Genomic DNA, 65289 nt, shown 5'->3' with positions numbered 1-65289 from the left:
GGGTAGGGTAGAGGTAGGGTGGAGGAAGGTGTAGGGTGGAGGTAGGGGTTAGGGTGGAGGTAGGGTGGACGTAGGGGTAGGGTGGAGGTAGGTGTAGGGTGGTAGTAGGGGTAGGGTGGAGTTAGAGCTAGGGTGGACGTAGGGGTAGGGTGGAGGAAGGGGTAGGATCGAGGAAGGGGTAGGGTGGAGGTAGGCCTAGGGTGGAGGAAGGGGTAGGGAGGACGCAGGGGTAGGGTGGAGGTAGGGGTAGGATGGAGGAAAGGGTAGGGTGGAGGTAGGGGTAGGGTGGAGGAAGGGGTAGGGTGGAGTTAGTGGTAGTGTGGAGTTAGGGGAAGGGTGGACGTAAGGGTAGGGTGCTGGTAGGGGTAGGGTGGAGGTAGGGGTAGGGTGGTGTTAGGGGTAGGGTGGAGGTAGGGGTAGGGTGGAGCTAGGGGTCGAGTGGAGGAAGGGGTAGGGTGGACGTAGGTGTAGGGTGGAGGAACGGGTAGGGTGGAGGTAGGGTGGAGGTGGAGGTAAGGAGGACGTAGGGGTAGGGTGGAGGTAGGTGTAGGTTGGTAGTAGGGGTAGGGTGGAGTTAGAGCTAGGGTGGACGTAGGGGTAGGGTGGAGGAAGGGGTAGGATGGAGGAAGGGGTAGGGTGGAGGTAGAGGTAGGGTGGAGGAAGGGGTAGGGAGGACGCAGGGATGGGGTGGAGGTAGGGGTAGGATGGAGGAAAGGGTAGGGTGGAGGTAGGGGTAGAGTGGAGGAAGGGGTCGGGTGGAGGTAGGGGTAGGGTGGAGTTAGAGGTAGGGTGGACGTAAGGGTAGGGTGGTGGTAGGGGTAGGGTGGAGGTAGAGGTAGGGTGGACGTAGGGGTAGGGTGGAGGAAGGGGTAGGTTGGAGGTAGGGGTAAGGTGGAGGAAGGGGTAGAGTGGAGGTAGGGGTAGGGTGGTGGTAGGGGTAGGGTGGTGGTAGGGGTAGGGTGGAGGTAGGGGTAGGGTGGAGGTAGGGGTAGCGTGCAGGAAGGGGTAAGGTGGAGGTAGGGGTAGGGTGGAGGAAGGGGTAGGGTGGAGCTAGGGGTCGGGTGGAGGAAGGGGTAGGGTGGAGCTAGGGTCGGGTGGAGGAAGGGGTAGGGTGGACGTAGGTGTAGGGTGGAGGAAGGGGTCGTGTGGTGGAAGGGGTAGGGTGGTGATAAGGGTAGGGTGGAGGTATGGGCAGGGTGGTGGTAGGGGTATGGTGGTGGTAGGGATAGGGTTGTGGTAGGTGTAGGGTGGAGGTATTGGTAGGGTGGAGGTATGGGTAGGGTTGTGGTAGGGGTAGTGTGGAGGTAGGCGTAGGGTGGAGGAAGGGGTAGGGTTGAGGAAGGGGTAAGGTGGTGGTAGAGGTAGGGTGGAGGTATGGGTAGGGTGTTGGTAGGGGTAGGGTGTAGGAAGGGGTAGGGTGGTGATAGGGGTAGGGTGGAGGTATGGGTAGGGTGATGGTAGGGGTAGGGTGGAAGTAGGATGGAGGTAGAAGTAAGGTGGAGGTAGGTGTAGGGTGGTGGAAGGGGTAGGGTGGAGGTAGGGTTGGGTGGAGGTATGGGTAGGGTGGAGGAAGGGGTAGAGTGGAGGAAGGGGTAAGGGTGGTGGTAGGAGTAGGGTGGAGGAAGGGGTAGGGTGGAGGACGGGGTAGGGTGGAGGAAGGGGTAGGGTGGCGGAAGGGGTAGGGTGGAGGTAGGGGTAGGGTGGAGGAAGGGGTAGGGTGGAGGTAGGGGTAGGTGGTGGTAAGGTTGGAGGAAGGGGTAGGGTGTTGGTAGGGGTAGAGTGGAGGAAGGGGTAGGGTGGTGATAGGGGTATTGTGGAGGTATGGGTATGGTGGAGGTATGGGTATGGTGGAGGTATGGGTAGGGTGGAGGTAGGGGTAGGATGGAGGAAGTGGTAGGGTGGAGGTAGGGTGGAGGTATGGGTAGGGTGGAGGTAGAGGGGAGGAAGAGGTAGAGTGGAGGAAGGGGTAGGGTGGTGGTAGGGGGAGGGTGGAGGTAGGGGTAGGGTAGTGGTAGGGGTAGGGTGGAGGTAGCGGTAGGGTGGGAAGAAGGGGTAGGGTGGAGGTAGGTGTAGGGTGGATGTAGGGGTAGGGTGGAAAAAGAGGTAGGGGGGTGGTAAGGGTAGGGTGGAGGAACGGGTAGGGTGGAGGTAGGGTGGAGGTAGGGGTAGGGTGGAAAAAGGGGTCGGGTGGTGGTAGGGGTAGGGTGGGAGAAAGGGTAGGGTGGTGATAGGGGTAGGGTGGAGGTAGGGGTAGGGGTGGAGGTAGGGGTAGCGTGCAGGAAGGGGTAGGGTGGAGGTAGGGGTAGGGTGGAGGAAGGGGTAGGGTGGAGCTAGGGGTCGGGTGGAGGAAGGGGTAGGGTGGAGCTAGGGGTCGGGTGGAGGAAGGGGTAGGGTGGACGTAGGTGTAGGGTGGAGGAAGGGGTCGGGTGGTGGAAGGGGTAGGGTGGTGATAAGGGTAGGGTGGAGGTATGGGCAGATTGGTGGTAGGGGTATGGTGGTGGTAGGGATAGGGTTGTGGTAGGTGTATGGTGGAGGTATTGGTAGGGTGGAGGTATGGGTAGGGTTGTGGTAGGGGTAGTGTGGAGGTAGGCGTAGGGTGGAGGAAGGGGTAGGGTGGAGGAAGGGGTAAGGTGGTGGTAGAGGTAGGGTGGAGGTATGGGTAGGGTGTTGGTAGGGGTAGGGTGTAGGAAGGGGTAGGGTGGTGATAGGGATAGGGTGGAGGTATGGGTAGGGTGATGGTAGGGGTAGGGTGGAAGTAGGATGGAGGGAGAAGTAAGGTGGAGGTAGGTGTAGGGTGGTGGTAGGGGTAGGGTGGAGGTAGGGTTGGGTGGAGGTATGGGTAGGGTGGAGGAAGGGGTAGAGTGGAGGAGGGGGTAAGGGTGGTGGTAGGAGTAGGGTGGAGGAAGGGGTAGGGTGGAGGACGGGGTAGGGTGGAGGAAGGGGTAGGGTGGCGGAAGGGGTAGGGTGGAGGTAGGGGTAGGGTGGAGGAAGGGGTAGGGTGGAGGTAGGAGTAGGGTGGTGGTTAGGTAGGAGGAAGGGGTAGGGTGTTGGTAGGGGTAGAGTGGAGGAAGGGGTAGGGTGGTGATAGGCGTATTGTGGAGGTATGGGTATGGTGGAGGTATGGGTATGGTGGAGGTATGGGTAGGGTGGAGGTAGGGGTAGGATGGAGGAAGGGGTAGGGTGGAGGTAGGGGTAGGGTGGGAGGTATGGGTAGGTGGAGGTAGAGGGGAGGAAGAGGTAGAGTGGAGGAAGGGGTAGGGTGGGTGGTAGGGGGAGGGTGGAGGTAGGGGTAGGGTAGTGGTAGGGGTAGGGTGGAGGTAGCGGTAGGGTGGAAGAAGGGGTAGGGTGGAGGTAGGTGTAGGGTGGATGTAGGGGTAGGGTGGAAAAAGAGGTAGGGGGGTGGTAAGGGTAGGGTGGAGGAACGGGTAGGGTGGAGGTAGGGTGGAGGTAGGGGTAGGGTGGAAAAAGGGGTCGGGTGGTGGTAGGGGTAGGGTGGAGGAAAGGGTAGGGTGGTGATAGGGGTAGGGTGGAGGAATAGGTAGGGTGGAGGTATGGGTAGGGTGGAGGTATGGGTAGGGTGGACGTAGGTGTAGGGTGGAGGAAGGGGTAGGGTGGAGGAAGCGGTAGGGTGGTGATAAGGGTAGGTGGAGATATGGCCAGGCTGGTGATAGGGGTATGGTTGTGGTAGGGATAGGGTTGTGGTAGGTGCAGGGTGGAGGTATTGGTAGGGTGGAGGTATGGGTAGGGTGTGGTAGGGGTAGGGTGGAGGTAGGCGTAGGGTGGAGGAAGGTGTAGGGTGGAGGAAGGGGTAGGGTGGACGTAGGGGTAGGGTGGAGGTAGGTGTAGGTTGGTAGTAGGGGTAGGGTGGAGTTAGAGCTAGGGTGGACGTAGGGTAGGGTGGACGAATGGGTAGGATGGAGGAAGGGGTAGGGTGGAGGTAGGGGTAGGGTGGAGGAAGGTGTAGGGAGGACGCAGGGGTAGGGTGGAGGTAGGGGTAGGATGGAGGAAAGGGTAGGGTGGAGGTAGGGGTAGAGTGGATGAAGGGGTAGGGTGGAGGTAGGGGTAGGGTGGAGTTAGAGGTAGGGTGGACGTAAGGGTAGGGTGGTGGTAAAGGTAGGGTGGAGGTAGGGGTAGGGTGGAGGTAGGGGTTGCGTGGAGGAAGGGGTAGGTTGGAGGTAGGGGTAGGGTGGAGGAAGGGGTAGGGTGGAGCTAGGGGTCGGGTGGAGGAAGGGGTAGGGTGGACGTAGGTGTAGGGTGGAGGAAGGGCTAGGGTGGAGGAAGGGGTAGGGTGGTGATGAGGGTAGGGTGGAGGTATGGGCAGGGTTGTGGTAGGGGTAGGGTGGAGGAAGGGGTAGGGTGGTGGTAGGGGTAGAGTGGAGGACGGGGTAGGGTGGTGATAGGGGTATTGTGGAGGTATGGGTATGGTGGAGGTATGGGTATGGTGGAGGTATGGGTAGGGTGGAGGTAGGGGGTAGGGTGGAGGAAGGGGTAGGGTGGAGGTAGGGGTAGGGTGGAGATATGGGTAGGGTGGAGGTAGAGGGGAGGAAGAGGTAGAGTGGAGGAAGGGGTAGGGTGGTGGTAGGGGGAGGGTGGAGGTAGGGGTAGGGTAGTGGTAGGGGTAGGGTGGAGGTAGCGGTAGGGTGGAGGAAGGGGTAGGGTGGAGGTAGGTGTAGGGTGGATGTAGAGGTAGCGTGGAAAAAGAGGTAGGGGGGTGGTAAGGGTAGGGTGGAGGAACGGGGTAGGGTGGAGGTAGGCTGGAGGTAGGGGTAGGGTGGAAAAAGGGGTCGGGTGATGTTAGGGGTAGGGTGGAGGAATAGGTAGGGTGGAGGTATGGGTAGGGTAGAGGTATGGGTAGGGTGGTGATAGGGGTAGGGTGGAGGTATAGGTAGGGTGATGGTAGGGGTAGGGTGGAAGTAGGATGGAGGTAGAAGTAAGGTGGAGGTAGGTGTAGGGTGGTGATAGGAGTAGGGTGGAGGTATGGGTAGGGTGGAGGTAGGGGTAGGGTGGTGGAAGGGGTAGGGTGGAGGTAGGGTAGGGTGGAGTTAGGGGTAGGGTGGAGGAAGGGGTAGAGTGGAGGAAGGGGTTAGGGTGGTGGTAGGGGTAGGGTGGAGGAAGGGGTAGGGTGGAGGATGGGGTAGGGTGTAGGAAGGGGTAGGGTGGAGGAAGGGGTAGGGTGGAGGTAGGGGTAGGGTGGAGGAAGGGGTAGGGTGGAGGTAGGGGTAGGGTGGTGGTAGGGTTGGAGAAGGGTTAGGGTGGTGGTAGGGGTAGGGTGGAGGAAGGGGTAGGGTGGTGGTAGGATAGGGTGGAGGTAGGGGTAGGGTGGAGGAAGGGGTAGAGTGGAGGAAGGGGTTAGGGTGGGTGGAAGGGGTAGGGTGGAAGAAGGGGTAGGGTGGAGGACGGGGTAGGGTGGAGGAAGGGGTAGGGTGGAGGAAGGGGTAGGGTGGAGGTAGGGGTAGGGTGGAGGAATGGGTAGGCAGGACGCAGGGGAGGGTGGAGGTAGGGGTAGGATGGAGGAAAGGGTAGGGTGGAGGTAGGGGTAGAGTGGATGAAGGGGTAGGGTGGAGGTAGGGGTAGGGTGGAGTTAGAGCTAGGGTGGACGTAAGGGTAGGGTGGTGGTAGGGGTAGGGTGGAGGTAGGGGTAGGGTGGAGGTAGGGTTAGCGTGGAGGAAGGGGTAGGTTGGAGGTAGGGGTAGGGTGAAGGAAGGGGTAGGGTGGAGCTAGGGGTCGGGTGGAGGAAGGGGTAGGGTGGACGTAGGTCTAGGGTGGAGGAAGGGGTAGGGTGGAGGAAGGGGTAGGGTGGTGATAAGGGTAGGGTGGAGGTATGGGCAGGGTGGTGGTAGGGGTAGGGTGGAGGAAGGGGTAGGGTGGAGGAACGGATAGGGTGGAGGTAGGCTGGAGGTAGGGGTAGGGTGGAAAAAGGGGTCGGGTGGTGTTAGGGGTAGGGTGGAGGAAAGGGTAGGGTGGTGATAGGGGTAGGGTGGAGGAATAGGTAGGGTGGAGGTATGGGTAGGGTAGAGGTATGGGTAGGGTGGTGATAGGGGTAGGGTGGAGGTATAGGTAGGGTGATGGTAGGGGTATGGTGGAAGTAGGATGGAGGTAGAAGTAAGGTGGAGGTAGGTGTAGGGTGGTGATAGGAGTAGGGTGGAGGTATGGGTAGGGTGGAGGTAGGGTGGTGGAAGGGGTAGGTTGGAGGTAGGGTAGGGTGGAGGTAGGGGTAGGGTGGAGGAAGGGGTAGAGTGGAGGAAGGGGTTAGGGTGGTGTTAGGGGTAGGGTGGAGGAAGGGGTAGGGAGGAGGATGGGGTAGGGTGGAGGAAGGGGTAGGGTGGAGGAAGCGGTAGGGTGGAGGTAGGGGTAGGGTGGAGGAAGGGGTAGGGTGGAGGTAGGGGTAGGGTGGTGGTAGGGTTGGAGGAAGGGTTAGGGTGGTGGTAGGGGTAGGGTGGAGGAAGGGGTAGGGTGGTGGTAGGGTAGGGTGGAGGTAGGGGTATGGTGGAGGAAGGGGTAGAGTGGACGAAGGGGTAAGGGTGGTGGTAGGGGTAGGGTGGAAAAAGGGGTAGGGTGGAGGACGGGGTAGGGTGGAGGAAGGGTGGAGCAAGGGGTAGGGTGAGGTAGGGGTAGGGTGGAGGAAGGGGTAGGGAGGACGCAGGGGTAGGGTGGAGGTAGGGGTAGGATGGAGGAAAGGGTAGGGTGGAGGTAGGGGTAGAGTGGATGAAGGGGTATTTTGGAGGTAGGGTGGAGTTAGAGGTAGGGTGGACGTAAGGGTAGGGTGGTGGTAGGGGTAGGGTGGAGGTAGGGGTAGGGTGGAGGTATGGGTAGGGTGGAGGTATGGGTAGGTTGGAGGTAGAGGGGAGGAAGAGGTAGAGTGGATTAAGGGGTAGGGTGGTGGTAGGGGGAGGGTGGAGGTAGGGGTAGGGTAGTGGTAGGGGTAGGGTGGAGGTAGCGGTAGGGTGGGAGGAAGGGGTAAGGTGGAAAAAGAGGTCGGGTGGTGTTAGGGGTAGGGTGGAGGAAAGGGTAGGGTTGTGATAGGCGTAGGGTGGAGGAATAGGTAGGGTGGAGGTATGGGTAGGGTGGAGGTATGGGTAGGGTGGAGGTAGGGGTAGGGTGGAAAAAGGGATAGGAGGGTGGTAGGGGTAGGGTGGAGGAAGGGGTAGGGTGGTGATAAGGGCAGGGTGGAGGTATGGGTAGGGTAGAGGTATGGGTAGGTCGGAGGTAGGGGTAGGTTGGAGGTATGGGTAGGGTGGAGGTAGAGGTAGGGTAATGGGAGAGGTGGGGTGGAGGTAGGGGTAGGGTGGGGGTATGGGTAGGGTGGTGGTATGGGTAGGGTGGTGGTAGGGGTAGGGTGGTGGTACGCTGGAGGAATAGGTAGGGTGCAGGTATGGGGTCGGGTGGAGGTATGGGTATGGTGGTGATAGGGTAGGGTGGAGGTATGGGTAGGGTGATGGTAGGGGGTAGGGTGGAAGTAGGATGGAGGTAGAAGTAAGGTGGAGGTAGGTGTAGGGTGGTGATAGGAGTAGGGTGGAGGTATGGGTAGGGTGGAGGTAGGGGTAGGGTGCTGGTAGGGGTAGGGTGGAAGTAGGGTAGGGTGGAGGTAGGGGGAGGGTGGAGGAAGGGGTAGAGTGGAGGAAGGGGTTAGGGTGGTGGTAGGGGTAGGGTGGAGGAAGGGGTAGGGTGGAGGACGGGGTAGGGTGGAGGAAGGGGTAGGGTTGTGGTAGGGGTAGAGTGGAGGAAGGGGTAGGGTGGTGATAGGGGTATTGTAGAGGTATGGGTATGGTGGAGGTATGGGTATGGTGGAGGTATGGCTAGGGTGGAGGTAGGGGTAGGGTGGAGGAAGGGGTAGGGTGGAGGTAGGAGTAGGGTGGAGGTATGGGTAGGGTGGAGGTAGAGGGGAGGAAGAGGTAGAGTGGAGGAAGGGGTAGTGTGGTGGTAGGGGGAGGGTGGAGGTAGGGGTAGGGTAGTGGTAGGGGTAGGGTGGAGGTAGCGGTAGGGTGGAGGAAGGGGTAGGGTGGAAATGAGGTAGGGGGGTGGTGAGGGTAGGGTGGAGGAACGGGTAGGGTGGAGGTAGGGTGGAGGTAGGGGTAGGGTGGAAAAAGGGGTCGGGTGGTGGTAGGGGTAGGGTGGAGGAAAGGGTAGGGTGGTGATAGGCGTAGGGTGGAGGAATAGGTAGGGTGGAGGTATGGGTAGGGTGGAGGTATGGGTAGGGTGGAGGTAGGGGTAGGGTGGAGGTATGGGTAGGGTGGAGGTAGGGGTAGGGTGGTTGTAGGGGTAGGGTGGAGGTAGGGGTAGGGTGGAAAAAGGGATAGGGGGGTGGTAGGGGTAGGGTGGAGGAAGGGGTAGGGTGGTGATAAGGGCAGGGTGGAGGTATCGGTATGGTAGAGGTATGGGTAGGTCGGAGGTAGGGGTAGGGTGGAGGTATGGGTAGCGTGGAGGTAGAGGTATGGTAATGGGAGAGGTGGGGTGGGGGTAGGGGTAGGGTGGAGGTATGGGTAGGGTGGTTGTATGGGTAGGGTGGTGGTAGGGGTAGGGTGGTGGTACGCTGGAGGAATAGGTAGGGTGGAGGTATGGGTAGGGTGGAGGTATGGGTAGGGTGGTGATAGGGGTAGGGTGGAGGTATGGTTAGGGTGATGGTAGGGGTAGGGTGGAAGGAGGATGGAGGTAGAAGTAAGGTGGAGGTAGGTGTAGGGTGGTGATAGGAGTAGGGTGGAGGTATGGGTAGGGTGGAGGTAGGGGTAGGGTGGTGGTAGGGGTAAGGTGGAGGTAGGGTAGGGTGGAGGTAGGGGTAGGGTGGAGGAAGGGGTAGAGTGGAGGAAGGAGTTAGGGTGGTGGTAGGGGTAGGGTGGAGGAAGGGGTAGGGTGGAGGACGGGGTAGGGTGGAGGAAGGGGTAGGGTGGAGGAAGGGGTAGGGTGGTGGTAGGGTGGAGGAAGGGGTAGGGTGGTGGTAGGGGTAGAGTGGAGGAAGGGGTAGGCTGGTGATAGGGGTATTGTAGAGGTATGGTGGAGGTATGGGTATGGTGGAGGTATGGCTAGGGTGGAGGTAGGGGTAGGGTGGAGGAAGGGGTAGGGTGGAGGTAGGGGTAAGGTGGAGGTATGGGTAGGGTGGAGGTAGAGGGGAGGAAGAAGTAGAGTGGAGGAAGGGGTAGTGTGGTGGTAGGGGGAGGGTGGAGGTAGGGGTAGAGTAGTGGTAGGGGTAGGGTGGAGGAAAGGGTAGGGTGGTGATAGGGGTAGGGTGGAGGACTAGGTAGGGTGGAGGTATGGGTAGGGTGGAGGTATGGGTAGGGTGGAGGTAGGGGTAGGGTGGAGGTATGGGTAGGTTGGAGGTAGGAGTAGGGTGGTTGTAGGGGTAGGGTGGAGGTAGGAGTAGGGTGGAAAAAGGGATGGGGTTGGTGGTAGGGGTAGCGTGGAGGAAGGGGTAGGGTGGTGATAAGGGCAGGGTGGAGGTATGGGTAGGGTAGAGGTATGGGTAGGTCGGAGGTAGGGGTAGGGTGGAGGTATGGGTAGGGTGGTGTTAGGGGTAGTGTGGAGGTAGGGGTAGGGTGGAGGTAGGGGTAGGGTGGAGGTATGGGTAGCGTGGTGGTAGGGGTAGGGTGGTGCTAGAGTGGAGGAATAGGTAGGGTGGAGGTATGGGTAGGGTGGAGGTATGGGTAGGGTGGTGGTATTGATAGGGTTGTGGTATGGGTAGGGTAGAGGCATGGGTAGGGTGGAGGTAGGGGTAGGGTCGAGGAAGGGGTAGGGTGGAGGTAGGGGTAAGGTGGAGGTAGGGGAAGGTAGGGGAAGGGTGGAGCTATGGGTAGGGTGGAAGTAGGGGTAGGTTGGAGGTAGGGGTAGGGTGGAGGAGGGGAAGGGTGGTGGTAGGTGTAGGGTGGAGGTAGGAGTAGGGTGGAGGTATGGGTAGGGTGGAGGTAAGGGTAGGGTGGTGGTAGGGGTAGGGTGGAGGTAGGGTAGGGTGGAGGTAGGGGTAGGGTGGAGGAAGGGGTAGGTTGGAGATAGGTGTAGGGTGGAGGTAGGGGTAGGGTGGTGGTAGGGTTGGACGAAGGGGTAGGGTGGTGGTAGGGGTAGGGTGGAGGAAGGGGTAGGGTGGAGGAAGGGGTAGGTTGGAGATAGGTGTAGGGTGGAGGTAGGGGTAGGGTGGAAAAAGAGGTAGGCTGGTGGTAAGGGTAGGGTGGAGGAACGGGTAGGGTGGAGGTAGGGTGGAGGTAGGGGTAGGGTGGAAAAAGGGGTCGGGTGGTGGTAGCGGTAGGGTGGAGGAAAAGGTCGGGTGGTGATAGGGGTAGGGTGGAGGAATAGGTAGGGTCGAGGTATGGGTAGGGTGGTGATAAAGGTAGGTTTGAGGTATGGGTAGGGTAGAGGTATGGGTAGGTCGGAGGTAGGGGTAGGGTGGAGGAAGGGGTAGGGTGGTGGTATGGGTAGTGTGGTGGTAGGGGTAGGGTGGAAAAAGAGGTAGGGTGGTGGTAGGGGTAGGGTGGAAGAAGGGGGGAGGATGGAGGTAGGGGTAGGATGGAGGTAGGGGTAGCTTGGAGGTAGGGTGGAGGAAGGGGTATGGTGGAGGAAGGGGTAGGGTGGAGGTAGGGGTAGGGTGGTGGTAGGGGTAGGGTGGAAAAAGAGTTAGGGTGGAAGTAGTGGTAGGGTGGAAAAAGGGGTCGAGTGTTGGTAGGGGAATGGTGGAGGAAAGGGTAGGGTGGTGATAGGGGTAGGGTGGAGGTATGAGTAGGGTGGAGGTATGGGTAGGGTGGAGGTAGGGGTATGGTGTTGGTAGGGATAGGGTTGTGCTTGGGGTAGGGTGGAGGTATGGGTAGGGTGGAGGTATGGGTGGGGTGGTGGTAGGGGTAGGGTGGTGGTAGGGTGGAGGAATAGGTAGGGTTGAGGTATGGGTAGGGTGGAGGTATGGGTAGGGTGGAGGTAGGGGTAGGGTGGAGGTATGGGTAGGGTGGAGATAGGGGTAGGGTGGTTGTCGGGGTAGGGTGGAGGTAGGGGTACGGTGGAAAAAGGGGTAGAGTGGTGGTAGGGGTAGGGTGTTGGAGAGGGTTAGGGTGGTGATAAGGGTAGGGTGGAGGTATGGGTAGGGTGGAGTTATGGGTTGGTCGGAGGTAGGGGTAGGGTGGAGGTTTGCGTATGGTGGAGGTATGGGTAGGTCGGAGGTAGGGGTAGGGTGGAGGTAGGGGTAGCGTGGTGGTAAGGGTAAGGTTGGAGGTAGGGTGGTGGTAGGGGTAGGGTTGAGGAAAGGGTAGGGTGGTGGTAGGGGTAGAGTGGAGGGAGGGGTAGGTCGGAGGTAGGGGTAGGGTAGAGGTAGGGATAGGGTTGTGGTAGGGGTAGGGTGGAGGTATGGGTAGGGTGGAGGTATGGGTAAGTCGGAGGTAGGGGTAGGGTGGAGGTAGGGATAGGGTTGTGGTAGGGGTTGGGTGGAGGTATGGGTAGGTCGGAGGTAGGGGTAGGGTGGAGGTATGTGTAAGGTGGAGGTATGGGTAGGTCGTAGGTAGGGGTAGGGTGGAGGTAGGGATAGGGTTGTGGTATGGGTAGGGTGGAGGTATGGGTAGGGTGTAGGTATGGGTAGGGTGGTGGTAGGGTTGCGGTAGGGTGGAGAAATGGGTAGGGTGGAGGTATGGGTAATGTGGAGGTATGGGTAGGGTGGTGTTAGGGGTAGGGTGGAGGTAGGGTGGAGGTAGGGTGGAGGTAGAAGTAAGGTGGAGGTAGGGGTAGGGTGGTGATAGGAGTAGGGTGGAGGTATGGATAGATTGGAGGTAGGGGTAGGGTGGTGGTAGGGGTAGGGTGGAGGTAGAGTAGGGTTGAGGTAGGGGTAGGGTGGAGGAAGGGGTAGAGTGGAGGAAGGGGTTAGTGTGGTGGTAGGGGTAGGGTGGCGGAAGGGGTAGGGTGGAGGACAGGGTAGGGTGGAGGAAGGTGTAGGGTGGAGGAAGGGGTAGGGTTGTGGTCGGGGTAGAGTGGAGGAAGGGTTAGGGTGGAGGAAGGGGTAGGGTGGATGAAGGGGTAGGGTGGAGGTAGGGGTAGGGTGGTGGTAGGGTTGGAGGAAGTTGTAGGGTGGTTGTAGGGGTAGGGTGGAGGAAGGGGTAGGGTGATGGTAGGGGTAGAGTGGAGGAAGGGGTAGGGTGGTGATAGGGGTATTGTGGAGGTATGGGTAGGGTGGAGGTATGGGTAGGGTGGAGGTAGGGGTAGGGTGGAGGTTGGGGTAAGGTAGAGGTAGGGTTAGGGTTGAGGTATGGGTAGGGTGGAGGTAGAGTGGAGGAAGGGGTAGAGTGGAGGAAGGGGTTAGGGTGGAGGTAGGGGTAGGGTGGAGGTAGGGTGGAGGTAGGGGTATGGTGGAGGAAGGGGTAGGGTGGAGGTAGGGGTAGGGTGGTGGTATGGGTAGGGTGGAAAAATAGGTAGGGTGGTGGTAGGGGTAGGGTGGAGGAAGGGTTAGGATGGAGGTAGTGGTAGGATGGAGGTAGGGGTAGAGTGGAGGTAGGGGTAGGGTTGATAAAGGGGTAGGGTGTTGGTAGGGGTAGGCTGGAGGTATGAGTAGGGTGGTGGTATGGGTAGGGTGGTGGTAGAGGTAGGGTTGTGGTAGGGTGGAGAAATGGGTAGGGTGGAGGTATGGGTAATGTGGAGGTATGGGTAGGGTGGTGTTAGGGGTAGGGTGGAGGTAGGGGTACGGTGGAAAAAGGGGTAGGGTGGTGGTAGGTGTAGGGTGTTGGAGAGGGTAGGGTGGTGATAAGGGTAGGGTGGAGGTATGGGTAGGGTGGAGTTATGGGTTGGTCGGAGGTAGGGGTCGGGTGGAGGTTTGCGTATGGTGGAGGTATGGGTAGGTCGGAGGTAGGGGTAGGGTGGAGGTAGGGGTAGCGTGGTGGTAGGGGTAAGGTTGGAGGTAGGGTGGTGGTAGGGGTAGGGTTGAGGAAAGGGTAGGGTGGTGGTAGGGGTAGAGTGGAGGAAGGGGTAGGTCGGAGGTAGGGGTAGGGTAGAGGTAGGGATAGGGTTGTGGTAGGGGTAGGGTGGAGGTATGGGTAGGGTGGAGGTATGGGTAAGTCGGAGGTAGGGGTGGGGTGGAGGTAGGGATAGGGTTGTGGTAGGGGTAGGGTGGAGGTATGGGTAGGTCGGAGGTAGGGGTAGGGTGGAGGTATGGGTAGGGTGGAGGTATGGGTAGGTCGTAGGTAGGGGTAGGGTGGAGGTAGGGATAGGGTTGTGGTATGGGTAGGGTGGAGGTATGGGTAGGGTGGAGGTATGGGTAGGGTGGTGGTAGGGTTGTGGTAGGGTGGAGAAATGGGTAGGGTGGAGGTATGGGTAATGTGGAGGTATGGGTAGGGTGGTGTTAGGGGTAGGGTGGAGGTAGGGTGGAGGTAGGGTGGAGGTAGAAGTAAGGTGGAGGTAGGGGTAGGGTGGTGATAGGAGTAGGGTGGAGGTATGGATAGATTGGAGGTAGGGGTAGGGTGGTGGTAGGGGTAGGGTGGAGGTAGGGTAGGGTTGAGGTAGGGGTAGGGTGGAGGAAGGGGTAGAGTGGAGGAAGGGGTTAGTGTGGTGGTAGGGGTAGGGTGGCGGAAGGGGTAGGGTGGAGGACAGGGTAGGGTGGAGGAAGGGGTAGGGTGGAGGAAGGGGTAGGGTTGTGGTAGGGGTAGAGTGGAGGAAGGGTTAGGGTGGAGGAAGGGGTAGGGTGGAGGAAGGAGTAGGGTGGAGGTAGGGGTAGGGTGGTGGTAGAGTTGGAGGAAGTTGTAGGGTGGTTGTAGGGGTAGGGTGGAGGAAGGGGTAGGGTGATGGTAGGGGTAGAGTGGAGGAAGGGGTAGGGTGGTGATAGGGGTATTGTGGAGGTATGGGTAGGGTGGAGGTATGCGTAGGGTGGAGGTAGGGGTAGGGTGGAGGTTGGGGTAAGGTGGAGGTAGGGTTAGGGTGGAGGTATGGGTAGGGTGGAGGTAGAGTGGAGGAAGGGGTAGAGTGGAGGAAGGGGTTAGGGTGGAGGTAGGGGTAGGGTGGAGGTAGGGTGGAGGGAGGGGTATGGTGGAGCAAGGGGTAGGGTGGAGGTAGGGGTAGGGTGGTGGTATGGGTAGGGTGGAAAAATAGGTAGGGTGGTGGTAGGGGTAGGGTGGAGGAAGGGTTAGGATGGAGGTAGTGGTAGCATGGAGGTAGGGGTAGAGTGGAGGTAGGGGTAGGGTTGATAAAGGGGTAGGGTGTTGGTAGGGGTAGGCTGGAGGTATGGGTAGGGTGGTGGTATGGGTAGGGTGGTGGTAGAGGTAGGGTTGTGGTAGGGTGGAGAAATGGGTAGGGTGGAGGTATGGGTAATGTGGAGGTATGGGTAGGGTGGTGTTAGGGGTAGGGTGGTGGTAGGGTGGAGGAATAGGTAGGGTAGAGGTATGGGTAGGGTGGAGGTATAGGTAGGCTGGTGGTAGGGATAGGGTTGTGGTATGGGTAGGGTGGAGGTCTTCGTAGGGGGGAGGTATGGGTAGAGTGGAGGAATGGGTAGGGTGGTGGTAGGTGTAGGGTGAAAAAGAGGTAGGGTGTTGGTAGGGGTAGGGTGGAGGAAGGGGTAGGGTGGAGGTAGGGGTAGGGTGGAGGTAGGGGTAGGGTGGAAAAAGTGGTAGGGTGGTGGTAGGGGTAGGGTGGAGGAAAGGCTAGGGTGGTCATAGGGGTTAATGTGGAGGTATGGATAGGATGGAGGTATGGGTAGGGTGGAGGTAGGGGTATGGTGTTGGTAAGGATAGGGTTGTGGTAGTAGTAGGGTGGAGGTCTGGGTAGGGTGGAGGTATGGGTAGGGTGGTGGTAGGGGTAGGGTGGTGGTAAGGTGGAGGAATAGGTAGGGTGGAGGTATGGGTAGGGTGGAAAAAAGGGTAGGGTGGTGGTAGGGGTAGGGTGGAGGAAGGGGTAGGGTGGTGATAAGGGTAGGGTGGAGGTATGGGTAGGGTGGAGGTATGGGAAGGTCCGAGGTAGGGGTAGGGTGGAGGTATGGGTAGGGTCGTGGTATGCTTAGGGTGGTGGTAGGGGTAGGGTGGTGGTACGGTGGAGGAATAGGTAGGGTGCACGTATGGGTAGGGTTGTGGTAGGGATAGGGTTGTGGTATGGGTAGGGTGGAGGTATGCGTAGGGTGGAGGTATGGGTAGAGTGGAGGTATGGGTATGGTGGTGGTAGGGGTAGGGTGGTGGTATGGTGGAGGAATAGGTAGGGCAGAGGTTTGGGAAGGGTGGAGGTATAGGTAGGGTGGTGTTAGGGGTAGGGTGGAGGTAGGGGTAGGGTGGAGGTAGGGGTAGGGTGGTGGAAGAGGTAGGGTGGAGGTAGTGGTAGGGTGGTGATAGGAGTAGGGTGGAGGTATAGGTAGGGTGGAGGTAGGGGTAGGGTTGTGGTAGGGATAGGGTGGTGGTAGGGTGGAGGAATAGGTAGGTCGGAGGTAGAGGTAGGGTGGAGGTATGGGTAGGGTGGAGGTAGGGTAGGGTGGAGGTAGGGGTTGCGTGAAGGAAGGGGTAGGATGGAGGAAGGGGTAGGGTGGAGGTAGGGGTAGGGTGGTGGTAGGGGTAGGGTTGGAGCAAGGGGTATGGTGGAGGAAGGGGTAGGGTTGGAAATACTGTAGGGTGGAGGGAGGGGTAGGGTGGAGGAAGGTGTAGGGTGAATGACGGGGTAGGGTGGAGGAAGGGGTAGGGTGGAGGAAGGGGTAGGGTGGTGGTAGGGGTAGGGTGGAGGAAGGGGTAGAGTGGAGGAAGGGTTGGGGTGGAGGTAGGGGTAGGGTGGTGGTAGGGGTTGGGTTGGAGCAAGGGGTATGGTGGAGGAAGGGGTAGGGTGGAGGTAAGGGTAGGGTGGTGGTAGGGGTAGTGTGGAGGTAGGGGTAGGTTGGAGGTATGGGTAGGGTGGAGGTAGGGGTAGGGTGGAGGTAGGGTAGGGTGGAGGTAGTGGTAGGGTGGAGGTATGGGTAGGGTGGAGGTAGGTGTAGATTGGAAGAAGAGTTAGAGTGGAGGAAGGGATAGGGTGGAGGTAGGGGTAGGGTGGAGGTAGGGTAGTGGTAGGCGTAGTGTAGAGGTAGGGTAGAGGTAGGGTGGAGGAAGGTGTAGGGTGGAGGAAGGTGTAGGGTGGAGGAGGGGTAGAGTGGTGGTAGGGGTAGGGTGGAGGTAGAGGTAGGGTGGAAAAAGTGTTAGGGTGGTGGTAGGGGTTGGGTGGAGGAAGGGGTAGGGTGGTGATATGGGTAGGGTGGAGGTATGGGTAGGTTGGAGGTAGGGGTAGGGTTGAGGTAGGGGTAGGGTGGAAAAAGAGGTAGGGTGTTGGTAGGGGTACGGTGGAGAAAGGAGTAGGGTGGAGGAAAGGGTAGGGTTGAGGTAGGGTTTCGGTGGAGGTAGGGTAGGGTGGAGGTAGTGGTAGGGTGGAGGTAAGGGTAGATTGGAGGAAGAGGTAGAGTGGAGGAAGGGATAGGGTGGAGGTAGGGGTAGGGTAGAGGTAGGGGTAGGGTAGTGGTAGGGTAAAGGTAGGGTGGAGGAAGGTGTAGGGTGGAGGAAGGTGTAGGGTGGAGGAGGGGTAGAGTGGTGGTAGGGGTAGGGTCGAGTTAGAGGTAGGGTGGAGGAAGGGGTAGGGTGGTGATATGGGTAGGGTGGAGGTATGGGTAGGTTGGAGGTAGGGTAGTGGTAGGCGTAGTGTAGAGGTAGGGTAGAGGTAGGGTGGAGGAAGGTGTAGGGTGGAGGAAGGTGTAGGGTGGAGGAGGGGTAGAGTGGTGGTAGGGGTAGGGTGGAGTAAGGGGTAGGGTGGTCATAGGGGTAGAGTGGTGATAGGGGTAGTGTCGAGGTAGGGGTAGGGTGGAGGTAGGGGTAGGGTGGAGGTAGGGGTAAGGTGGAAGAAGGGGTAGGCAATGAGGTATGGTGGAGGTAGGGGTAGGGTGGAGGAAGGGGTAGGGTGAAGGTAGGGGTAGTGTGAAGTTAGGGTTAAGGTGGGGGTATCGGTATTGTGGAGGAAGGGGTAGGGTGGAGGTAAGGGTAGGGTGGGGGTGGAGGTATGTGTAGGGTGGAGGTATGGGTAGGGTGGAGGTAGGGGTAGGGTGGAGGTAGGGGTGGGGTGGAGGTAGGGGTAGGGGATGAGGTAGGGTGGAGGTAGGGATAGGGTGGAGGAAGAGGTAGGGTGAAGGTAGGGGTAGGGTGGAGGAAGGGGTAGGGTGGAGGTATGGGTATTGTGGAGGTCGGGGTAGGGTGGAGGTAGGGGTTGGGTGGAGGAAGGGGTAGGCGATGAGGTAGGGTAGAGGTAGGGGTAGGGTGGAGGAAGGGCTAGGGTGGAGGTAGGGGTGGGTTGGAGGTATGTGTAGGGTTGAGGTATGGGTAGGGTGGAGGTAGGGGTAGGGTGGAGGTAGGGGTGGGGTGGAGGAAGGGGTAGTGGATGAGGTAGGGTGGAGGTAGGGATAGTGGATGAGGTAGGGTGGAGGTAGGGATAGGGTGGAGGAAGAGGTAGGGTGAAGTTAGGGGTAGGGTGGAGGTAGGGTTTAGGTGGAGGTAGCGGTAAGGTGGAGGAAGGGGTAGGGTGGAGGTAAGGGTAGGGTGGAGGTTTGGGTAGGGTGGAGGTATGGGTAGGGTGGAGGAAGGGGTAGGGTGGAGGTATGGGTAAGGTGGAGGTAGGGGTACGGTGGAGGAAGCGGTAGGGTGGAGGTAGGAGTAGGGTGGAGGTAGGGGGGTCGGGTGTATGAAGGGGTAGGGTGGAGGTAGGCGTAGGGTGGATGTAGGAGTAGGGTGGATGTAGGATTGGGATGGAGGTAGGGGTAGGGTGGAGGTAAGGGTAGGTTGGAGGTAGGGTTAGGGTGGTGGAAGGGGTAGGGTGGAGGAAGGGGTAGGCTGGGGTGTTTAGGGTTCCATTGAGAGTTCAGGTGAATTTCGGCGCTCGTGAAAGTTGATATCCTGCTCACTTGATCACTGTTCACAGCCCTACGCCGTTGCAGTAATTCCACATTCATATTGCGGGGGCAAGTCTATCCATTGGACAACCCTTTGTTGACTTACCAACAAAGCAATCCTGACTTTATCGACCTTATCGACCCTGGGTGCGGGGGCCGGAGGATGATGGGCTGAGCCGACTTCCAATCGAGATTTGAACTCGCAACCTTCAATGTCGAGCAGCAGGCAACACTGCTGAGCCTCGCGTAAGGGTTCGAGTCCCTGGACTTAGAGCGGTTCAGATTCGCTATTGGATTAATGTTTGAGTGAGGCTTGGGATTAGAGGTTCGGCTTAAAGTTAAGCTTGGAGTTAGGATGAATATCCGTGTTTGGATTAGCGGATTGAGGTTCGTTTTTGAACTGGGGTTAGTGTTAAACACTGAGAGGTACCCTGACTATGGTCAGTGTTTGTTCGGCGTTAGGGTGTGGGAGTTTGGGTTTCAGTCCCGTGATAGGAGTTATGCTGTCGGTTATAATAAGCGTTACAGTTATGGTTAACGTTATTATTGTGGGTTAGAGTTTTACGTAGCGTTTGGATAGATTTTGCGTTATAGGGTTAGGGTTCTTCTTTGGTTCTTTCGGGAAAGTCACGTAGAATGAGAATAAAATAATAAATAACACAATAAAATTCTCACGGCGTTTCGGCCACAACAACGTCCCGACAGTTCTGCACCTTTCACCTGAAGACGGCCGCTTGCGTTGTGGCCGAAACGTCGTGAGAATTTTATTGTGTTATTTTATTATTTTATTCTCATTCTACGTGACTTTACCAAAAGAACCAAAGAAGATGAATCCTTGCAGTCACGAAAGCTTTAAATTGAAGGGTAAGGGTTCGTTAAGGTGAGATGTTAACTACCTCGCCTGGTATACATGAGGTCGCAGGTTCGACCCCGACCCTAACGCCTGTATATCTGTAGTTTGTGGTGTCTGTTTCCCCGTGGTCGCGTGGATTTTTTTACGGGTCCTCCGGTTTTTCCCTACACATTTAGAATCAACATCACGCATTTACAGTATTTGACTGCTATAAATTTCCATCGTAATAAGCCACTTTATTGAGCTATTATTTGTGGCCAGGTCGCTTCTGGAAAGAGCTACATAGCTCAGTGGGCCTTACTTGGTAAAAAAAAGAGTTTAGTTTCAACTTCTACTTTGAAAACTTAGCAGGACCCGCTTGAAAATTAGCCACGAGACAGACTCAGTGAGGCTTTCCTGGGTATCCACGAGTGATAATAATAAAAGAATACTAGTAAAAAGACTCTTCGCACAGAATGTGAGCATACTGTTGGGGCAAGTGCTGTTAAAGAGCACCTATTAATGCTGGCACTTCACACAAGGGGGGGGGGTGATGTGGCCAAAACCACGCGTTACCACCTTTGTCTCGCCAGTTGCAATTTTACACACCGCACCAGGTACTCATTTGAGGCTAAGTTTACCTAGGGGAGGCTCGAAGCCGGATCAGACAATCGTCATTGGTGTTGGTGGCCGAGAGCCGGGGTTTCGTGGCGCAGCGCGAAAGCCGCAGTCACTGCAACTTTATACGCGCACACGCGCGCACACACGGGAATGTAGCTCGGGTCGCCGGGTTCGAAGCACATCGCGCTCACCGCGACACTACCGCTCCCCACACACCCGCATCACACCCACGTGGGCGTGATGCGGGTGTGCGCGAGACTCGAACGGGGCACGGATGCAGAAGGCGTCGCTCCGGTGTGACCGGCCCCTGTCGCGCCCTGCCCGGGGTCCCCTTCCCGCTGAAGTTCGACCACAGCCCCGGACCCCCCCAGCTTCCCTACCGCCCCAACCCCCTTCTCACTCCGCCCCCCCCCCCCTCGATGCGGCACACCTGGTGGAACACCCTGTTCTCTCGACGCACACCAATCTAATTGACAGAATAAATGATACCCACACTTTATCCCACCGCCGGTGACTCCCATGATATATCCCGATTACAACTACGGTGCGAGCGCTGGCGACTTTAATTTAGTCATTTCCAAAGCGCCGTGACCGGGAATCGAACTGGGACTTTCGAGATTGGAGGGCGCGAGAACTCAACAGCTCAGTGGACTTCCAGCTGAGTTCACGGCCTCTCTAAAGCCACGCGCTCTCCCCTCCCCCTCTTTCCATTATCTCTCCCTTATCTCTCGCGGTCCCCGGCGAGACCCGTGAACGCTGCCCGTGAGGAACCGTTTGCAGGGGCCGGGCGCATCCCAGCCAGGGCTGCGCCCTGCGCCCTGCACAACCACGGCGCCTGCAAGTGTTGGAGAGGAGAGTAAACAAGGCTTCGTAGCCGAGTCGCCCTGTCTCACGAGGAAGGTAGGGGACCCGCGCAGGGGCGCAACCACTGTGGGTGCCGTTGGTGTCCGAACACTCCCAGAAACGTTCAGATACGGCCGAGAGAGACGGAGAGAGCGTTGTGGAGAAAGCGCCGGCATTGCTGAGTCTCCCTGCAATGAGGGGACTCGAATGCCGATTGTGCCGAGGGCGGAATCTGTAACTCCACCGTAGCGCACGAGCAGCCTGCTTGGTAGAGAGTCAGCAGCGTCGCGGTAGTTTACGTCGATGCAATGATAACACCATCGTAGAGCAAAACTCCGCTTATTCATGACGGCGTGGCTGGAGTCGGGGTGGGGAGCGAACTGAATGGACGGTTCCTCTAATCTGACCAACAGGCCGGCGGGAACGACTCGGCTTGGAGGGACACCGCGGCCTGCCGGATCGCTGGGTCGCCCGCGTCACTCGTTCCGTGACCGGGGCCTCGTGCGCCACAACTCTCCCGATGGGAGAGGGAGGGGAAGCGAATCAGGGGTCCTCTGCTCCCCCGTTTCGCTCCACGCTCAATGCGCACGGCCATATGGTAGCATGAGGGGTTCGCTCATTGTGGCCTTGAATTTGAAACGTGTGCGCTCCTCTCTGTGTCTGCTCCTCTCGCCCTCTCTCTCGATTCATTCCCACCCACAACCACCCCCACTCGTACCGCGCTCGCTTCTTTCTCGTTTTCTTTGCCATTCTCTCGTGTTTTTGTTTTATTTTGTTTTATTGTTATTTGTTTTATTTCTTTGTAAAGCGACACAAAATACAAAAAAGGAACGCGTGCGCGCACGGCACGCGGCGCGGGCACAGGGAGGGGGTGGAGTGGCTCCGCCGAGAGGGGCCAAGGCGGAGCCGGGGACGGCCCCGGCTGAAGTCCGCCGAGCGAGTTCCACCCCCCCCCCAGAAAGTCTGCATGGCCACTTCAAATGCCCTTCAAACAAAAGCTGGAGAGGCGAAGAAAAACCCCACCTGGCCCGCGCTGTTTCGCTGAAATAATTATAAAGGCGCTTCCGCGACCGCGCAGCGCGCGATGACTCCGTGCGGCACGAGGCGCGGACAGACCCCCCCCCCCCAACCCAACACCCCCCCCCCTTCCCCCCTCGTCCCTTTACCCCCTTGTCCATACCCCTTTCTCAGGCTGCGAGGGGTCAGGTTCATAGCTACCCCCGGCAGCCGGGCCACCACCACTACCCCCCAGAGCCGTGCGCGCCCCGGGAACAGAATCGGCCCTCGTCGGAGAAGCGCCGCGCCGGGACCCCCGTCGCCCCAGCCCCCCTGCGCATCACCCGAAGGTTGCATTTTCGGGACCGTACGTGGTCAGGGGGTACCCCTTAGACGAAAGAAGATGGTGCAGCCCCGAAGGGGGTCTGCGTGGAGCTCCACCACGCGTAGCCAAACACGGGTCGAGGGGTTTCAGTGGGGGGCTGCGCTTTGCGCGCGGGACACGAGGTCGTGGTGCACGAGGGGGCTTCTGGAGTTCGGGGTTTATCGCCGGACCGGAGGCCCTTCGTGTACGGGTTCCGAAAGGGTCCAGGTGTGGAGGCAGACGTTGTCGCGGCCCTTATCTTCGGGGTGGCGGGAGGAGGGGCGGATACCGAGAAAGCGTGCGTCTCTAGTGCTCGTGCGCGCCCCTGTGTGTGTGTGCCCTCCCGTGTGTTGTACGCGCGCGTGTGTGTGTCTGTGGGTGTCCGTGTGTGTGTACCCAATCGCTTTTTGTTTGTTGCATGTATTTTATTATGAGCGCCGTTTCAGAGAGAGAGCGAGCGAGCGAGCGAGCGGGCGAGCGGGCGAGCGGGCGAGCGGGCGAGCGCCATATGGCCCCACTTCGGAGCGAGTGCGCCTTGTGTTCACACACACACGCACGCACTTCCCATGCGCGCGCGTGGCCATATCAGAGCGAGCGAGCGAGCGCGGCACACACAGGACATACATACACAGGAGACACACGCACGGATACGTGAACGCACATATACCCTGCAGAGACAACTCGAGAGAAAGAGTATCACGCAAGGAGAATGACTCACACGCGCGCGATGCATGCGCACATACACACTCCGTCGAGCGCGCACACGCACACAAACTCACAGACAGGAAAAGGCACGCACATATACACACAGACACGTACAGACACACAGACACGCACGTACACACGCGCTGAAACGAGAATAATGGAGAGGCACGAGGAGGAGGAGGGTGAGGAGCAGCGGAGTCGCGCGCTTGGCATGGTCTTGGCGCGAGGAAAATAATTGGGGGCTCTCTGTTCCATTTCCCACTTTTCTCAGCCCCGTTCCATTGGAACCACCTCCGTTTCGTGAGGTCCCGGGGTAGTTGCATCGCTTGCACACGCGATAGCTACGCCACTAATGCAAGGGGGGCTGATGATGACGATGATGCGCACTGCGGTGCGCATGGAGCACACTGGGTGAAGCCGCGCCGCGACAGCACGCGGCGCCGCTTTTACGCAAAGTTCACTCGCGGACTCGCGCGCGCTCACACGCGAGACAGAGACCCCCTCCCCTCGGCCCTGCTCACCCCACGAACCACACCTCCCGCCTTCCATTGTGTAGTAATACGTTATGATATGTGTACATATATAACGTGTGTAAGCTAAACATAAAATACCAGCATGTACAATGGCTAGCCATCAAACAAAGATGATAACCGCATCGCGCGCTTCCAGATGCGCTTCTGCGGCCGTCTGGAACGCTTATCCTTCCGATATCGGAACTGCTTCTTGTGTTAAGTTTGTTGTCCTTCCCCCGCACCTCCGATTAGCGCGGTTGGCTCCGTATGAAGTTCAACTTACACACAAAACGCGACTTGCCACGCGACCCACAACAAAGACAAAGATCCCCCGTGTAGCCTTGACAGACTGTTGGTGCAAGTGCTGCCACAGAACACGACGAGGTGGGTGGCCAGCACCACGCATAGCCGCATTTGTCTCCATAGTGGTGATTTTTACACATCACGCCAGGTACTCATTTTAGGCTGAGTCGACCTAGGGGAGGCCCATGACCGGTTCAGACGATCATCACTGATGTTGGCCGTGAGCGGGAATCAAACTCGGGTCGCCGGGAACATCGCGCAGCGCTCTCACCGCTACACGACCGCTCTCCCGACTCACGCACACGCGTAAGATACACACAGACGCACTCACCCCAACACAAATACACACACGCGCCTAATAAATAGTTAATTTACAACCTACTTAAACACGCGCATACACGCGCCCAAACACTAAATCACACACAGGCACACGCACGAACACACTGACATACATACGAGTGCGCACTGAATAGTGAATTTACAACCTACGAAAACAAACACTCATATAATCACAGACACACGTAAGAGACAAATACACAGATTCCCCGTATAGCCTTAAACAGACTGCTGGGGCAAGTGCTGTTATCGAGCAGCACCTATGAAGGCCGGCACGGCACACGAGGGGGTGGGTGGCCAGCGCCGCTCCCGGCTGCCTTCGACACCCTGAAGGCGACGTTTTTTACGCATCGCACCAGGAACTCATTTGTGGCTAAGTTCACCAAGGGGAGTCCCGGGACTGGTTCAGATAATCGTCACTGGTGTTGGCTGTGAGCGAGAGTCGAAGTCGGGTCGGTTTTGGAGGGTAGCGTGCGAACCGCTACACTACCGCTCTCCACGCACACACGCACGTACTCAAACACGCACGCACACACGCGCGTACACAAACACACGCACACACGCGCGTACACAAACACACACGCACACACGCGCGTACACAAACACACCCGCGCGTACACAAACACACACGCACACACGCGCGTACACAAACACACCCGCGCGTACACAAACACACACGCACACACGCGCGTACACAAACACACACGCGCGTACACAAACACACACGCACACAGGCGCGTACATAAACATACACGCACACACGCAGGCACGCACACGGGCAAACACGCGCACGTGCCTGGCAGGTGCACCCCGTAACTCGTCCCCCCCGCGAGACTCTACCCGCAGGTGCTGCCCCCGTGTCCCTGTGTCTTCAGTGTTCCTTACAGCCCCGTAGCCCCGTACCACTGCACCTTCTCGTTCCTCGTGTCAACGTAACCCCTTACACACCTTGTGCCACCTGACCAACACACCTGTGTCCCCGTAGCCCTGTGTCCACGTGGCCCGCGATGTTCCTGTGTCATCCTATCAAGGTGTCCCCGTCTTCTTGTGCCCCCTGTGTCTCCGTAGTCCTGTGCCTTGACCCTTGTGGTAGGGCTGTGAACTTGACCTGTACCCTGACCCTTGTGGTAGGGCTGTGAACTTGACTGTGCACTGACACTTGTGGTAGCGCTGTGAACTTGACCTGTACCCTGATCCTTGTGGTAGCGCTGTGAACTTGACCCGTACCCTGACCCTTGTGGTAGGGCTGTGAACTTGACCTGTACCTTGACCCGTGTGGTAGGGCTGTGAACTTGACCTGTACCTTGACCCTTGTGGTAGCGCTATGAACTTGAACTGTGCCTTGACCCTTGTGGTAGCGCTGCGAACTTGACCTGTACCTTGACCCTTGTGGTAGCGCTCTGAACTTGACCTATACCCTGACCCTTGTGGTAGTGGTGTGAATTTTACCTTACCCTGACCCTTGTGGTAGTGCTGTGAACTTGATCTGTACCTTGACCCTTGTGGTAGCGCTCTGAACTTGACCTATGCCCTGACCCTTGTGGTAGTGCTGTGAACTTGACCTGTACCCTGCCCGTTGTGGTAGTACTGTGAACTTGACCTATACCCTCACCCTTGTGGTAGAGCTCTGAACTTGACCTATACTCTGACCCTTGTGGCAGTACTGTGAACTTGACCTATACCCTGACCCTTGTGGTAGCGCTCTGAACTTTACCTATACTCTGACCCTTGTGGTAGTGCTGTGAACTTGACCTATATCCTTACCCTTGTAATAGCGCTCTGAACTTGACCTATACTCTGACCCTTGTGGTAGTGCTGTGAACTTGACCTGTACCCTGACCATTGTGGTAGTGATGTGAACTTGACCCGTACCCTGACCCTTGTGGTAGCGCTGTGAACTTGAACCTGTACCTTGACCCTTGTGGTAGCGCTGTGAACTTGACCTGTACTTTGACTCCTGTGGTAGGGCTGTGAACTTGACCTGTACCCTGACCCTTGTAGTAGTGATGTGAACTTGGCCTGTACCCTGACCCTTGTGGTAGCGCTGTGAACTTGACCTGTACCTTGACCCTTGTGGTAGTGCTGTGAACTTGACCTGTACCCTGACCTTTGTGGTAGTGCTGTGAACTTGACCTGTACCCTGACCCTTGTGGTAGGGCTGTGAACTTGACCTGTACCCTGACCCTTGAGGGTAGAGGTCGTGCCACGCGGATATGAGACCTTACACAGAGACCCGTAGACTCATACATAGACCCGTAAACTCATACATAGACCCGTAGACTAACGGAGAGCCCCATAGACTCATACATAAAGTGAGTTGACGCTAAATCGGGTTCTCAACTGTAGCGAGTTAATACACTCGAAGCATATCACATTAAACGTGATGCGTCATTTCAATACGACGTGTGTTAGCCCTGCGTTGTAAACACGTGTGTATTGGTTGCCACGTGACAGGCATCTCCATCGCAGGGCCCGTGAGTCGCTGTCGCGAGAGCCGTGTTGATAAGGCGACACATTAGCACGCAGTTTATCCGCTTATCATGATTCTACTTACTGAAAGCCAATTCTCACCAACCACTAAATATAGTCACCTTAATTGCACTAATCTAAACTGAAAATCAAAAACAATCAATCAGCAATCAGCTCGAGATATGTAACCGGTTCACCTGCACGCTGGTCCTGATCAGTGAGCTCCGTGACGGGGGAGCTGAGGTTTTTTGTGAGCGCCTGGTGATGCGAGTTGTAGGCTCCAGCGAAACGTCGTACAATAATGTCAAAATCGTGCGTGCTTTTCAACCTTCATCCTCCTCCGGTTTTGCTGAAAACCCAAATCTATTGGTACGTTTGCCGACGTGAAACGTTAATTTAATTGGCTCTGTCGGGTGATGCAAGCAGAACGACGTTCATGATTACTGTGAGTAGTGTGGACCAGAGGCAAATTAAGGGATCTCAAAATAATTTACGTGACATAATCTTCCAGAAGATGTTCCCTTACCCACAAGGTGATGAGCTGCGGTCTGTGAGAGCTCCAATCAGAAATGTCTTCGTCTATTAACGTTACGAAAGTGGCTGCTGCAATTATAGCACTGGCAATGATGTCTCGTAATCCTGCCTCTGATCCATCCCGGGTTTAACCCGGCTGGATTGTGTGAAGAGCTGGAATATTCTAGATAGATATGGGCACAGTTCCATCACCTGTGAGCTCTTCCGGCAGGCGAGGCTGCGTTGGCTAGGCCATTGTAGCCCGCATGCCCAGCGATTGCATGCCCAAACAGTTTCTGCTTGGTCGGATAGAGGGGGCTAAACGGGCGCTGTACGGGCTTGGGAATGGATGTGCTGATGTGGTACAGGAAGATGTGGAGCTGAGTGTACTTGCCGATGACTGATACTAGTGGTGTCAATATCGGCCTCTGTGAGGAGCCTCGTGAAGAACGCTGCTGGGCAGTTGGAGGCAGTCGCCCTCCAGGAATAACGGAGGACAGAGGAGCGATGCTCACAACAACGAGCGGAGCGCCGGGTGGCTGAAACACAGCACGTTGGCATAGTGGGGAGTACAGGTGGTCTATCTGCCAGTCGTATCACTCGGTCAACCCATGGCACCTGGGTCTGTCCCGTCACCTCCTGCCAGAAAGTTTTTTTACACAGTACGTGCCATCAAAGTACACCTAGCCTGGCACAAGCGCTGTGATGACATCACCACGACTTCGTGACGCACGAGTGCTGTTAATAGCGTTGTGTGTGTAAGTCAGGGGGAGTGGTTGCGTTGTGTGTGTAAGTCAGGGGGAGTGGTAGCGTTGCAGTTTGAGCATTGCGCTACGATCCCAGGGTGACTTGAGTTCGGGTCCTGGTCACAAGGAGTATCTCGAACTAACTCTATTAAATGTCGACTCAGCATTAAATTGGTGCGCCGTGCGCAGTATAGACATCACCTCTCGATTAGCGCGGTTGGCTACGTACGGTGCGAAAGAAGTTCAAAATCCATCAGCCCTTCGGAGACAAAGATAATCGGTGGTAGCTCTTGGCCAGAACGGCGGTTCTATGACGTGGTGGGTGTTTTGTCGTCGTTTGAATGCAGATCCGAATAATCGTCGCCATTCGCCACGTGCTGATGGGTTCCCCATAGGACAGAGATAAAATCTTTCTCCCGCCCATACATGAAGCTCCCAGAGGCGGGTGACAGTGGTGAGCGTTCATTATGTAATATAACTGATGAATCCTAAAATAAACGAAACCGGTCTGCAGTCGTGTGTCTGTCTCACTGCTACCTGGTCAAAATAATCACGGTGCAGTTCTGCTGAACTGGTGGTTGTATCGCAGAAATGCTGTGCATGTAATGCACACCGTTGTGTTGTTAAATGGTGTGTGCGTATATATAGTCCGGAGCGGTAGTGCAGCGATCCGAGGTCGATTCCCGCTGACGGTCAATATCAGTGACTATTATCTGAACCAGTGCTGGGTTTTCCTTAAGTCGACTCAGCCTTAAATTATGTGTAAACATCGCCACTCTCGAGACAAAGGCGGTCGTGCATGGCCTGCATAGGTGCTACTACGCTAACAACATTTGCCCCAACAGTCTGTTAAGGCTGAAGCGGGGGATCTTCGTCTTTGTGCGTGGGTGTCACTCACCCTGGCAGCCTAAGGGCTCGCGTGACGACAGGAGGGGATTGGGATCTTTGTCTGTGTACACGAGAGTGTGTACGCGCGTACACGCGTGTGTGTACACGCGTGTGTGCACGCACACGTGTGTGTACACACACGTGTGTGTGTACACACACGTGCGTGTACACACACACGTGTGGAGGAAGGGCGCGCTGGGTCCGTGCGGCATATGTGCCCCCCCTCCCCCTTCCTCCTCCCCAGCCACCCTCACCACGCGGGCAAAAGAATCCGGGAAGTCGGATAATTCGATCAGGATTCAATCACCGAAAGGGGGCTAGATGAAGGCGCATTTTACAGCCATGAATGGGCTCGCGTGGGGGTAGCTGAGGGTCGCTGTGAGGGTGGCTGTGTGTGTGAAAGCTTCCACCGGGGGCTGTGTGGGTGTCGACGAGGAGTGAGTGAGTGAGCGAGCCAGTGAGTGGGGGGCGGATGAGTGAGTGGAGGCACGTCACGTGCTCGCTGTCGGAGGGGGAGAGAAAAAAAGTTTGATGTTTGTTAGGATCCGGCTGAGACCCTCTCTCCTCCTCCTCCTCCTGCTGCTGCCATCCCGAGCCCCCCACCCCCACCGCCCCCCGCGGTTCGGCACGCGTTGGGCGCGCTCCCCCGGGGGTTTAAGGAGAGATCTGAAGACCGTGTTCCCTCCTTCTCTCGCGCTCCCTGCCTCCCCCTCTAACTCGCCCCCCCCTCCTGCCGCCAAACTCCCCCCAGCCACATTCGCTGCGCCGTCGCCACACACGCGTGCGCTGCGGAGATGCACACATCACTAATCCGATTGTGCTGCTGCTGCTGCCCCCACAGCTATAGCTGCGACAAAAGGAGCGGATAAATAAGGGGCTCATCCCGTCCTGCGGCTTCACACACATGCAAAGACGAAGATCCCCCATATAGCCTTCACAGACTGTTGGGGCAAGTGCTGTTAGCGAGAAGCACCTATGAAGGCCGGCACGGCACACGAGGGAGTGGGTGGCCAGAACCACGCCCGGCCGCCTTTGTTTCCCGAGTGGCGATGTTTCCACATTGCACCAGCTATTGATTTGAGGCTGAGTCGATCTCAGGCAGGCCCCGGACCAGTTCAGATAATTTTCACTGGTGCTGGCTGTGAGCGGGAATCTAATTCAGGAGGCTGTGTTTGTCGCGCAGCGCGCTAACCGCAGCGCCACCGCTCCCCGCACACACAAGCAGGTGCATATGCCCGTGTAAATAGCATTGATCGCGAAAGCCTCCGTGTTAAACTAAAAATCATCCTCTCACACATTTACAATATAGGCACACGTAGTCGCGTATAAACTTTTACAGACACATACGGATATATACACACACACATGCAAATATAAATTATCCTTCGTATAGCCTTAACATACTGTTGGGGCAAGTGCTGTTAGCAAGCACCTATTTAGGATGACACGAGGTGGAGGGGGGGGGTCTGTTGCCAGCAACACGCCCGACCGCCTTTGTCTCCATAGTGCCGATGTTTACACACCGCACCAGACACTCTTTTAAGACTGACTCGACATACACACCATTGATCCCTCCCGTCCCGAAATCTGTCCACCAACCCCTCCCCCCACCTTGAATCCCCCAAGACCCCTCCCCTCCTCCCGTCCCCTGCTCAGCCGCCTCTCTGATCTCGCCGAGCTGAGAATGGACACCCAGCTGTGCTCAGCAGCAGCAGCAGCATCAGCAGCAGCATCAGCAGCATCAGCAGCAGCATCAGCAGCAGCATCAGCAGCATCAGCAGCAGCATCAGCAGCAGCATCAGCAGCAGCATCAGCAGCATCAGCAGCAGCATCAGCAAAAGTAGCGTCGTCATCATCATTTGGAACAGAAACAACAGAATCATAACAATTAACATCATCAACCATAGTTAGCAGTAGCATCATCATCATCGGAATCATCATTAGTATCATCATCGGTAGCAGCAACAGAATCATCATCGGTATCATTATTTAGTCTGTGATAAACATTCAGGCATTTAAACAATGAATGTGGTGCCGATGCTACTGCTGCTGCTGCGCCGTGGGCAGTGTTGCACAAGCATGGTTAACAAACACAACTCAATATTCGTCAATATCACTGCGTGGCTTTAAAGAAAATAGATAATAGTCGGCGTTTCGCGAATTTACTGAATGTAATTGACGACTGCGTTGAGTTGATTTTATGTTCGCTGTTAGGCAATACGAGGGATCATCGTGAATATAAGCATGGCCTTCAAGCGCCGCAAACAACAAATCTGAGAAAAGACCAATTAAAAAAAGACTCGTCCTGTTGCAGAAGCGTGCAGGAACGACCCGGGGGCGCCTCCATTGATGTGCTGAGAACTGTCACCCTCTCGCTGATCCACTCAGAGTCACTGAGCTCCAGCCCGGCCCGGGATCTCTACACAACACTGCCAGATGCACAATCAGATAACGCGATGCGCATCACACCCGGAGCACTGAAACGGACACCAATCCCCTGGCCCCCTGTTCCGGCGAACATTCTGCCACCAAATTACCCGAGAGAGACATCGTGCAACCCGCAACAAAGGAGTTCACACGTTCTTGCCAATGACAACCGCCTACAACCATCGTCAACCAAGACCTCAATAATGTCCCTCGCCGCTGACTACTCGAGTCGAGAGTCTGTTCCTTGCGGGTTCGCGCTGCTGCTGCCACCATCCTAGAATCTCACCTTGTGGGTTCGTGCTGCTGCTGTTACCATCCTAGAATCTCACCTTGTGGGTTCGTGCTGCTGTTACCATCCTAGAATCTCACCTTGTGGGTTCGCGCTGCTGCTGCCACCATTCTAGAATCTCACCTTGTGGGTTCGTGCTGCTGCTGTTACCATCCTAGAATCTCACCTTAAGGGTTCGTGCTGCTGCTGCCACCATCCTAGAATCTCACCTTGTGGGTTCGTCCTGCTGTCACCATCCTAGAATCTCACCTTGTGGGTTCGCGCTGCTGCTGTCACCATCCTAGAATCTCACCTTGTGGGTTCGTGCTGCTGCTGTTACCATCCTAGAATCTCACCTTGTGGGTTCGTTCTGCTGCTGCCACCATCCTAGAATCTCACCTTGTGGGTTCGTCCTGCTGTCACCATCCTAGAATCTCACCTTGTGGGTTCGTCCTGCTGTCACCATCCTAGAATCTCACCTTGTAGATTCGTGCTGCTGCCACCATCCTAGAATCTCACCTTGTGGGTTCGTCCTGCTACTGTCACCATCCTAGAATCTCACCTTGTGAGTTCGTGTTGCTGCTGTTACCATCCTAGAATCTCACCTTGTGGGTTCGTGCTGCTGCTGTCACCATCCTAGAATCTCACCTTGTGGGTTCGTCCTGCTGTCACCATCCTAGAATCTCACCTTGTGGGTTCGTCCTGCTGTCACCATCCTAGAATCTCATCTTGTGGGTTCGTGCTGCTGCTGTTACCATTCTAGAATCTCACCTTGTGGGTTCGTGCTGCTGCTGTTACCATCCTAGAATCTCACCTTGTGGGTTCGTGCTGCTGCTGCCATCATCCTAGAATCTCACTTTAAGGGTTCGTGCTGCTGCTGTTACCATCCTAGAATCTCACCTTGTGGGTTCGTGCTGCTGCTGTCACCATCCTAGAATCTCATCTTGTGGGTTCGTGCTGCTGCTGTTACCATTCTAGAATCTCACCTTGTGGGTTCGTGCTGCTGCTGTTACCATCCTAGAATCTCACCTTAAGGGTTCGTGCTGCTGCTGCCACCATCCTAGAATCTCACCTTGTGGGTTCGTGCTGCTGCTGCCACCATCCTAGAATCTCACCTTGTGGGTTCGTGCTGCTGTTACCATCCTAGAATCTCACCTTAAGGGTTCGCGCTGCTGCTGTTACCATCCTAGAATCTCACCTTGTGGGTTCGTGCTGCTGCTGCCACCATCCTAGAATCTCACCTTGTGGGTTCGTGCTGCTGCTACCATCCTAGAATCTCACCTTGTGGGTTCGTGCTGCTGCTACCATCCTAGAATCTCACCTTGTGGGTTCGTGCTGCTGCTGTTACCATCCTAGAATCTCACCTTGTGGGTTCGCGCTGCTGCTGTTACCATCCTAGAATCTCACCTTGTGGGTTTGTGCTGCTGCTGCCATCATCCTAGAATCTCAACTTGTGGGTTCGCGCTGCTGCTGTTACCCTCCTAGAATCTCACCTTAAGGGTTCGTGCTGCTGCTACCATCCTAGAATCTCACCTTGTGGGTTCGTGCTGCTGCTACCATCCTAGAATCTCACCTTGTGGGTTCGCGCTGCTGCTGTTACCATCCTAGAATCTCACCTTGTGGGTTCGTGCTGCTGCTGTTACCATCCTAGAATCTCACCTTGTGGGTTCGCGCTGCTGCTGTTACCATCCTAGAATCTCACCTTGTGGGTTCGTGCTGCTGCTACCATCCTAGAATCTCACCTTAAGGGTTCGTGCTGCTGCTACCATCCTAGAATCTCACCTTGTGGGTTCGTGCTGCTGCTACCATCCTAGAATCTCACCTTGTGGGTTCGTGCTGCTGCTGTTACCATCCTAGAATCTCACCTTAAGGGTTCGTGTTGCTGCTACCATCCTAGAATCTCACCTTGTGGGTTCGTGCTGCTGCTGCTACCATCCTAGAATCTCACCTTGTGGGTTCGTGCTGCTGCTACCATCCTAGAATCTCACCTTGTGGGTTCGTGCTGCTGCTGTTACCATCCTAGAATCTCACCTTGTGGGTTCGTGCTGCTGCTGTTACCATCCTAGAATCTCACCCAGGGTCAGAGGGGCGCTAGCCAACAGAGTGGAACAGCGCGGACTTCCTAATATAAACTCCTCGTTCCAGACGCAAGCATCATCATCATCGCACCTCGTCGCTTTGCCATTCCTCCTGCTACACACTGTTAATGGAACCGTCAGCCGCATCAGAACAACAGCACCTTCTCCTTTATAAATTGAAAATTAAAGGCAGGAGCCACAAAAGTGCGATTGTGGCCATGCAACACAAACGATGGACAATACCGCAACCCATAGATATACATACACATAGACTTATAGTGATACACAGAGACCAGAAGAGACTCAATATATATTGATACCCACAGATATACATTAAAGACGAGCCCACAGCAGTGCGATTGTGGCCATGCAGCACAAACGATGGACAATACAGCAACACGATGTGGCCTAGGGGCTCGATCAACACGGGAACAGCGAAACGCCGACTCGTCGTGGCTGGCAGACCTCGACATTGACATTCAGCTCCTGCACGCGTTGCAATCGCCGCCGTCCTCGTTCGCGAGAACGGAATAGAATAACGCAATGTAATCATTGATAATTGCTCTACAATAGCACGGCCCGGTCGCCAGGGGGCGCTCCGGGTCGAGCTGGCCGGGTTCCCAGCCCCCATCTCCGCGTCACTTCCAGGCGAGGTCGAGGAGGCTCCCGCACGAGGGGAGGAGGAGGCCGCGGTGGGCATGGCGCGCAGCGTGGGGCAGTGCCGGCACTACCAGCGCGGCTGCGAGCTGCAGGTGCGGTCGGGTGGCCTCCCAACCCCCGGCGGGGCCCCGGTACCCCGGGGAGACCACTGGGACCCCCCCGTGTCCTCCTTGCTCCCCCCCCCCCGTTCCCCCAAGGTGTAGCCGCAAATCTCCGACGTCGCCCTGCGTGCGGCCTTCGGACCTCCGTGTTTGGCTTGGAATAATTACAATGAAAGCATTTAGGAATGCTTATTTGGCGAATTCTCGCGGTGTTAAAAAGTCGTACGCGGAATAGATTTCAATGGGACGTGGAAGCGCAGCGGAGTCGCGCCCGCGTGGACTCGGATCTGGGAAGCTCGGCAGCTGTTGAGGCCATTGGCACTCGCACGTGAAGAAGCGTGGTGAAGTATGGTTAACCCTACCCACCTACATAGACCAGCGTGGTGAAGTATGGTTAACCCTACCCACCTACATAGACCAGCGTGGTGAAGTATGGTTAACCCTACCCACCTACATAGACCAGCGTGGTGAAGTATGGTTAACCCTACCCACCTACATAGACCAGCGTGGTGAAGTATGGTTAACCCTACCCACCTACATAGACCAGAGTGGTGAAGTATGGTTAACCCTACCCACCTACATAGACCAGAGTGGTGAAGTATGGTTAACTCTACCCACCTACATAGACCAGCGAGGTGAAGTATGGTTAACCCTACCCACCTACATAGACCAGCGTGGTGAAGTATGGTTAACCCTACCCACCTACATAGACCAGCGTGGTGAAGTATGGTTAACCCTACCCACCTACATAGACCAGAGTGGTGAAGTATGGTTAACCCTACCCACCTACATAGACCAGAGTGGTGAAGTATGGTTAACCCTACCCACCTACATAGACCAGCGTGGTGAAGTATGGTTAACCCTACCCACCTACATAGACCAGCGTGGTGAAGTATGGTTAACCCTACCCACCTCCATAGACCAGCGAGGTGAAGTATGGTTAACCCTACCCACCTACATAGACCAGCGTGGTGAAGTATGGTTAACCCTACCCACCTACATAGACCAGCGTGGTGAAGTATGGTTAACCCTACCCACCTACATAGACCAGAGTGGTGAAATATGGTTAACCCTACCCACCTACATGGACCAGCGAGGTGAAGTATGGTTGACCCTACCCACCTACATGGACCAGCGTGGTGAAGTATGCTTAACCCTACCCACGTACATAGACCAGAGTGGTGAAGTATGGTTAACCCTACCCACCTACATAGACCAGCGTGGTGAAGTATGAATAACCCTACCCACCTACATGGACCAGCGTGGTGAAGTATGGTTTACCCTACCCACCTATATAGACCAGAGTGGTGAAGTATGGTTAACCCTACCCACCTATATAGACCAGAGTGGTGAAGTATGGTTAACTCTACCCACCTACATAGACCAGCGAGGTGAAGTATGGTTAACCCTACCCACCTACATAGACCAGCGTGGTGAAGTATGGTTAACCCTACCCACCTACATAGACCAGCGTGGTGAAGTATGGTTAACCCTACCCACCTACATAGACCAGAGTGGTGAAGTATGGTTAACCCTACCCACCTACATAGACCAGAGTGGTGAAGTATGGTTAACCCTACCCACCTACATAGACCAGCGTGGTGAAGTATGGTTAACCCTACCCACCTACATAGACCAGCGTGGTGAAGTATGGTTAACCCTACCCACCTCCATAGACCAGCGAGGTGAAGTATGGTTAACCCTACCCACCTACATAGACCAGCGTGGTGAAGTATGGTTAACCCTACCCACCTACATAGACCAGCGTGGTGAAGTATGGTTAACCCTACCCACCTACATAGACCAGAGTGGTGAAATATGGTTAACCCTACCCACCTACATGGACCAGCGAGGTGAAGTATGGTTAACCCTACCCACCTACATAGACCAGCGTGGTGAAGTATGGTTAACCCTACCCACCTACATGGACCAGCGTGGTGAAGTATGGTTGACCCTACCCACCTACATAGACCGGAGTGGTGAAGTATGGTTAACCCTACCCACCTACATAGACCAGCGTGGTGAAGTATGGTTAACCCTACCCACCTACATGGACCAGCGTGGTGAAGTATGGTTAACCCTACCCACCTCCATAGACCAGCGTGGTGAAGTATGGTTAACCCTACCCACCTCCATAGACCAGAGTGGTGAAGTATGGTTAACCCTACCCACCTCCATAGACCAGCGTGGTGAAGTATGGTTAACCCTACCCACCTCCATAGACCAGCGTGGTGAAGTATGGTTAACCCTACCCACCTACATGGACCAGCGAGGTGAAGTATGGTTAACCCTACCCACCTACATAGACCAGCGTGGTGAAGTATGGTTAACCCTACCCACCTACATAGACCAGAGTGGTGAAATATGGTTAACCCTACCCACCTACATGGACCAGCGAGGTGAAGTATGGTTAACCCTACCCACCTACATAGACCAGCGTGGTGAAGTATGGTTAACCCTACCCACCTACATGGACCAGCGTGGTGAAGTATGTTTGACCCTACCCACCTACATAGACCAGCGTGGTGAAGTATGGTTAACCCTACCCATCTACATAGACCAGAGTGGTGAAGTATGGTTAACCCTACCCACCTCCATAGACCAGCGTGGTGAAGTATGATTAACCCTACCCACCTACATGGACCAGCGTGGTGAAGTATGGTTAACCCTACCCACCTACATGGACCAGCGTGGTGAAGTATGGTTAACTCTACCCACCTACATAGACCAGCGTGGTGAAGTATGGTGAACCCTACCCACCTCCATAGACCAGCGTGGTGAAGTATGGTTAACCCTACCCACCTACATGGACCAGCGTGGTGAAGTATGCTTAACCCTACCCACGTACATAGACCAGAGTGGTGAAGTATGGTTAACCCTACCCACCTACATAGACCAGCGTGGTGAAGTATGGTTAACCCTACCCACCTCCATAGACTAGAGTGGTGAAGTATGGTTAACCCTACCCACCTATATAGACCAGAGTGGTGAAGTATGGTTAACCCTACCCACCTCCATAGACCAGCGTGGTGAAGTATGGTTAACCCTACCCACCTCCATAGACCAGCATGGTGAAGTATGGTTAACCCTACCCACCTACATGGACCAGCGAGGTGAAGTATGGTTAACCCTATCCACCTACATGGACCAGCGTGGTGAAGTATGGTTAACCCTACCCACCTACATAGACCAGCGTGGTGAAGTATGGTTAACCCTACCCACCTCCATAGACTAGAGTGGTGAAGTATGGTTAACCCTACCCACCTACATAGACCAGAGTGGTGAAGTATGGTTAACCCTACCCACCTACATAGACCAGAGTGGTGAAGTATGGTTAACCCTACCCACCTACATAGACCAGCGTGGTGAAGTATGGTTAACCCTACCCACCTACATAGACCAGAGTGGTGAAGTATGGTTAACCCTACCCACCTACATAGACCAGCGTGGTGAAGTATGGTTAACCCTACCCACCTCCATAGACTAGAGTGGTGAAGTATGGTTAACCCTACTCACCTACATAGACCAGAGTGGTGAAGTATGGTTAACCCTACCCACCTCCATAGACCAGCATGGTGAAGTATGGTTAACCCTACCCACCTACATAGACCAGAGTGGTGAAGTATGGTTAACCCTACCCACCTACATAGACCAGAGTGGTGAAGTATGGTTAACCCTACCCACCTACATAGACTAGAGTGGTGAAGTATGGTTAACCCTACCCACCTACATAGACCAGCGTGGTGAAGTATGGTTAACCCTACCCACCTACATGGACCAGCGTGGTGAAGTATGGTTAACCCTACCCACCTACATAGACCAGAGTGGTGAAGTATGGTTAACCCTACCCACCTACATAGACCAGAGTGGTGAAGTATGGTTAACCCTACCCACCTACATAGACCAGCGTGGTGAAGTATGGTTAACCCTACCCACCTACATGGACCAGCGTGAAGTATGGTTAACCCTACCCACCTACATGGACCAGAGTGGTGAAGTATGGTTAACCCTACCCATCTACATAGACCAGAGTGGTGAAGTATGGTTAACCCTACCCACCTACATAGACCAGAGTGGTGAAGTATGGTTAACCCTACCCACCTACATAGACCAGAGTGGTGAAGTATGGTTAACCCTACCCACCTACATGGACCAGCGTGGTGAAGTATGGTTAACCCTACCCACCTACATAGACCAGAGTGGTGAAGTATGGTTAGCCCTACCCACCTACATGGTACCCCTCACGGTGTGAGGGGGTTGGGAGGCCCTCATTAATCCAGTGCGTGCACGTGTGTCTTGTTCGTGTGAAGAGCACCTAGCCTGGTACAAGTGACTTCACCATCACTTCGTGGCTGTCGTGAGAGCGTCGGTATATTGGTTGAATATTACTCGAAACGTTTTCCTTTAGTTTGTAATTTACTGCATAAGTTGAGGTTAAAATGTTGAACGTGTTTGTTTTTGTATGCTCCCAGTCACTGGTTGTGTAAACAATGTTTTATAGCTTTGATAAGAGGGGCTCGTGGCACACGCTGGGCACGTGGCACACGCTGGGCACGTGGCTTTGTGGTCACAGTGCAGTGGGCAAGTCGTGGGTGCAGTCGGCAGGTGCGAGTGGCGCGATTCGTGTGAGCGGGGTGGATGAGCAGGGCAACTTTAGAGTTCGACGCATGTGTGGTGTGTGTTTAACTTCTTTCGCACCGTACGTAGCCAACCGTGCTAATCGGAGGTGCGGGTGAAGTGTGCATTTCAGTGACACACCGCATGGAGTGTATACACGACTGCAAATGTTTGCGAGCTAAAATGTTAATTTATACGAGAGTAGGAATAATGATACTCTGCGATACTTCTGAAACAGTTTATGAGAAACATGTGTTCGTTGTACATTATCACATTATTACTATGATGCTTGACATGATAAGGAAACGTATCCGCAAACAGTCATCACGTAACCTTCATTGGCACTAATTGTAAAACTGCGGGCTTGTGGGTTTCCAAGCTTTAGGGAATTCGAGGTTTGCAAAACAGTCATCCTTGAACACTAATGGGTTATATCAGGAACAAAATATATCGGCAGATAAAACGCCTGCATCCCGCATCTGTCCCTCCATGTAACAAAAACAATGTTTTTATTTGTACACGTCCCACCAGCCACACGTCCTTCTGGGATGGCATCTTCTCAGCAGCATAGGTTACAGACAAGCACCCTCTGCTGGGCCAGTTTTGACAGCAGTTCGCCTTGTTTTTAAACCCCAATGCTGGTGAACTGTAAGTTATATTCTTGGTTCTTTCGGTAAAGTCACGTAGAAGGGAAACAATAAAATAATAAAAATATAAAACAATAAAATTCTCACGACGTTTCGACTGCAACACAAGCAATCATCATCAGGTGTGAAAACCACAACAAGAAAATTTGAAAAAAGTGGCGGTTATTTTTAACGTTAGCACCACGGAGAGCGATTTGACAGTTTGTTCAGATTTCTTGTTGTGGTTTTCACACCTGATGATGATTGCTTGTGTTGCAGTCGAAACATCGTGAGAATGTTATTGTTTTATATTTTTATTATTTGATTGTTTCCCTTATACGTGACTTTACCGAAAGAACCAAGAATATGAATCCCTGCAGTCACGAAAACTTTAAATTAAAATTGAACTGTAAGTTATTTTGCGTACAGTGCATTTTGTACTAAAACGAAGTATTATTCCTTCTAACAGAGTGCCCTTGTCTTTAAACATCAGGCAGTTCATCTCCTAGGTTGGAGTTGCAGGTTCGAGTCCCTGTTGGTGTGTGTGTATGAGCGGTGGCGCAGTGGTGAGCATGCTGTGCTACAAACCAGGCAACTCAAGTTTGATTCCTGCTCACAGCACACACCAGTGGCACTTATATGAACCAGTGCTGGCCTCCCCTATGTCGACTCGGCCTTAAATGAGTACCTGGTGCAGTGTGTAAATATTGCCACTTGGGAGACAAAGGCGGCCGGGTGTGTTGTTGGCCTACCCCCTCATGTGCCGTGCCGGGCTTGATAGGTGGTTGCCAACAGCACTTGCCCCAAGAGTCAGTTAAGGGGGGATCTTTGTGTTTTTGTATGCAGGCCGCATGCTGCAATGTCTTCTACCCATGCCGTCTGTGTCACGATGACAAGGAGGACCACGCCATGGACCGCTTCCAGGTGACCACTGTGCGCTGCTCGAGCTGCAGCTCCGTCCAGCAGGTGTGTACACACCTTCAGAGCGTGGGGACACACACACACCTGTGCACACACAGGTACTCACCTGGACCATGTTCATGCCGAGGTCTCTATGCTCACTCACACACACACACAGCTGAGCAAATACACACCTGGGTTCCGGCATACTTTGGCCCATGTGTTCACCAAACACAGCCAAAGATGCCCCGTGTAGCCTTTAATGGACTACTCTTGCGGTAAATGCTGTTAGCGAGCACCTATGAAGATTCGAGTAGGTGGCCAAAACCATGCCCGGACACCCTTTGTCTCCCCAAAACCATGGCAGGTTCTCATTTCAGGGTGAGTTGACCTCGGGTAGGCCGAGAACTGCTTGAAATACTCGCCACTGTTATTGGTCATGAGCAGAAATCGAACTCGGGTCGCTGGGTTCGAAAGTGCACTAACCACGCCACAACCACTCCCCGTACCCAAACAACATTTGCCACTAAGTGGTTGTGACAACACCACGGTACTAGTGCCAGGCTAGGTGCACATTGAGGGCACGTGAAATCTCAATGGTTCTCTGGCCGGAGGTAACAGGACAGACCCAGGTGTTTTGGGTTGACCGACTGAGATGACTGACAGTTGCACCACCTGTGCTCCTTACTGCGCAAATGTGCTGTGTTTTAGCATAAAAATACACACACATAACATACAGTCGGGCAGGTGTGCACCTGGCTCTCCTGCGACGTGTGACACATTCCACGGTTGTGGAGGGATGCTGGTAGTTCTAGGTGGGTCCGGGTATACACGTGGTGTGTAGTTCTCGATGAGTCCTGGTGTACACGTGTGTAGTTCTAGGTGGGTCCTGGTGTACACGTGGTGCGTAGTTCTAGGTGGGTCCTGGTGTACACGTGGCGCGTAGTTCTAGGTAGGTGCTAGTGTACACGTGGTGCGTAGTTTTAGATGGGTCCCGGTGTCCACGTGGCGCGTACCTAACGGTGTGCAGGTGGGCAGGACGTGCACGCAGTGCGGCGTCGTGTTTGGCGAGTACTACTGCGACGTCTGCCACCTGTACGACCGCGACAAGCAGCAGTACCACTGCTCCTCTTGCGGAATCTGCAGGTGAGATGCTTGCACCTCCGCCCTTGTCCCCCTGTTTCAAACTTGCCGGACGCCTCCGGTTTCTTCTCGCATTTGCCAAGGTGATTTAAAAGTGCTTGCACCCAAATGATCAAGTTTAAAAACAAAACATCTAACAGATATCTAACAAGTATTGAAATATGTCCGCATATCCAGCATGAATCAAGACTCAGAAATAGCAAGTTTAAAGATGTGGGTCTTGACCACCGGCTTGCAGGCTTATATAATTTCAAAATCGTAACTAAGCAGATCAGGGTCACTGCCAAAAATATTAAACAATGTGAATATACGAGGTTGTCGGCTGGCACAGAAGTCAGAGGGCTGAGCTAGCATCGCTGAGTTCCTGGGTTCAAATGCAGGCAGCCGCTTGTGATTAAACCGGGTCCTCAAACTGGACTCGAATGACTTAGTTGCTTTTTGCATTCAAGTTGACAAAATTCCAGCTCTTACGAATGAGCTGTAGAGGTTAGTCACGTGACGAGCATGAGTCCCAAGTGGCGGCAGCCGTGTGGGCAAGTGCTGCCCCCTACTGTGTGTTCCAGAATTTAACATTGTTTGGTGATTTGGCTGCTGCAATGAGAATGGTGCACAAGCACCGTTCACGTTTCAGGCAATGCATACCAGAGGATACGTGAAGGGACGTCAGAAGTAGCTCTGTGATATCCACTTCACTGTGCCATTCTCTAACACAGAGGGTTGTACTGCTCTGCGAGAGAATCCAAAGGGACGCTTCATCTCATGATGTGACACTGAGAAACCCGTTTTTTTTACTTTGCACATGTCATCGGCAGGGTATGGCCTGTTAAAATAAATCCTGCTGGGTTGGACAATAACGTTGGACGTAGAAACGGAAAATTATCCCACTCATGTCAGACATCCCAGGATACACGTAACCTTGGTGTGTATGCACAGGAGAAAGATATTTGTCCCTTGGGTTGAGGCTTCCTTAAGGCACTGCCAAGTTACACTGGTGTTATCAATTCAGGTTGGTGAAGGTGGGGAGCATAGACGTTGGTGCATAGTACATTACAACAATATGTTCTGCAATGCTCTCTACACGTGTACATTGTACTACTGTGCTCTCATCCGATCTCGGGTTCTGGGAATGTCGCTGCAGTCTCTTGGCTTCCGGCATTGGGTGCTGGAATCCTCTCTGGACGTGCGCCCCTCTCAGCGTTGCCGTGCGTGTCTCTCTTGCAGGATCGGCCCAAGGGAGGGTTTCTTCCACTGCTCTAAATGCAATCTATGTCTGCCCACTTCCCTCCACGACAAGCATAAGGTAGAACCGGGGCTATCCCATCGTTTAATCCACCGACGATTGTGACTGACCACTTTCTCTCGTGGTCCATTACTCGGGCCACGCTAACAATGACTGCCGCCCCCACGTACCGACTCCGGAAAACCCCTCCGAGCGTCGGGCCGGTGTGGGTGGATTATCTGGAGCGCTTCGTGCGCGCGTGTTTTTCGGCGGCGGTATCATTTCGGTCCGCGTGCCAGTAAACTGTTCAGTTCCTGAAGAAGCTGTGAGCACATGGAGCGAAACGTCGGACATGGTGGCGAACGCCGCGGGGTGCAACGTGAAATCGCATTGGAGAACTAGCACGGCACAACCGGGAAAGTCAACGTAGTGATAAATCCAGCGAGTGCCACGTCACAGAATGTTCGCACGCTCGTGTCTGCCCAGTCACTGCTGCGTGTCTGTGTTTTACCTTCCCATCCTTTTTTCTCTCCCCCGTTTCTCCCCAGTGCGTGGAGAACGTATCTCGTCAAAACTGCCCCGTGTGCATGGAGGTGAGAGGTTGGGTGGTGGTGGCTGTAAATTCACACTGTGTGCCTGTGTGCCTGTGTGCATGCGATATGATGCACGCATCACGAGCCTAAGAATACATTTTTTTCCATCAAGCGCCTTCCCTATGCAACTCACAAATGATCAATATTCAACAATTATTATTTAAAGCTTTCATGACTGCAGGGATTCATATTCTTAGTTCTTTTGGTAAAGTCACGCAGATAATTTTATTGTTTTATATTTTTATTATTTTATTGTTTTCCCTTCTATGTGACTTTACCGAAAGAACTAAGAATATTCAACAATTAATTTGGTGATGCTGCTTCTGCTGGGTTGGCAGTGGTGCGCAAGTACAGTTAACAAACGAACTGGGCACATTTGTCAAAAATCCCGTGGCCTTAATGTAAAACAGATATATATAAAAGACGAAAATTTGGGCAACGGCTCTCTTCGCGAGCACTAAGTATCCATGTTTAAGCAACGAGCAATGCAGGGGTGCACACGATGATGGCGATTCGTGTTCATGAAATATAATGTACAGCCCTTCCATCCACTGCTGGATGATGGTCTCGCCATTCGCATGGAGGTTGTTTGACTATACTTCATGCTGGACTGTGCGGGTTGTTAAAGGTTGCTCAGAACTTGGTGCAAATATCACTTCCGGTAGCCGTAGTCGGGAGTTGAACTCGGATCTCCAGTGCTGTGTTTTTGGCCTTGCGTGTTTTGTCGGATTCCAGGATCTGCACACGTCTCGAGACGCTGCCATGCCTCTGCCTTGTGGACATCTCTTGCACAGGCAAGCATTGGTGTCACAGTGACCCACGCAGCACAACCACGCGGCACAATCACAACTACAGCACGACCATACCCGTGGCACAACGACAACCACCGCACAACCACATCATGACTACACCCATGGCACAACCACAACCATGGCACATCTAAATTATACCACAATTCACAGAACTCTCTTCCCCCAGCCATCCGTGCTGTGTAAAATAAATACGCCCACTGTTTATATAAAGCATTCTGGGATGCTGTCGCATTTATTTTATATGCTATGTAAGTCGACTTTGTATCGCCTTCACTCAAACAGAGCCCCGTAAACTATAAAACAAACACACCCAGTTTCCATGCAGCGTCTTGACATGCGGTCACATTTAGACGATACATATAAATCCACGTTGCGTTTGTGTCTATAAAATACACAACACGAATTAATCAGCCCACCACCACGACCACCACCTGCTGCACCACGTGTCCGATACACACCACGTGTCTGATGCACGCCACTCCTCCCTCGGCCGGTTCAGCTTTGCGTGAATCTCACTGGATGACTCTAACCACCTGGCCGCTTTCTGTCTGTCTGTGTTCCAGTGCTTGCTTCAAGCAGACGCTGAGATACAGGTGAGTGCAGGACGGCAACTGCAACCACGCCCGCACCCACGAAGCGGAGTTGGGGGGGGGATTATCACCTCGCCACCCTCCCCCCTCCCCTAGCAAACAACCACAGCCATCACCTGCACGCTGTGTCCACAGCAAGCAGCGATAACTGGGGCTGTAGTTCACACAGTGTGCAGCTGTGAGTGGGCAGAAGCGGGTTGTGCTGCCGCTGCTGCTGTTGTTCGCAGTTGTCTGTCACCAGCGCTCGGTTTTCTTGTGGCTCGTTTGTCAATCGCCCATGGTCACTAGTCTCGTTTAAATGTTGTTTGGTGTGGACGCTGGTGATGGCTCGATTGACGCTTTTTGTCCGACCAGTGGGGAAATCATCGTGCCGGTTGTTCACCAATGTAAAGTCCCAAGACTTGTTTCAAGGAGGGTCATGACACAATGGGATATTTGGCCAATTGCATCAATGGGGGTTTCGCTTCGTGCAGGAGGCAAGCGGAGTGCCGAGGGAAAACTCCACGCAAAAGGGAAGGGAGTGACGGTCGGCAGTGCCATCTCCTTTCCATCTCCTTGCCACATCCTGACAGCCCCATGCCCTGGCGAGCTCTGGATGCCACCCATCTAAGTACACCCACTGTAGATACAACAAATTGATTGCGAATGGTGGTTGGCATAGTGACGCTTCTACTGCTGCTGCGGGTGATGGTGCCGGTGGTAATGGTGCAGTGGTGGGGACTGCGGATGGTGGTCCTGGCGATGACTCCTGGTTGTCGCTATGGTGACTGCTGCTGGTGATCGTGGTGGTGATGCTGCTGACAGTAATGGTGCTGTGCTGTGAGGAGTGGCGATTCAGTGATGAGCATGCTGCTCTACGAACCTGGATACCCGAGTTCAATTCTAGCTCAAAGCCAGCACCAGTGATGATTGTCTGAACTGATACTGGGCCTCTCCTCGGTTGACTGCCTCACATTAGTACCTTGTGCATTGTGTAAATGTCGGCACTAGGGAGACAAAGGTGGCCGGGCGTGATGCTGTCCACCCTCCCCCCCCCGTGTACTGTGCCAGCTTTCATAGGTACTTACTAACAGCACTTGCCCAACAATATGTTAAGGCCATAGGGGGATCTTTGCTTTTGCCTTTACCCGAGCAGTGCGTACCGTTGCCCGCTCTGCGCTCGATCCATGGTGCCCATGAGCTCCGTGTGGAGCAACATGGACGAGGAGGTGGCGCAGATGCCCATGCCGGAGGAATACCAGAATCTCGTCCTGATGGTGAGCCGCTTGGCATTCGCTCACCACCCGCTCGGCACTGTGATCACATGTATCACCGCTCACTGCACACAATCGTCACGTGCATGATGATTGTTCACTGCAGTCACTGGCGACTGTGCGACGACCATCGGCTCACTACACTTGAGTAACCGGTTCAATCACCGAAGGCTGAAACCCAGGTTCCAAGCCAGGATCTTGACAGTGCTGGCCTCATTACTCGTGCATGGCCATCGAGCTGCCCAGCCTGCTCTCGTTGGCAACAATATATCCACTGCTGGATGAAGCCATGCAATCGTTGTCTTATAATACAACTAGAGGCCAACCGAAACTGAATTTCTGGTTTTGGCTGAAACCGAAACCAGACAAAGTTAAAAATTTACTTTCGGCCGAAAGCGAAGCCGAAAGTTTAATTACACTTTCGACCGAGACCGAAACAGAAAGGTATATAACCGAAGTTACCGAACACAAGATTTATGAAATATGTCATGATGCAATGCTACTTTAAGTAAAAAGAAATCTAGAACTAATTCAGAGCCTGCAGTAAGAGTCGCTAAATATCAAATCTTTAGGTGTTACTTAGTAATTATATGCAAACAAACGAATGTTGTAGTGAAGAAACAACAGTTGTTCCATATTCAGCCAGACAGGCTGCTTGCTGTCTGTTGACCGGTCGTATATACATTAGCAGCCTGCATGGTTGCGGCTGTAACCTCGCTCCCAAGCTGCTGCTGCTGACGTGTTTGTGTGTACGTGTGTGTGTATGCAGCCTATTGCATAGGATTGCCTAGCGCCGACTGACCGGCCGATAGGCAGTGATTGACGTAGCACGAGCGTTATATTCTAAAAATAGATCTTCAGTTGACGAATGACGACCGAAAGTCAATATCAGTTTCGGCCGAAACCGAAAGTAAAAATTTCGATTTAAAGCTTTCGTGACTGCAATGATTCATCTTCTTTGGTTCTTTCGGTAAAGTCACGTAGAATGAGAATAAAATAATAAATTGATAAAATAAAATAACACAATAATATTCTCACGACGTTTCGGCCACAATAGCTTGTGACCAGTCACAAGCTAATCATTCAGCCATTTCAATGCTAAATTATATGCCAATTCCTTTGTCAAGGCTCTTTGTTCCTCTCACATAGCTTAAGAGCCGTGATCTGAACGTGGCTCTCTCACTCCAGCGCTGTCCTACCAGACAGTCTCGCCCCTTCACCTGATGAAGGCCGCTTGTGTTGTGGCCGAAACGTCGTGAGAATATTATTGTGTTATTTTATTTTATCAATTTATTATTTTATTCTCATTCTACGTGACTTTACCGAAAGAACCAAAGAAGACGAAAGTAAAAAATTTACCTTCGGCCGAAACCGAAAGTTAAAAAGAGGCCATTTGCCAACTTTCGGCGCTGAAACCGAATTTCGGTCGGCCTCTAGCAACAACCCATTGGACGCCTGTGAGTTGATACGCCCGCTCAGTTTCCATGGCTGATGTCCACTTGCTACCCCCCCCCCCCCCCCGATTGTATCCGTTCCCAGATCCTGTGCAATGACTGCTTGGAGCGCACCCGGGTGCCGTTCCACGTGCTGGGCCTGAAGTGCGATAAGTGCGGCTCCTACAACACCTGCCGCACTGACGAGAAGGCAGTGGAGGCGATGGTGGACAACCAGGAGTCTGCCTCCTGACACATCCAACCTCCGTCTGGAGATCAGGACCTCCTGACCTTCGACCTTCAAATGGATGCCTACCACCACTTAGACGAGTGGGGCCTCATATTTTTTTTACATTTAAGATTCAAATAACTTGTTGTAGCTTACTCTTTGGTTCTTTCGGTAAAGTCACGTAGTTAAAAATAAAATAAATCACGACGTTTCACTCGCAACACAAGTGGTCGTCATCAGGCAAATGAGTCAGCCTCTGCCGTCTTTCAGATCTGCCTTGTGTTCGCGAACACGGTCCGATACATGTCGAATCCCCAGCGTTTGGCATTGTTGCTGCATTGGCACTCATGCACCGCACGTGCTTCTGGTGTTGATACACTTGGGCTACGCCCATCCCCAAACCTTTATAAACAGTTTGCCTTTATAGGCTGACTCGTTTGCCTGATGACGACCGCTTGTGTTGCGTTTGAAACGTCGTGATTTGTTTTATTTTATTTCTACCTACGTGACTTTACCGAAAGAACCTAAGAGTATGGATCCCTGCAGTCATGAAAGCTTCAAATAAAGATTGTTGTAGCCTTGTGGTTTTTTATTTGCGGTAACACAAAAATAAAACATTTCAAGAAATGTTTTCTAAACTCTGCTCTGTGAAGTTTGAGTCCAGTGCCCTCCTTCACGTACCACCTCAATCCACCCTCCATCTCCCCCACCCCCTGCCAGCAGGGCCGTGAGAGGCCCCCACCCCCAACACACCTTCAAACTTAACCAGCAGCACTGCATCTGACAGCGTGACGTCAAGCGCAGGGCCCGGGGTGGTCGCCCCAATTCGCCTCGGCCGCCGCTCTGCAGCCTCACGCAGTCGCAGCGTCAGAGCCGTGGCAGAGAACGCCGTGGCAGAGAACGCCGTGGCAGAGAACGCCATGGCCGGGCGGCATTGCTACGCCTCTCGCTGGAGGTGTGGTGACTGGGCAACGATAGGTGGATGGGTTGGTGCTGTGTCTATCAGCAGAGGTCACTGCAGGAAAAATCCATTCGTGGATTGCCCTATGCTCCGTCGCCAACAACCCACATTGGGTTGGTGGCTAAAGTGATGGACTTTCTCCAGAAACTCCAGTTTCCTCCCACACAAATCAAATGGGCAGGGAATCGACCAAACGTTCTAATGGCAGGATCCTGAACGGTGAGGCTTTGCTGCATAAATAAATAACAGTATTTCTATTCCCAACGTCCTTTATCTGTAAACTCTCTCAGCAGTCACCCCTCCAACTTCGACTGTTGACGCGACAGTGGTTCCACGCTTGCTGTACATTCACATCGGGTTTCCACGAGTCCAGTCTACCTCGTTGCAGTCTTCTCGGTTCAAATAGTAATTCGTGTCACAGGCTGCACGCGCCTGATCTTTGTTGACAGTGTCCAGCGCAACCCAGAGAATGTGCGTTCAGCGGGAGCGGTGGTGCAGTGGTTAGCACGCTGTGTTACGAAACCCAGCGACCTTGGTTTGATTCCTGGCCACGGATAGCATCAGTGGCTAGTGACATAAGTTGACTCGGCTCGACTTTAATACCGGTTACAGTAGGTGGGGGGGGGGGAAGACAGGCAGCCAGTCATGGTGGCATCCCCCTTGCACACCGTGCTGACATTATCATCTGTTCACTAACAGCACTTGCCTTAACTGGTTCCTTGTACCATCTGCTTTTGTACAAACACGCGCACACACACATGGGTCCTCGTCATGGGGAGTGCCCAGCGTAGTCGAAAGGAGCAGATTGGTGGAACTGTGGACAATGGTGAGAAACCCTGCAGGCTCAGCCCGAACCGACCAGCAGGCCAGGCCCCAATGTCCCAACCCGTCAGTAGGATCAGGTCCCAACCCCCTGGCCAGGTCAGGTCCCAACCCCCTGGCCAGGTCAGGTCCCAACTCCCTGGCCAGGTCAGGTCCCAACCCTGCTGTGGCCGTGAAGGAGGCTCTCGAAGTTGGGTGTGCAGATGAGACGGTGGCACACGTGGCCCAGCACCGTCGCGTCGCCCGTGCGCCCCTCCTGCAGGCGCACCGACACCAGCTCCTGCGAGGGGGTGGATGAGGTCATTAGGTTCGGAGGTTGGCAAGGTTTGACCGAGTCAAAGTTCCGCTCGGCTCTGTATGGGAAGCGCTAAGGCAAAGCTATGAAACCTATGGCGAGTGACTTTATTTCATATGGGTGTATGTGGGCCTCTATGTGAACATATGGGACTCTATGCGAGTCAGGGGGTGTGTGAATATATGGGTTTCTTTGTGAGTATGGGTCTCTGTGTAAGCCTACGGCTCTCCATGTGAGCCAGTGGGGGTCTTTGTGTGAGAAAGCACGAACAATGACGCCTATGCCGGTGCGTTCCCGTCGCTCGTTGTATCCACCAGTTGCACGCGTTGTCTAGAGACCAAAAACCCGGCATGGATTTTGTAGCCTCAAACTGGCACTGCGTAAGGCGCCGCCCTCCCGCTCTCCCTCCCAGTGCCCTCCCTCCCGGTGCTCTCCCAGTGCACTCCCGGTGTCTCCCGGTGCCTGCCTGACACCCTCCCTCCTGGTGCCTGCGTATACCTGCAAGAAAGAGCAGTTGGTTCCCATGCCGACATCAAGTTTGACGGTGCCCAGCACCAGTTGCACCTTCCCAGAGGCGCGCACAATCAGCCGCCCCACCTGGCCCTCGGAGAGGTCCCGAAGTGTGCAGGCACCATCGCCCTCTCCGCCGGCCTCCTGAGGATGCACGCACACACATGCACGCACGCACCACATTGCCGCGAGCAACGGGAGAGGATGTGGGACCCGGCGTCCAGGTGAGGTGCGCGTGCGTCCGCGTGATTCACCCTCCGCACTGCGTACTAAATACTTCCGAAGACAATCGCACGTTGCACGATGTCGTATAATATTATCCATGCGCACGCACAGTTTGTCTTGTTTTTAAGTACATAAAACGGCCACTGGTGCCAAGTTGATTTTGTTTAACCAGGCGATAACTCAAGGGACGATGACCAGTCTCATTCGCAACAGAGATCTGGGTTGTCAGCAAAATGACAAAAGCAAAACAAGCAAAATAAAGTACAGCAACGAAGCAAAGAGAAATCGGCACAAAACAACTGCACAGACACATATCAATGGCAAGCAATAAACTCCGTGCAGCATAAAGTCAGGCTCGGGCAGATTACCCATATAGACTAATCACGGTGCAATCACAGATATTAGTTACAGAAACAATAAAATATATAAGGTAACCACTGTATCAACATGTAAACCAGTGTTTTTTACAAATTTCCAGAGAGGGGGGCCACTTTTGCTGATAAGACTTCAGTTTGAGGGCCGCCACACATTTGAAACCATTGGGTTTGACAGCATGATGGGGGTCTTTTCATATTTGTGTATTGTCGGGGGCCGCACGTCAGAGGCCACACGAAAGGCCACCAGGCACCGCCACCATGAGTGGCCCGCGGGCTTTGCAATGAAGAACACCGCTGTGAAAACGGCGGTGTTCTTCAAACGCAATTGCACATTGATCCGGATCCCCGCTTCGTCGGTTAGCGCCCTCACCTCGGCCTTCTCCTGCTTGAGCAGCATCGTCTGGCCGTCCTCCGTCTTGATCTCCCGCTTGATGGGTCGCTCGTCGGCTCCGGCCACGTCGCCCGCCCCGCGGGACGCCGGCTGTCCCGGCAGCGTGTCGGGCAGCTGCAGGAACAGCAGCCCCGAGTCGGCGGCGGCATCGCCACCGCCGGGCCCGCGGCCCTCCTCCTCCTCCTCCTGCAGGCGAAGCTGGCGCAGCAGCTGGCTCACCGTCATCGGCGCGGATGAGGAGAGATGGGGCGGAGGAGCGAGCACCGGTCGTCCCTCCTCATCCTTCACCTCTGTGCCGGGCTCCTGTTTGACTGCGGGGAAGATGAATGGGCCCATGCTGAATAGACGTCAAATGACTCGCCACCACTATCGTCATTATCATCATCAGGAATTGTTCATGAAGATTAATTGGGAATAGAACAATGGACAATTCAGAGGCCAACTGATAAACCAAGCAATCCAGTTTATTTTCCGGGTCACTAGTAGTTTGACTCAATAGCACATGACCAGTTGCCACAACCCATAACGAGAGGTATACTGGATGTGGTGTGTGCCCGGCACAGACATATTTCCTGGTTCGTCGATAGATTGTTAGCCACCACAGCCATTGAGTATACTGGATGTGGTGTGCCAGGTGTGGAAATCTTTACCGGGTCGCAGACCCAGACAGATGTCTAAAATGTATCCCTGACTTTATTGTTGTAATTTGCTGATCCCATGCCCCTCCTGCACATCTGTGAAAAATAGCTTCACAGCTTATCGGATTCCTCCAGTATAAAAAAAAAATGTGATTCCGACTCTAATGGGTCTGATAAGAGCGTAAGGATACGAATTTGCACTTAATGGGGCACCGTCAAACGTCGGCAACTTAAAGCACCTTGCATCGTGACACTTTTCATATCGATGACTTCAATGCCCTGCTCAAGTCTAACCAAGGATGCCCCACCCTGGTGGCAGCTGTCCCTGTGCAGTCCGAGCTATACGCAGAACCGCCCTGACTGCCAGTAGAGAGGGTGGGGGGCGATACCGCTGTGGATGGTTTTGCCCAATGGTTGATGAAGGCGTCATGCCTGAGCTCCGTCGCCGTGGTTACCTTTGACGGCCTGCGGCGGGTCCACCTCCATCTTCTCCACCTTGGTCTTGCAGGAGGGTTCGTCGCGGAACGTGTCTCCGGAGTGGGACAGTGGCAGCTGGATGGGCAGGTTCCCGGGGTCGTTGACGAGCCCCGGGTCATCGACGAACTGACTCGCACAGGTTGGAATCGTCGTTTAGAGGGGGCGGGGGGGGGGCTGGATGGGGTGGTGGATGCTTGGCTGTTACGCAGTTGGCCCAGACACGTGTTGAGTGTGTAACGATTAATCGAGTCGAGTTATTTAATAAGAATCGACTCTGGCTCTCACGATGCACGAATTTCATTGTAGATGTAATAAAAAGGTTGTTCATTATTCATGCCAATTGTACGTTCGAGTGCTTCCTTTTGGTTAGCACAACAAATGTGTGTACACTTGTGTGTACAGCACTTTTGTAAATCCACTGCTGGATGAGGGTCCTGTGCCTCCCCTCGGTTGACTCAGCTTTACAGGAGTACCGGGTGCGATGCGTTAAACATCGCCACTGGGGAAACAACGTCGGCCGGGTGTGGTTCTGCCCACACCATCCTCTCGAGTGTCGTGGTGGCCTGAATAGGTACTCACTCACAGCACTTCGGCTTGTTCAAGGCTCTCCGGGGGGATTGCTCTATTTGCGGTGCGTGCGTGTGTGTGCGTGTCTTGTGCTCACATCGTCTCGCTCCAGCATGTTGAGCAACTTCTTGGTCTCCTCCTCCGTCTCGCACTTCTCCTTCTTGATGTTGATGATGGGGGTGAGGCCAGTCTGGGCGGGATTGGGCGCAGCCTCCCAGCCTGCTCGCCACACGCAGACAAAGACCCGTCCCCCGTACAGCCTTAATAAGACTGTTGGGGTACACGATACAGGGGGTGGGTGGCCAGCATCACACCCAGCCGCCTTTGTCTTCCCAGTGGTAATGTTTACACACACACACTGTACTCATTTGAGGCTGAGTCAATATCGGGAAGGCCCAGGACCGGTTCAGGTAATCGTTACTGGCATCGGTGGCCGTGAGCGAGAATCGAACTCGGGTGGCCATGCACACTGTGGTTGATCGTGGCGAGAGGCACGAATTCGTCCGTACTCCGGCGCTTAAGTTCCAAAAGCCGTGCTACGCGCTCACCGCCCGTCTTGCGCCGCAGTCCATCAGCCGGACCCTGCTCGAAAATTGAGTGAGACTGGATGACCTCGCCGCGACCTCGACCCCGACCCCGGCCGTCACGGGGGCCGCCTCGCTCGCGACCCCTCGGCTTGGCGCCACGTCCGGGCGACGGGCCGCCCTCCTCCCTGGGTCTGGGACAGGGTGACAAACGGGAATGGCACGGGATCAGCGCATGGCACGGTCCCCGCGATACTTCTGGGATCACTGGTCAAGATCGTCGTGACCTTTTAAGAGGTTGCCATCGAGAGCCCTGGTGGCTCAAAGGTCTGAGCACTGAGATGGCACCCTCTGCGATCCTTGATTTGAATCCAGGCAGCATCCGGTGATTAAATTGGGTTTTTAGGAAGGGTGAGTTCATGGTCTCAATCTGGACTCGAATTACTTAAATTTAGTTTTCTGTTTAATTTGGCTAAAATCCAAATGTGAGACTTCTAACACAATGGGATGTACCATTCTGCGAGAGATTTGTTAGGACCTGTCGTAATTGTGGATTGCAGTTTGCCAGGCTCGGTTGCAGCGAGTTTTTATTTATTTTGGTATAGCCCTGTGAGCCATTCGGCTCTTGAATCGGGTGCAACCACAACAAACAAAAAAACACGAACAAGAAAACATCTTAAAGTGACTATGTGACTGTGCAAACAGAAAATCCATGAAAAAACAGCAAAATATTCCTGAAAAAAGCACAGTACACCAACGCTGTGTGCAAAAAATCCCAGTGGGATGCAAGTCAAACAACAACAACCACAAGAAAACTTAGATTAAGGCCATCAATCTAACTCCGTACTACAACAAAACAAACATGTCCAAACCAAAAAACTTTTCGAAAATCACCAAAGAATAAAGCCATAATTGCAAGGTAACAGTGATCATAGGGACTGTGACCGAATTTTTACAATAAACTACGTAAATAACACGTAACACCAAATCCTAGAGCCATAGCTGGCTGCATGAGTTTCTCCACAACAACAGAAGCATCAGTCGGAGTATCAAATTTTTCAATGCACCTTTAAGATCAGCATGCTAAATCAAAATACAGATACTTTGCAGCATCATCCGGAGCAAAACATTTTATTTTATTTTACGCCAATGAATAGCAGTGGCATCAATAGCAAAGGCCCTTCCTCCAGTTTTTGTACGGCAATAGGGAATGTGAGGCTGGTAAATGAGCAAAGACCTGAGGTCAAATTTGTTCTTTGAAACAGAGAGGAGATCCAGCAGGTAGTCTGCGGATTTTTTTGTAAGTACAACGTGAATAAGTAAGATCTGGTGCACAAGCCGTCGAACATTAAGATATGTTAAGTTTGACCCAATGTAGAGATCATAGTGGTGAGTCCTATATGGGCAGTTCAATGTAAATCTTAAGGCCGAGTTATAGATGGAATCAAGCTTCTTCAGTGCAGTACTTGGGGCTGATTTATACACGATGTCACAGTAGTCAAGTAGAGGCAGTATGGTAGCTTTTATCAATTCCAAACGGAACAATGGAGGGAAGCAGCAGTGCTTGTGTCGATACAGAAAAAACAATTTCTATTTTTGTCTTTTTACCAATATAATCAATATGATCTTCAAAATTCAGTTTTGAATCCAGGATGACCCCAAGATACTTATAAATCTTGACTTGCTCTATTTGATAATTATTTAAGGAATGTAATTGGGGAAAAATAACTTCCTGCTTTAGTCCTGGTGAGAAGCATAGCACCTTGGTTTTGGAGGTATTCAGGACTATTTAAGAGCACCTAGCTGATGTTGTAGTTTGTTGAAGTCACCCTGTAGCTGAGTAATCACATCATCCGGAGAGCGGCCAGCAGTAATTAGTATCGTGTCATCTGCAAAAAAATTTACCCTGGAATGATCCAGGTAAGTGCCCAAATCATTGACATAAAGAGAGAACAAAAGGGGGCCGAGGATGGAACCCTGTGGAACCCCTTTTGTTATCTTAACACTGTATGACCTCCAACCATCTGTGAATAAAGTTTGGGTGCGAGAAAAGAGGTAATTTTATAAACATTTTACTGCGTTTTCAGAAAAACCGAGGCAAATTAGTTTACTAAGCAGGGTGTTGTGGTCTACTGTATCAAAAGCTTTGGACAGGTCTAGAAAAAGACAGGAACAGTATAGCTTATTATCAAAGCTACTGTAAATGTGATTCAGAGAGTCTAATGCAGCAGATGTGGTGCTGTATATTTTTCGGAACCCAGATTGTTTTAGATGTAGATTGTTGGTGGACAGGAAACTGCTAATTTGGTAGGTCAATAATTTTTCAAAAATTTTCATCAACGGGGACAAAATTGAGATAGGTCGGTAGTTATTTGGATCATCTTTAGGGCCCCCTTTGTGAAGTGGACGGACATAGGAATGTTTCCATTCTAGAGGAACTCATGCTTCTTTGATGGACAGGTTGAAAATATGGGCTATAGGTTTGTATATTAGGTGACCAACAGTTAGTAGACCAAAGACGGGAATACTATCTGCTCCGGTAGAGGAGGACCCTTTGAGGTAGGACAGTTGTTTCAGAACATTACTTTTGTGGATTGGCTGGAAACTAAATTCGTTTAATGTTTGAACAGGGGTGTAGGAATTTGCATGAGCAGGGGTGACTCCCAATACATTATCGAAAAGATTACCAGCTTCAGAAAAATTAAGGTTAAAATTGTCAACTTTTTTGGGGGATCTGAAAAATATTCCCCATTTCGGTTAAGCTCAACGGGCAGAGTGTCTGTTTTGGATGCCTTTTCAATACATTTGTTTTCCAGAAAATCCTGGCATTTCCATGTGATTCCAGGAGGGTGGAGGAAAAGTAGGCATTTTTTGCATGCCGTATTTTTTTGATGCATTTATTCCTTAAAATCCTGTATTCTAGCCAGTCATTGACCAAATTACTTTTCTGAGCACATGCCCAAGCCTTGTCCCTAGTTTTAATGAGCAAACCATGGTGGGCGGTTGCCTTTAGTTTTAAATCTAACCAACGGAGCATGTTTGTTAAGAATTTGGAGAAACGTGTACCTGAAGGTCTCCCAAGCCGTAGTCAGGTTGGGGATATCACAGACCTTGTCAATATCCGAGTGAAGCGCATCATTACTAAATGCCTGAGTGCTGAAGTGTCTCAGAGTGCTTCACAACCAATTCAGGGGAGGCTTTGGGTCTGGCTGCTGATCTCACCCAGAACACCAGTCAGTGTGAAATTGTGAGGGGCATTTGCCAATAGGACATCAAGCAGAGATGACTGTCCCAGATTTTTTAGGTTGGGTCTCGTGGGGACATTTATTAATTGAAACAGATTAAATTCATCTGCAAAATGTGTGGCCACGGCCGGCGGGTTTAGCCAATTCCAATTCAGATCACCCACTAAAACTATTTCACCTTTAGGGAGGCCCCCAAAAAGCTCTCTCAGTGCAGAAGCAGCTTCAACATCCTTCCCACTAGGTCAGGGGTCGGGAACCTTTTTGACTAAGAGAGCCATGAAAGCAAAAAATTTGGAAATTTATTTCAGTGAGAGCCATATAATATATTTTAAAAGTGAATTCAACTAAATGTCAGTATAATAAGCCTCTGAATTTATTCTTTTAAATAATGTTGTTATAACACTCACCATTAATGCGACTTCTGGTGCTGCATGGATTTGCTGATGTCTTTGTAGTCGGGTTGGTACTTGGTGAGGTTAAGCTTCATGCAAGCGTTGAGGCTTTCATCCGTTAAACGTGATCGTAGGTTGGACTTGATGTTTTTAAGATGTGAGAATGACTGCTCACATGCATACGTAGATCCAAACATGGTCAATACAGCAATACTCACACGCTGCAGTGTGTGGTATGTGACAGGAAGCGCGTTCCAAGTTTTGAGAATCAGCTGGTCTTCGGGTTGGAGTTTTTTCATTTCTGTCCACATGTGCTTGCTCGCCAACTCCGCTTTCTGTCGTGTGATTCTTTCCAAATCTTCATTCAGTGACTTGAACTTATTCACCCACATGTCTGAGGCCTTCAGGTCAGCCACTTCTGCTTCAAAATCTCTGACGGAGACACCAGGGATGTAATTCAGGTCGGCTGTGTTCAGTGAACACTCGTTTGGATGGGTGATGAACTTAAAAAGACGAGTGTGCTCACGAAATTCTCCAAAGCGTGCTTTGAAGGACTGTAGGAGACTGGATGTGCAGCCAGCTAGCTGGTGGAGATCAAGGTTTTGAATGGGCTCACTTGCTGTGCATGCATCTTTAAATTGGCTCAGTTTTTCAAAATGTAGTAAACGACCTGTTTCAAGATCCGTGATGAAAAGCTCCAGCTTGTTTTCAAAAGCAAATACAGCTTGTTGAAGGGATAACACTGTATTTCCAATGCTTTGCATTTTCACGTTGAGCTGGTTCAGATGTTCAGTCAGATCTACGAGATAGTAAAACTTGAGGAGCCACTCGGTGTCGGCTAGCTCAGGATGCCCGACGCCTTTCATTTCAAGGAAAGTCCGGATTTCGTTCAGGCAAGCCGCAAAACGGCTAAGCACCTTCCCTCTTGACAACCAACGCACATTGCTGTGCAAAAGCAGACCAGGATAGTTATTTACAACTTCATCCAGCAGTGTTTTAAACTGGCGATCATTTAAGGCTCGGGCAACAATAAAGTTGATCACACGAATGACCAGCGACATCACTTCGCCAAACTTCCTGTCACACATCTGAGCACAAAGTGCCTCCTGGTGTATAATGCAATGGAAACTTAGGATGGGTCTATTTTCATGTTCACGGAGAAGCGCCACAAATCCTTTGTTTTTCCCCACCATACACGGAGCACCATCAGTACACACTGAGAGAAGTTTATCCATAGGTAGACTTTTTTCTTGAGCAAACTCCATGAAAGACTTGAATAAATCCTCACCTCTTGTGGACCCTTTTAATGGCAGAACAGCAAGACTTTCTTCGCACAGTGTGTCACCAACAGCATATCTTGCAATCACGCTGAACTGCGACAAATGGCTCACGTCTGTTGACTCATCCAAAGCCAGAGAAAAGAACGGCGCTGCATTTATGTCCTTCACTTGCGTTTCCTCCACTTTGTTTGCCATCACGATGGTACGATCATGAACAGTTCTTGCCGACAGAGGCATGTCTTGTATCCGTTTGATTATCTTGTCTTTGTTCGGAAGATCATCAAAAAGTTCATTGGCTACATCCAGCATGAACGTTTTAGCATACTCGCCATCTGTGAATGGTTTTCCGTTCCTCACTATTGCTAAAGAACCAGCAAAGCTAGCCGAATTATAGTCACCTTGCCGGGTCCATACGCGGAGTTGCTGCTGGCTAGCTTGCACCCTGCTCAGAAGCTCTTGGCACGCTTTCTTTCTGCTGTCTCCCGCAGGGTATTTTGATGCAAAGGTAGCGTGGCGCGTGTCGAAGTGCCGCTTTACATTCGACCGTTTCAACTATGTAATTTTGTCATTGCAAATTAGACACACCGCAGAACCCGCTCTCTCCACAAAGGCAAATTCTTCGGTCCATTCGTCCTGAAATGTACGATACTCGTCGTCTTTTTTTCTTTTCGCCATCTTCTTCGTCGAAGGGTTAGCTTTGAGCTAATGACCGAGCAGACGCAGTCTCAGACTGATTCAAAAGGGGGCGTTTACCTGTTTTACCCAGCAACGGCAAACGTAGGCCAGTATCATCCAATTAAAATAATGGACAATTGCTCCTGCAGCCCTGAACAGGACATGCGCAGTGAAAAATCGATGGATGGATTAAAACAAGTGAGAATATTTTGTTTTATCTGCGAGCCATATGCAATCATCAAAAGAGCCACATCTGGCTCGCGAGCCATAGGTTCCCGACCCCTGCACTAGGTGGTCGATAGCAGCACACTACCAATATCTGTTGATTATTTGGGAGAGTTATTCTGAGAGCCAGACCTTCAAAGCAACATTTTTTAAACAAGGAGTGAGCTAGTGAACATGCAATAGTATTACGAACATAGATGGCAATTCCACCTCCTGAAGATCTTCGGTCAAGCCAAAAAAGGTTGTAGTTGTCAATCGCAATCTGCAAGTCATTGACGGCAGGTGTGAGAAATGTTTCTGTTAGGCAAAAAATGTCCGGGTCAATATTTGCCACTTTTAGTTTTAGTTTACTTAATTTAATCACAAGCCCTCTGATGTTGACATGTAGAACACCAACACCTATCCTGCCAGAAAAATCTACGTAATTATATGAGTTCTTTTCATTTGGGCCAGGATGAAGCTCAATACCACCCAGAAATAAGGAAAGTAGAATTAATAGTTTGCACAAGTATTTTCTGTGAAAGGATGAAGAGCGGCGAACCTTGGACGAATAGCAGTAGCTCGCAGATGGTGTTATTTTTAAGAGCAGAATGAAGTTTGGAAGGAGTGCTGGTGAAGTAATGGGACAAAGATAGGGTTTAAAAGGATACAATGATGGAGTGTAGAAGTGGCTATGAGCTGTTTCATTAGCAGGTGTAGTGGCAAATCGAGCAACAAGTATGGACGCAAAGTAACGAGGGTAGCTGTTTGTAGAGTTGAGTGTGGCACGAGATATGGCCGGGAGGGACAGCAGTAGGATACACAGCAGGAGAATTGCCATCTCTAAAATATCCGGGGTAAACACAGATTAACACACAAGTGGAAAAGAAAAAAAATATATACTTGTAGGCCGAGCACGAGAAAATGTCTTGCCGCACTCGTCACACATGCACGGCTTCTCGCCCATGTGCTAGGGTTGAACAGCGCCCCCCCCCCAGACGCGGACAGCAGATTTTTGGCTGTTGTGGGCTTGGCTGAACCGCTTGCACCACCTCCTTTCCCGCCCGCAGGATGGTGCTCGAGCTAGCCCTCCTTGAGCTCAGCCCACGACTGGAATGTCGTTTCTTGGCCTCTCGTGTCTCTGCTGCCCGACCAGACGGCCCCACTGAAGCCCACACAGGAGACTCTTCATTCACGACGCTTGGCCGTCTTGAAGTTTTCCAGGAACACAGCTTGGGGTCCGTGGCAATGTTGCCTTGGCAGGAACACAGCTTGGGGTCGGTGGCAATGTTGCCTTGGCAGGAACACAGCTTGGAGTCCGTGGCAATGTTGCCTTGGCAGGAACACAGCTTGGAGTCCATGGCAATGTTGCCTTGGCAGGAACACAGTTTGGGGTCCACGGCAATGTTGCCTTAGCAGGAACACGGCTTGGAGTCCGTGGCAATGTTGCCTTGGCAGGAACACTGCTTTGGGTCCGTGGCAATGCCGCCTTGGCAGGAACACAGCTTGTGGTCTGTCGCACTATTAACTAGGCCTCACTCAGGCTGCGCCATGGGCGCGATCAACCTGGCCTCACTCAGGCTACGCAAGGTACACGATTTAGTAGGCCTCACTCAGGCTGCGCCAGGTGCACTGTCAACCAGGCCTCACTCAGGCTGCGCCTTGTGCATGATTAACCAGGCCTCTCTCAGGCTGCGCCAAGTGCACGATCCGCCAGGCCTCAACCAGGCAGTGTCATGTGCACAACCAGGCCTCACTCAGGCCACGCCACGTGTATGACCAACTTAGCCTCACTCAGGCTGCGCCTTGTGCATGATTTACTAGGCCTCACTCAGGCTGCGCCAGGTGCACGATTAGCTGGGCCTCACTCAGGCAGTGTCACGTGCACAATTTACTAGGCCTCACTCAGGCTGCGCCATGTGCGCGATTAACTAGGCCTCAGGCTGCGCCACGTGTATGATTAACTAGGCTTTACTCAGGCTGCGCCAGGTGCACGATCAGCTAGGCCTCACTCAGACTGTGCCACGTGCATGATTAACTAGGCCTCACTCAGGCTGCGCCAGGTGTACGATTAGCCAGGCCTCACTCAGGCTGCGCCAGGTGCACGATTTACTCGGCCTCACTCAGTCTGTCATGTGCAGTACTACCTAGGCCTCACTCAGGCCGTGCGTCATGCACGATTAACAAGGCCTCACTCAGGCTGCGCCACATGCACGATTAACTAGGCCTCACTCAGGCTGCGCCACATGCACGATTAACTAGGCCTCACTCAGGTTGCGCCAGGTGCACGATTAGCCAGGCCTCACTCAGGCTGCGCCAGGTGCACGATTTAATCGGCCTCACTCAGGCTGTGTCATGTGCAGTACTACCTAGGTCTCACTCAGGCTGTGCCACGTGCACTATTAACTAGGCCTCACTCAGGCTAAGCCAGGTGCACTATTTACTCGGCCTCACTCAGGCTGTCATGTGCAGTATTACCTAGGCCTCACTCAGGCTGCGCCAGGTGCATGATTAACTAGGCCTCACTCACGCTGCTCCAGGTGCACTATTAGCTAGGCCTCACTCAGGCTGCGCCAGGCGCACGATCTAGCTAGGCCTCACTCAGGCTGCGCCAGGGGCATGATCAGCTAGGCCTCACTCAGGCAGTGTCATGTGCAGGACCAACCAGGCCGCACCCAGGCCGCACCAGGTGCACGATCAACCAGGCCTCACTCAGGCTGCGCGACGCGCGCGACCAACCAGGCCTCACTCAGGCTGCGCCAACTACACACACGAGCACACATCACCACACCATCACACACACAGAGTGCACATCACCACACCATCACACACACGAACACAGAAGTCCCTCTCGTTACGGCCACTCTCACACGGCTCACACGGCTCACCCACACACACGGCTCACTCACACACAGCTCATTCTCACTCACATTTTCACACATTCTCATGCACAGTTTACACTCACGCAAAACTCACAAACAACTCACACGCTGCTACACACGCCGCCGCTGCCGCCGCCATCGTCAATAACACCGTGGCCTTAAAAAGCAAGGCGAAGCCAGTAGAGTTGGAGCGGTACCTTTCCATTTTGCCAAACTAATACAGATTTAGCTGGGGGGTGCGTAGGGGGAGGTGGGGGGAGGGTGGTGGGGGGTAGAGCATCGGAACAAGCCAGTGACATTGGTCCAAGGGCTCAAAAGCGAATGGTGAGTTGCCCGATTACTTTGTTTTTGCATCCAAGTCACAGCAGCTGATTCCCGGATTGCCAGGGTTAAACCCGGAGCAATGCGACTCCCAAGAGGGAGTTTACCAAGGGCTGAGTCCACGCGCTCAGTGCAGCGGCAACAGCAGCAGCATTATCACCGACTATTTATACTGTGACAGGGGGACCCCCCCTCCCGTGGCAGCTGTCCCTGTGCGCCACAAGCTGAATGCAGCACTGGCCTGCAAGTGACAGGAAGAAGCAACTCTCACCTTTCATTCACTTTTCGGACCGGGATGTTCGGCGCGAACGTTTTCTGTGAAGGGAAAAGCAACGGAAGGGAGGGGGTGGCAGAGTGTTTTGTGGGACGCGACATCAAACCCAGCCGCCCTCCCAGACAACCTCCGCCGCCAAGAACCCGCAGAGTTATTTACAGTGCCCAAAGGCGACGATCGATGCAAATCCAGGTCGCGCAGCCCCCGGGCTTGCACGCAAATCCCATTAGAGTAATCGCCTTACGCAGCTGTGCGGTGGTGCTGCATGTATTTGAGGGACGTGAACCTCCCCGCGTGAGCACGAATGCTTCGACATCAACCTACACACAACGGGTGTGTGGGCAGGTGGATGTCTGCATTCCAGAGTCAATGTTTATGAACACAGGAAAAAATATATAGATATCGTATCATAATAAAATTTGGTAATACATCAAAAAGAGGCGGTAAATGAGAACAATTTTTTGTTGGAATTTCTTAAGACTAATTATGTAGTAAACCCGGAATTGCGAGACGGAGTTGTGGTGGGTTCCTGTTTGTTCGCTGTGGGGAGGCGGAGGCATTGGAAAATCACGACCCTGACCTCGTGCACAGCTCTGTGACCTCTGCCCTTCATTAGTGACCCGTTACACCATTTACGCGAGGCTGGTAGGACTGGGAACACCAACACCGTAAACAGCACGCAATGTGAGAAGGGGCTCTTGTCAAAGTCCTGCTGCGGAATAGAGATGGGTTAGGGCTGGGACTCGTGGCCGGTTGGCTACTTGGTTCGGGCTAAGAATCGGTCTGGTGCTAGTAATTGGTTGTATTAATTGGTTCAGAAAAGATTAACAATAGCTCCAGTAGCTTGTTGGTCGGGTTTATGAGTAAGCCTAGCCATGGTGGCTGGTTAGGGTTAGAACTCGTGTGCTCCGCTCCCAAATCGCTTGCCACAACACTCCTCCAGCACTTCTCAACCGCGATCGATCTCACCAAGGAGCGGACAGTGCCCTCTAATGGCCGCACACGCACGCACGCCACGCGGCAATGCGAGTCACGTGGTGCAGCGCGTGTGAAGGAAGCCGCGTGGACCGGGCACCTTTTTCACGCCGCCCAGGGTGAGGTCTCGAGAGCGGATGGACGGGAGGCGGCCCGGAGTTGGGGCACCCGCGATCTGGGGGCCCTTCCTGCCGGGCAGCATGGGAGAGGCTGAGGGCGCAGGGGGCTTTGCCCCATCCCCAGCGCCCGATCCCGTCGGCCCCGACATCGCTCCGCCGCTCTGTAGAGGCGGCTCCTATAGGGCACGGGCTCCCTCTGGTGGCAGGAACAGATATTTCCTGTTAGTACCTCCAATGCTGACTTTGTCTCATGGTCCATACACTCGATTTGCAATCCAGAGGTCGCCGTTTTGATCTCCCGGGGCGGCAGTTGAAACAATGAGCAAGTTAATTAAGTCGTTCCAAATCGGGCCACCCAGCAGTATAAATGGACCCACCACAGTTTGTCGCTGGGAAGGTCGCGTGTGGTGGGGTAAAGCGTGGGTATTCGCATCTCTTTCGAGACGTGTGACCTGCGTGGAATAGGCTAAAACACCCTCGAGAAGGGCCCTGTCCGCCAGCAGGGCCGCGTCTTTACCAATTGCGATTAGCACGGTTGGCTACTTACGGTGCGATTTAAGTTCAACATCCTGTAGTTACTTACCTCTCTACCTTGATACATGTCGAGAATGTCGTCAGTCCACTGCTGAAAACTATATTATCGGCAATAATGCTCGTAAAAAAAGTGTATTTGACCCCATCGTAAAGTGTGCTACACTGCCAATTCCAGGTGATACAGATAAGTCGAAACCGGCCCAACTTGATGTACAACTACAAAAATAAACCTGCTGGAAAGCATCAGTTCAAGCGGATGTTTGTGTGAAACAATAGAAATGTATTTTTAAATACAGTACAGCCCTTTTGTAAACCCTGTACACTGGGGGGGGGGGGGGGGGGTGTAAGCGCTTCCCACGCGAGCTGCTCGTAGCTGTTGTTCACGCGGTCCCCGCCACGCTGTGCGAGGAGCTGGCGAGGCCGGGGTGTCGCACACACGATGGAACATACACGTACAGTGCCATCGGGCATGTTTCTGCACTGCAAATATGCTGCTCGCAACTTAGTCCCGCAGCCTACACACCCCCGCCTTGTATGCACGGCTGTCGCCTATCTAAGCGCTAGCCAGGGTCAATCCTGCTTAACCTATGGCCAATGGAACGTCTCTGCGGGGACCTTGGTCGCCTCCTACTACAGACCTCAACCCCGCAATCGGCCCAAACCGACAAGAACTGCCCCCATCTCCCTCACCACCGCTTTCACATTCCTGGGCGCGGCCGCCTCTCTCGACCGGCTAGAGTGTGGCGAACCCGGCGGGCCAAGCAGACAACGCGGCAGGCTCCATCGCCGACTAGGCCCAGCATGTGTCCGAATATTGCGGCACAGCATCACGGAGGGGCGACTTTCGAGTCCCGCGGTCTCCATGTGTACCCCCTCCCCTCAAGTCCCCCGCCGTGAATGTGAGTCCCCTCCAAAAGGGGTGGGAGGGGTGGTCGGGAGGCCCATACCACAATCCCAGTTTCTCGGAGACCCCTTTCCAACGCGGCCCGCGTTCGGCGATCAAGAACCTCAGCTCCGCCCTCTCTGATTGGTCGAGCGGCCCGGCGGTCTAAGCCAATCAAGTCGCGATCTGGATGGGGAAACCCCCGGAACGAAGGTGACGACATCGGCGGAGTTCCCTTCGCGCGGGCGCGGCGTGGAAATGAGAAACGACCCCGCGGTGAGAACCGGTTATCTCTATTGAGAGAGAACCGGTTATCTCTATATAGAGAGAACCGGTTATCTCTATCGGGAACCGGTTATCTTTAGTGAGAACTGCAGAAGGAATCCGATGAGCTATGAAGCTGTTTTTTTCACAGATGTCCAGTCGGGGCGGATCAGCAAGTTACAGCAACAAACAGCACAACAACACGATGTGTGTGTGTGTGCAAAGTAGAGTAAAATAAGCCAGTCACTACAAATAAATAAATAATACAAATGCTGTAGTTTGACTTTGGAATGGCTGGTGTAATTGAATGTAACAGCTATCGCGATAGATGGTGGCGATTTGGGGAGACCTATTCAGTAGTGGATAGAATCTGACTGATGATTTTATTCCCTTAGTTTTGCTTTCAGAATGTATGTATGTTGAACTTCTTTCGCACCGTACGTAGCCAACCGTGCTAACCGGAGGTGCGAGAGAAGAATCAGAAGTCAGACATTTGCTGTGAAGCTCTTTCGTCAAGGGCGACTCTGCCGGCAGACAACATCAAATCATTCCACAATTAGAG

At 53.5% G+C, this 65289-nt stretch overlaps 2 protein-coding genes across 2 annotated transcripts; one reads left to right on the top strand and one right to left on the bottom strand.

Annotated features, from left to right (window-relative positions):
- Positions 1-33318: 33318 nt before the first annotated feature.
- On the top strand, positions 33319-47113 carry RCHY1 (ring finger and CHY zinc finger domain containing 1). The gene is made up of 9 exons (XM_032950131.2): positions 33319-33468; positions 39567-39686; positions 40651-40766; positions 41985-42063; positions 42531-42575; positions 43311-43369; positions 43951-43980; positions 45113-45233; positions 46770-47113. The coding sequence occupies exons 1-9, from the start codon at positions 33415-33417 to the stop codon at positions 46914-46916; spliced, it is 771 nt and encodes a 256-aa protein (XP_032806022.1). The 5' UTR covers positions 33319-33414; the 3' UTR covers positions 46917-47113.
- A 1582-nt stretch (positions 47114-48695) lies between these two features.
- POLR3D (RNA polymerase III subunit D) lies at positions 48696-64616 on the bottom strand. The gene is made up of 9 exons (XM_032950130.2): positions 64528-64616; positions 63028-63242; positions 61950-61993; positions 52704-52873; positions 52253-52374; positions 51567-51714; positions 50453-50784; positions 49469-49624; positions 48696-48955 (listed from the first exon to the last, which is right to left on the bottom strand). Exons 2-9 carry the CDS (start codon positions 63193-63195, stop codon positions 48824-48826), a joined length of 1272 nt encoding a protein of 423 aa, XP_032806021.1. The 5' UTR covers positions 63196-63242; positions 64528-64616; the 3' UTR covers positions 48696-48823.
- Positions 64617-65289: the final 673 nt, after the last annotated feature.

This window comes from Petromyzon marinus, chromosome 8 (genome assembly GCF_048934315.1).
Source record: "Petromyzon marinus isolate PM22_M1 ecotype Great Lakes invasive population chromosome 8, UKy_Petmar_22M1.pri1.0, whole genome shotgun sequence".
In the NCBI taxonomy this organism is placed as follows: domain Eukaryota; kingdom Metazoa; phylum Chordata; class Hyperoartia; order Petromyzontiformes; family Petromyzontidae; genus Petromyzon; species Petromyzon marinus.
This window is presented reverse-complemented; position numbering and strand designations above follow the sequence as displayed.

Bases quoted from the DNA above. Each gene is read 5' to 3' on its own strand.
- RCHY1 (XM_032950131.2), top strand. From the start codon at position 33,415: ATGGCGCGCAGCGTGGGGCAGTGCCGGCACTACCAGCGCGGCTGCGAG. The intron at 39,687-40,650 runs GTGTGTACACAC...AACGGTGTGCAG, and splicing joins GCTGCAGCTCCGTCCAGCAG to GTGGGCAGGACGTGCACGCA. The intron at 40,767-41,984 runs GTGAGATGCTTG...TCTCTCTTGCAG, and splicing joins TCCTCTTGCGGAATCTGCAG to GATCGGCCCAAGGGAGGGTT.
- POLR3D (XM_032950130.2), bottom strand. From the start codon at position 63,195: ATGTCGGGGCCGACGGGATCGGGCGCTGGGGATGGGGCAAAGCCCCCT. The intron at 51,715-52,252 runs GTGAGCACAAGA...TGTGCGAGTCAG, and splicing joins ACATGCTGGAGCGAGACGAT to TTCGTCGATGACCCGGGGCT. The intron at 48,956-49,468 runs GTATACGCAGGC...ACCCCCTCGCAG, and splicing joins CCAACTGCTCTTTCTTGCAG to GAGCTGGTGTCGGTGCGCCT.